This window comes from Scomber scombrus, chromosome 11, assembly GCF_963691925.1.
Source record: "Scomber scombrus chromosome 11, fScoSco1.1, whole genome shotgun sequence".
NCBI lineage: Eukaryota > Metazoa > Chordata > Actinopteri > Scombriformes > Scombridae > Scomber > Scomber scombrus.
This window is the reverse complement of record NC_084980.1, coordinates 30,459,094-30,520,041: the sequence shown is the minus strand read 5'-3', so window position 1 is coordinate 30,520,041 and position 60,948 is coordinate 30,459,094. Positions and strand designations below refer to the sequence as shown.

Here is a 60,948-nt window from a genome sequence, read left to right as displayed (position 1 = left end):
CACTTTTAATGACGTGTATGGTGACATTTGCATCTGAATATCTCGCTTTGAGTAAAAATGAAAACTGCAAGAACCGGATTAAATTAAGTAATGGGGAAACATGAATTGGAAATTGGACATCATGTGAAGACTTATAACACATGTTTGGCTGAACAGCTGTTGCTGGGTAAGAATGTGTGTAATGTTGAGCACTAATGTGGAAGCTATGGATGGTCTGGTTAATGGTGTGTATGGTTCTGTAACAGACTAACTATTAAGAGAATAGCTTCCTCATAAAGTGTGTGTTAAGTTTGATGATGATCACGTTGTTGCACAGAGGAGGAAACAATGTGCAAGAGGTTCAGTAGTTGTAATGGGTTCTACAGGTATTGAAGCAGAGGAAGAGAAGGTTACTAAAAAAGGTTTATTACATCGACAGTTTCCTCTTAAACTTGCTTAGGCTTGTTCGGCACATAAAGTACAAGGTATTACTGTGGATAATGCTGTGGTCTGTCTTAAAAAGCTATTCTCTGCAGGATGAGTATATGTGGTATTAAGTTGTGTTACAAGTTTGTCAGGTTTGGTGATTCATGATTTGGATGATAAAGCCATATATAGTAAGGAAGATATTAAGGATGTAATTCAGAGTATGTCCCCATTCTTCATTGAAACTACAACTAGGCACAAATTCAGTACAAATACTTTTGCTGTTTTTGATGAATGTGCAAAATTAAAGAGAGTAGAGCCATTTTGACTTCAGCACAGACTAATTAAGCTGCTGTGTGATCAGTTTTATAACAGCTGTAGTTTCAAAGCAGCTTATTTTTGCTAATAAAACACATTTTTAAACTATATTGATTCTTAAAATCTTCCATCGTCGTTGCCATCAGAGTGTTTAAATTCACACTGTAAGAACATTTTTAACATTCACTGCCTCTCTGCAAAGTTTAAAAAGAAACATCCTGTGTTTGTTATCATCAATCAGAACACAAACCAAACTGAGACACAAATAGAAACCACTGAAATAAACAAGTCATCTTTTCTACACTGAATCACTTTTGTATTCATGTGTGTCGTATTAATCTCAATAAACTGAGTTTTCTTATAGTCATATTTTATGTAAATGCAAACACAATTAGTTCTGGATAAAACTACAAGAGCTAATCAATATTTTAGTGATTTAGATAATAAATAAATAAAAAACACACCCATCATTTTGACAACATTCAGACTTCAGCACAGACTAATTAAGCTGCTGTGTGATCAGTTTAATAACAGCTGTAGTTTCAAAGCAGCTCTGTGCTGTTTTATCATGTGTTTAAACAACAGTGTTATCAGTGTAGAGTTGTACATCCACACTGAAATAATTATAAAAGATGATCAATGTGCAACCTAAATAATCAGGGAACCATCAAACCTGTTCTCACACAACAACTACATGCTTATATTTAATATCTGTATGTTTATATTTGCTTTACATATTTATACATCAATAGATTGAAAACATTTTAAATGATTAACTAAATAAAAATTAAAGAATACAAATTCACCTAATTTAAATTGCTATTATTTAATTCTAGTTTTATTCATTATATATTTAGAAGTAACTCTATATTGTAAATGAAGTAGAGAATCATAAGACTGTAGTTGATTTAATATAAAATTATATATTAATTAACTGTTGAGACTTTATTTGCAAATCTCTATATTTTGGGGGCATTTTGCATCAAAATCAATTCAGAGACAAAAATTTAGAAGAAAAACAAACAAAACCAAATAAAACGATGTTACAGTTTATTGAAAATATCACAGTTATGAATTAAAAAGACAAATCTAACTTTGCAGAATTCATTAAACACAAAACAATAAACACAATAAAGGTTTGAAAGATACTAAAATATATTTATATTTCCTACGATACAAATGAAAGTTTATAGTAGGAAACAAAACAAACCAAAGCTAAAAAAGTAACTGTTAAGATTTTATTTGTAAATATATATGAGTATATATGTATTTATATATTTAGCACAACTGTATCTAACTTGTGCATAAAGAGAGAAAATGTAAAAACAAGCACAACACGTCATAAGTGACATTTATGAAGACTGATCAAAGTGATGAATGAGATGAATTGATGAGATGTGATGGTGAGAAAAGGCGAGCAGGAAACAGTCAGTCAGCATGTGTGCAGTTGGTGGACGGTCCCTTGTTTCTGAGGATCATCAGCAGAGAGAGTCCACAGCAGTACACCAGACTCTTCACTATCAGCACTGTGTACAGCACACAGAGCAGCTTCACCCTGCACTGAGACTGGAAGAGCACTGACACACACACACACACACACACACACACACACACACACACACACACACACACACACACACACACACACACACACACACACACACACACACACACACACAGGTTTCAGTCTCTTCAACTGTGGACATTTCATCACAATATCATCACATTTTCTTCACTATAACTTGGACTTTTCCACACGGGACGAGCAGCTTTACATGAAGACAGGGGTCCACTACAGTTTGACTGACAGCTCAAAGGCCCTTATTAAATACAACAAGTCAGGGCCGGACAGCTTTTTAGGGGCCTAAACAGGATTTGATTTCCTGTTTTTAACTTCAAATCACTTTTTAATTCACAACTAATAAACTACAATTTATAAAAATTAAAATCAGTCAAGGATAAAAAGCAAAGTCCAAACACTGTTTAAAAACACACAGGTTACTATAGATGTGAAGTTTTTAGCACTTGGGAGCAGAAGAACTCCACAACAAGCTAACAAAGTCATCTCTGACATATAATGGTGTGTGTGCTGTTTGCTGCTGGGCAGGTAGTGTACAGTGGCTTTATCAGAAAACTGCTGCTGCTGCTGCTGGAAACACTGAGACTGAACCAGACAGGAAATGTGCCACAAAACCACAAATAGCAGCTAAAAGAGGCTAAAAAGCTCATTTAGTCATTAGATTATTTCTTAATATAAAACTATTGATTAGTGCAGCTTTAAGATAGACTCCCTAAACTTGTTATATCTCCCTCAACAGTGGTGAAGTTTGGGGGGGTTCCCAGGCTGCACGGCTCCCCCTGGTGGCCGGAGTCTTCTTTTTTTTTTAGTTATGATTTACAGATAGTAGGTGGCCTAGATAAATATAACTCTGCATCACAATATCAATAAATACAAACTAGCTCAATATACACAAGCCGGAAAAAGAGGCGCCTGATGCTGCACTAGGGAAGCCATTCAAGGAGAAGGAAGGTTGGAAGGAAGGGAGGAAAGGAAAGAAGGAAGGGATGACAGGATGGAAGGATGGAAGGAAGGAAGGAAGGAAGGAAGGAAGGAGGGAGGAAGGACAAATGGAAGGAAGGCAGGGAGGAAAGAAGGAACAGTCAAAACAGACGGTGTCAATTTGACCCGGGAGGACGACAGGAAGGTTAATAATAGGCTGATGCAGTTATTTGCTTGTTGACTATATTACATTGCAGCTTTTAATTAATTACGCTGTATATTGTTTTGTGTGAACGTTATTGCATTGTATTTTTATTTAATAATTTCTAAATTTTAATATTATTTGCACATATAGGTTATTGGCTTGTTTACTAAATTACAGCACACTTGAATTACCGGTAGCCTATTTATTTATTTTTGTGTGAATGCTATGTTATGCTATGCTATTTCTGTATTTATTATTATTTGCCTTTTTTACTGAATGCATCCTGTAACGTATTGGTGGAGATATACCGTTTCGATCAATGTTTGATAACTTTATTATGAACTGAGTAGATTTTTCGTTCTGTTATTTAAGTTAATTTAGAAATATGTTTAAAGCTGTTATGAGAACGAAAAATAAATGAATTCAAATTTTGAAGTGTTGAGACAAAGTTCTTGAGAGCGCTTGAAGCCGACAGCTACGTCCGCGGCTTTTAATGTGGAAAAGCTCTTCAGCCGTCTCGTTTCAGTCTCAGACTCTCCCATAGACTGAACAATAAATGAATCAATTAAATATTACCCTATCCATCCCACACTGGTCCAGCAGAAAACAAACTGCCCACAGTCAGCACGACCAAAGTTAATGATTGTGCATGCGCAATGCGTAATTGTACATGGATTACATAAAAATGATCCTACAGACCTCTGTGATAGAGCCTAATTATACCTGAAGTAGGTGCCGTTTTATTTTGCGGTTATGGTGAAAGAAGCGCCTGATGCTGCATTAGAAAACAGGTGCTGCTGCTGCTGGAAACACTGAGACTGAACCAGACAGGAAATGTGCCACAAAACCACAACTAGCAGCTAAAAGAGGCTAAAAAGCTCATTTAGTCATTAGATTCTTTCTTAATATAAAACTATTGATTAGTGCAGCTTTAAGATAGACTCCCTAAATTTGTTATATCTCCCTCAAAGCCTAAAATGTAGTGTCGCTCCCTCAAAAGGTGTTATTAGTCAGCCTGTGCAGTGAAAGCTCTCTCAGTGGGACTTGTTGTGCTGTGGGACACTCTAACAGAATCAGGGAGTGTATGTTTAAATCCTTCAATGATGAGCAGAAAGTGAACAGACTGATATGCAGCCCTAACTGCAGCAGGACATTGGAGCTGTCGGAGCATGCAGAGAGGCAGCAGGTGATCTTACAGTCAGCTTGCTGCAGAGCTGGCAGGTCTGCTGGCTCTCTCTCTGGAGGACAGGAGGCTGCTGCAGCTGGAACCTCTGAAACAGAAAAGGAGTCAAATGTTTGGAGTTGCAGTGAGAAATGTCAGCGCTCTGCTCCTTTGCTCTCTCTGACAGCGTCTCCAGATGAAGCTGAATCACTGCTGAACACAGTCACCAAACCTTTATTACCTGTTTGGGCCTCCACTGTGACCCCCTCGTGCTTGACGTAGCAGTGGTATTTATATGTGCTGTTCTCTTGCTGATGGAGCAGCAGGATGGAGGCGCTGCGTCCCGGCTCTCTGAGCTCCAGCTGCTCAAACTCAGCAGGGGTCAGAACCTCCAGCGGGCCGTTCTTCTTCTGTCTTTTCCAGATGAACTGGACCAGAGGAGGAGACATGGCTGAGGCCAGACACAGCAGGGAGCTCTTCTCCTCCAGGTGGGCTCTGGATGCTGCTGGGTACACGCTCACCACGGGCTTCACAACCTGCTCATCTGAAGTTTGACAGCAGCAACAAGCAGCACAGACACACATTCACACAGTCAACAGCAGCTTACAGCACTGCACTGCATTCAGTCTGATCCTGGAAACTACATGATCACTAAACTACTCATCAATACACCACAAACATCATCTACTGGACACTGGATCAATAATCATATCAGACTAAAGCATCATGGAAGCTCATCATATGTCATATAGAAAGATTCAAACACAATGTACCACTCTTTATCAATATTTAACAACATTAATTACTAATATAATAAAATGTGTAAAACTGAACATATATCATGACATAACAGCCTCATATAAAATATATTTGTTCATGATTATAATGTTTGTATATCAAATATATTTACCACCATATTGATTATTAAGTTTAAAGAGAATCAATATATCAATAATTTCATTTATTTCATAAAACAGTTTCAGGTTTTATATAAAACACAATCACCACAACATGTAGAGATATGTCAAATATAATATAATGTAACATAATATAATATGATGACATTTGTCTTTGTTAAATTAAAACTATAGTTGTATAACTTGGTTAAAATATATTATATTAATATTACATTTATAAATGATTATAGTGTTTTATATGAAGTATATTTACCACCATATACTTTACTCTAATCAGACACAATACATCAATACTTTAACTACTTTTTAAATAGTTTCAGCTTTTATATAAAACACAATTACAACATGTTCACATATATCAGATAAAATATAAGATATGATTTATGTTGTTATGTAAATTAATTATAAAATATTTTAACATTATTTGACATCACGTTCATTTCATTTATATTAAATGTGAATTAAGGTACAATTATACATTTTATCTATAAATTATATTTATCGTAATAACATATTCATCTCTTTTTACCTTCATGCATTAATATACTTTCTACTAATAAACATATTTATCATCATAAAAACACAATTATCATGAGATACATTTTACCATTTAATAAATATATACTGTATATTTAACACAATATATTTATGACTATTTGCTTCTAAAATGACATTTAGGAACATTTATTAAATGATGTTTCACATCATATATCATCTTGTTTTTAACCAACAGGAGCTGCTGCTGAATCACTGAGATGATTAAATCCTGTTTATTTGTAACATTACTGATATCAGACTTTTTGGCTGGAAACAAACTTTGATGTGATGCATAAATAAAGAATAACTTGTGGTGTGCAGTGAGATTTGAAGCTCTTTTCAGGAGTTATTGATTCGTTTTATGTAAGAACGGCTGCAGAAAGAATTCTCTACTAAATATGAAAAAACTAACATGTAAAGCCTGAAGCAGCAGAAACTAAAACTACAAACACATTTTCAACTTGTTCAATAAAACAACTGAAGGAAAATGAAAGTTTAGACTTACCTACAAACAGTTTAGTGCCAGAGAGAAAGATGAGGTAGACTCTGCCTGACACAGTGAAAAAGCCTCGTACAAAAACCTCTCTGCTGCTGAATGTGTCAGCTGAGGTGAAATAATCCAAATTATGAAGCAGTTTCATATTTCATCTCCATGATGTGTTTCTCTAATGTTCATATCAACATGACTGTCTCTTCTTTTGTTGTATTTTTCTTGATTTCAGCCTATTAAGGTAGAGAGAGGCGGGATCCTGCTACATTTCTAATCCGTCCAACACATGACACATGTTGTCTGTCACTTTAATAAAATATGATTTTACTACATGGAGATCAGTAGAGTGACTCTGGCTGAGATGGAGGTGAAATATGTGAACCTGGGCTGTGGTTTACTGCTCTCTTCCTGTCAATAACACTGTTTGACATCTGGAGGTTTTTGTACAGGCTGCAGGGATCATTTCTCACTGTGGGAAGCACGTTTATAACAGTTACAGTAGTAGGTGGCTGAATGTGAGAGTTTAACTGTCTGGATCTGCAACTCCCAGCCTTTCTGTGTCTTTACAGATGAGAAATCATCTTCCTGAGGGTGATTGTAACGTTTACCTAATTCACCATTATTCCTGTTAATATCAATAATCACTTTGAATGTTTCTTTGTCTTTCTTCTGGTACCACCATACATATTCATTGCCACACTGGTCAATTTCTCCACAGCTGAAGGAGACTGTTTCACCAGCTCTCCTGGTCAATGTTAAATCATCCTGAATCAGCTGTGCTGCCATGGCAACCAGCGCTGTAGAGAAACAGACACACAGATGAAGGTCAGTGTGACAGTGTTTGTTAAAGGTTGAGTTTGTGGGCTCCTGATTGGCTGGAAACACTCACCTGAACACAGACAGCACAGAGCAGCAGCTGGGAGGAAAAGCATTGTGTGCAGTGGTGTTTCCTCTGGTGAACCTGGGGAGAAGTGGCGCTCTGATGCAGCTGAGGCCAAACAAGGACGAGCTGTGAGATCAGACGAGGGCCACGTGGTTTCTAACAGGTCCTCAAACCTCCCATCAGCCCCTGCAGCAGACACATAAGGCTGCTGCTCTGTGGTTTTATGCTTATTTATTTAATCAATCAGTTAATTCAATTTCCTTCATCATCTGACAGGTTTCAATATTCTCAATAATAATAATATAAATAACAACGATAATAATAATAATAATAATAATAATAATAATAATAATCAGTCTATTTTGAGGGTTGTCATGCTGGTAAAATGCTTTTCTATTAAAGACTGATTTATTTGAATGCACCAGTAGATATTTATTTATATGACAAATGTTTATACATGTTTAAACTTTCTCAATTTACTTTTAACTGAACCACAATGAAAACACACATATTACACCTGAAACAGTGTGTCAGGTTAATTTAGGTTAATGGTCCAGTAATTATTAGCTTAACTGAACTGGACCGCTATATTAACTCAGACTGTGTTCGGGTTAGGCTGACTTTCTATTAAACCTTTTAAAAGAACACAGTAACTTTATATATTTAATACAGTAACTTTATATATTTAATACAGTGTGTAGCTGTGTGCTCGCTGTGCACAAATAGACTACTGCACCAGAGTCACGCTTCAACATCAGTTTGGTCTGTAAATACTGAAACATCACAGCAGCTAGTGTCTGAAATACTTCTGATCAACACACAACTATCTTTCTGTCCAGCATTCAGCATTAACAGGTCATCAATAGTCTCTTTTCATTAGCTGCTGAAACAGCTGGAGCGCGTTTACAGGATGTTATAATTTATAAGTGTGGACGCTCACATCATTATGTTTATAATTATAGTCATTGTTATAGTTACTGTTCTTAGTGTGGAGCCTTTTACAGACTTAGAATCATATGCAGATCCAACCTCTCTGTATTGTAAAGGTGAATATGACACACTGGTGTATAAGACGCACCTCACTTTTTTTTTTTTTTTTTCAAATCTTTTTATTAATTCACAGTTGCAGTGGACAGTACATTCGGAAAAAGTCACATCTTCATTTTTTCCATTTTCTATATAACCCAACACCCACCCTACCCTTCCCGGAGACCTATACACCCGGGCCAAAAAAAGAAAAAAAAAAAAATAATAATAATAATAATAATAATATAATAATAAACAATAGATTAATAATAATAATAATAATAGTAAGATTAGAATAAAAAAAAAAAATAATAATAATAAAAATAAATAAATAAATAAAATAAATTAAGAGTATAAAATAAGTAAATACAATAAGTAAATACATTGGGAGAAGAAAGAGAAAAAAAAAAGAAAAAAAAAAAAAAAAGCATTCATTCAACATACATTGTTGTTTGCTGCCTGCGTCTCTGCATGTCAGGTTAGCCAGTTAGCCGGCCGGCCAATCTATGTGTGAGGAGTCATCTCTAAGGGGAGGGGGAGGGTCGATGTATCAGTAAGGCGTGAGTGTAGTCAGGGGTCAAGTCAAGTCAGGGGGACGTTTCAGTGGCAGGGAGTCTGTCGACATACTCAAGTAGAGGTTTCCAGTGTGAATAAAACTTCTCAGGACGGCCTCTAAGACTGAATTTGATTTTCTCCAGTTTCAGTAAGAATAATAAATCTTGTAGCCAGGATTTAAAGGAAGGTGGCTGGGAGGATTTCCATAAGAAAAGAATCTTTCTGCGCGCAATCAAAGACGCAAAGGCTATAACATTATCCTGCAAGGATGTGGTTACAAGTTCATCAGGAGACACTCCAAAAATGGCTATCTGTGGCGATGGACTAACAGATATTCCAAGGACGTCAGAAATAGTTTTAAAGAACAATTTCCAATAGTTAGATAATTTGGAGCATGTCCAGAACATGTGTGTTAAATTGCAGGGCGTCTGAGAACATTTGTCACAAGCTTCAGGAGTCTTGTCTGGGTAAAGTTTGAAGAGTTTGTCTCTGCTATAGTGCAGCCTAAAGAGTACTTTAAATTGGATGACAGAGAGTCTCGTACAACTAGAAGAGGAGTTCACAGCTTCCAATGCTTGTGTCCATAGAGCATCAGAGATACTTATCTGGAGTTCAGTTTCCCAGTCTGCCCTGCACTTATTTACAGATGTATCATTTATTGGTGATAAGAGATTATAGAGAAATGAGACATGGCCCTTAGGCAAAGATTTAGCCTGGAGTACTAAGTCTATACCGCTGCGGGGTGGAGCTTGGGGGAACTGAGAAGAATGAGTTCGTGCGAAGTCGCGGAGTTGGAAGAAGCGAAAAAAGTCTGTGCTACCTAGTCCGAAGGTTGAGCGTAGTTGGTTGAAGCTGGCGAACAGTCCATCTATGTACAAGTCTCCCAGACATTTCAGGCCTTTGTTTTCCAGAGCTGCAAAGCGCGTGTCAAGCTTGGCTGGTACAAATAAATAATTATTACAAAGAGGCGTAGTTTGGGGGAGGGAGAGCCATCCAAACCGCTTCCTGATTTGAATCCAGATTTTTAATGTATGAGTTACAATGGGGTTGGTTGTGAAATTTGCAGGAGAGATGGGGAGGGTGCTACATGCTAGAGCCTGGAGGGACGTGGAACAAGAGTTTGCTTCTAACTGGCACCAACTATGTTGAGGTGCGGTGAACCAGAGCAAAATTTTTTGTGCGTTAGCTGCCCAATAATACCCTAGGAAGTTGGGCAATCCTAGACCACCCAGTGATCTGCCCCTCTGAAGTAAGGATTTATTCGCTCTGGCCCGTTTACCTGCCCAAATGAAAGTGGATATGATGCTGTTGATAAGATTGAAATATGATCGAGGGAGGTAGAGTGGTAAGCATTGGAAGAGATAAAGGTACCTTGGTAAGATGTTCATTTTTACAGTTTGCACTCTACCCGCTAAAGACAGTGGTAAACGGTTCCATTTCTGAAGATCTTGTTTGACTGCTGCCGTCAGTGCTGAGAAGTTCAGTTCCTTCAGTGTGCGCATAGATCGTGTTACCATTATGCCTAGGTATTTTATGCCCACCGCTGTGGTCTTGAAAGGTATAAGGTGAGTTGGGATTTCAGTAGCCAATTGATTTATCGCGAAACACTCACTTTTGGAGATGTTCAATTTATACCCGGAGAATATGCCAAACGAGTCCAGAATTGAGAGAATCGGTGGAAGGCTTGACAGGGGATCGCTTACATACAGGAGTAGGTCATCAGCGTACAGCGAGACCCGATGTTCCTCTCCATGTCTCCTCATTCCTTTGAATCTTCCTTCTGATTTCAATGCTATGGACAACGGCTCGATGGCAAGCGCGAACAACAGTGGAGAAAGGGGGCACCCTTGGCGTGTGCCACGGAAAGGGGGAAAGGATCAGAGCGCTGTGTATTCGTACATACTGACGCCTGCGGAGAGGAGTACAACAATTTAATCCAGGAAATAAAACAGGAGCTGAACCCAAATCGCCGCAAGGAAGAAAAGAGGTAGGGCCATTCCACCCTATCGAAGGCCTTCTCGGCGTCAAGAGATATAACCACTTCCGGATCTATAGGGGAGGATGGAGTGTGGATGACGCCGAGAAGCCTTCTGACATTGGAAAAGGAGTGTCTCCCGCCAATAAACCCTGTTTGATCCTCCGAGATGATTGAAGGGATAATGGGTCCCAAGCGACGAGCTAAAATTTTCGCAAGTATTTTCACGTCGACAGGTAGAAGGGAAATCGGCCTGTACGATGCACAGTTTAAAGGGTCCTTATCTTTTTTATGAATGAGGGAAATAGAGGCTTGCAATAAAGTGGCTGGTAGAGAGCCATGGCTGTGTGAAAAGTTTAACATCTCTAGAAGTAAAGGGGCCAGCTGATTAGAGAATCGCTTATAAAACTCAACGGGGTACCCGTCGGGGCCCGGTGATTTGCCACTATTCATTGAGCTTATTGCTTCTTTTATCTCAGCAAGTGTTAAAGGAGCATCTAGTGTCTGATTGTCGTTAGGTGAAATAGTTGGTAAGTCTAGTTTTTGAAAGAAGGCGTCCATTTGGGTTTCATCGCCGGGGGATTCAGATTCATACAATTGACGATAGAACGAATTAAATGAGGCATTAATTTTAATTGGGTCGGTCACTACCGTGCCTGATTCGTCTCTGATCTGGACAATTTGGTTGGACGCTTGTCTGGCTTTTAGCTGGTGTGCTAGAAGGCGCCCAGCCTTGTCACCGTGTTCATACAGCGTTCCATGGGAGCGCAAAAGTAGTCTTTCAGCATCTGTTGAAAGGAGTAAGTCGAGTTCTGTCTTAAGTCCAAGTCTCTCTTTATACAAGTCCGGAGTATATGTTGTTGCTAGCGATCTGTCCAAATCAGCAATTAATTTTTCTAGTTCTTCTTTACGCTTTCTGCGTTGTTTATTAGCATAAGATGCATATGAAATGATCTTGCCTCTGAGAAAAGCCTTCAGGGTATCCCACAGTAAAGATGGGGAGGTCTCTTTATTTTTGTTGGTGTCGCAAAAGACAGTGATGGAATCAGAAATATAATTACAAAACTTTTCTTCTGTAAGTAAGAGAGGGTCAAGACGCCAAAACCTAAAATGTTTGGGTTTTAGGTCAAAACGGAGATCTAGTATTACCGCTGAGTGGTCCGAAACTGTTATGGGTAGATATTGTACAGAGATAAGTGATGAGATAAGATTTTTATCTACCAGGAAGTAATCAATACGGGAAAAAGAACGATGGGCGTGCGAGAAAAAGGAATATTGACGGGTAGATGGGTACATGAATCTCCAGGGATCAGTATAGCCAAATTGGTCCATGAAGGTGGACAAAGTTTGTGACATCTTTGAGGGCGGGATAATTCGGGAGCTCGATCTATCGAGAACTGGGTCAATGACACAATTGAAATCCCCGCCAAGAATCAGCATATGGGAGTCCGGGTTGGGGATTAGAGATAATACTGAATTAAAGAAACTATGATCATCCCAATTCGGGGCGTAGATTGATGCCAAGACCACAGGCTTCTGGCATAAAATACCAGAGACAATTGTATAACGTCCCTCTGGGTCTGTGATAATATTACAGGAGGTGAATTGAACGTTTTTTTTTATTAATATGGCAGTACCCCTTGTCTTACAATTAAATTGGGAGTGAAAAATGTGTCCTATCCATGGTCGGCTCAACTTTCCATGTTCGGACTTTAACAGGTGTGTCTCCTGAAGAAGTATCACCTCGGCGTTCAGATTTTTGATATGAGTCATAATCTTTGTTCGTTTTAATGCAGCATTCAAGCCCCCCGTGTTCAAAGAGATGAACCTTACCATTTGCCCTCCGGCGGTCCCTCCGTCTAATGAACCAGTCATGTTACAGCGAATGGAAGAAAAGGTGTCAGGCCGATTCTAAGACGCAGGCAGCAGAAAAGGAGTGAGATCACAACAAATGATATCAAAAACTTAACAAAACATAAGGCAATGCTACTTGTCCGTACAAAACCAACAAAAAAGGTCTCTTTACCAGCCCCAAATCCCCCACCCCATCTGTGAGGAGACCTGGATCCCTGGCCTTGCCCCTTCCCACCCCCTTCCCAATCCCTAGAAATGTCATCGACATCTGAACTAGCTTTCTCATACTTCCCTTTCTGAAGCATCTTACCTCAAAGAGTCATCTCAGAACCCCTTAACTCAACAGGTATAATACATTTTACATAACCCTTTGAACCTTTAACAAAATACAGAAATGTACCCTTCCAACATTACATGAAGAATATATAAAGAATAAGATATTCTGTATATGGAATATTACATAGTAATCTATGACCCAAGTAAAGTATTAATTATTTACCATAACTGTAATAGGTAAATTTTCAGAGCAGAACAAAACAAACCAAGTCCTACACTTGGTTAAGCTCAGCATTAATCAAGAACTTACAATCACTTTACATTTTTCACCTAAATAAAGACTATTAGCTCTGTAAGAATTGCAGCTTTAGGAGAGTAAAAACAGAACGAACTCTCGCACATTTAGGTGCCCCAATAAACTGAAAAATTAGTTTTCAAATTCGTGCATAAACAGCAAAAGGAAAAAGAAAAATAATGGGCAATAAATAAATGAATGAATTGTCCAAATGCAAAATTAACTGATTTTGCTGCAGAAAAGCGTCTTTAGAGAAAAGAAGAAAAAAAAAAGAAAAGAAAAAAAAAAAAGGTGTCTTTAGGTGGAACAGTCTTGCCCTGTAGTGCCCAAGGCCAAGGCACAGCTAGCGCGTTAGCAGCTTGCTAACGCAATGAGCAGCTACCAGTAAAAAGACTTCAGTCACATGTTGTTATTTACAACGGTTACGATTAAAGAACAGACATATACCATAGACCTGTTGTACCTTCGTGGTCGAGATTATACCTAATGGTGACCTTACGTCTTACCGGAGCTGCCATGGTGTTGTGTAACAGTATACCTAGCCTAGCCGGCTAAGCTAGTTGGGCCTCGGGCTCTGTTTGTAGCTTGAGGCGAACGCCGCGGCCTCATCTGGGGAGGAGAACCTCTTCTTTGTCCCGCCGTTGAGTGTTACCTGGAGGCGAGCCGGGAAGAGTAGCGAGGGCCTGAGGGAGAGGTTATACAGTTCTGCCATCACCGACCGGTATTTTGCACGTTCTTCAGCCACCTCCGGAGCGTAATCCTCGAAGATCTGGACGGGGGCTCCTTGATATTGTAGATTCCCTCTTCTTTTGCGGGCCTCTCGTATGATTAAGTCCTTAATCTGGTAGCGGTGCAGGCGGATAATCACAGGCCGTGGCCTTGAACCTGGCTGTGGCTTAGCAGTTAGCGCCCTGTGCGCTCGGTCGAGTTCGGGAGGGGATTCTAGGATCTCCTCTCCGAATAGTTCAACAAGCAGCTTCGAGAAAAACATGGTGGGTGTTGGCCCCTCGATTGATTCTGGAAGGCCGATGATTCGGATATTATTCCGGCGGCTCCGGCTCTCGAGGTCCGACGTCTTCGCTAGTAGCTTGCTGTTGCTATCAGCTAAAGCGACCACCCTCGCCTCCAGGGCCAGAATACGCTGGTCATCTGACTCGGCACTAGTTTCCAGTGAAACGATACGCTGTCCATGATCTGACAAAGTGGTCTGTATTTTCTCCAGTCTTGACTCCAGGGCAGCGAAGGAGTTTTTAAGATCATCCGCCATGCTAGCTCTGTGTGTTTCCAGCAGACCCTGGATGCTAGCCAAGCACGAGCTCGTGTTAGCGCAGGGACTTGGAGGAGCATCATTGACGTTTTTCTTTGTCGGTTTCGTTGCTTTTGACATTATTCTTGGTTACACGATGTTAAACTGAGTTTATAAAATATAAAATCCTACTTGAGCTGTTGAGGGTATAAGAAAAATATGGGATTTTTGCGAAGTTGAGTCGCGGGGGACGAAGACTACGCCGCTCTCACATGCTCACCAAACCGGAAGTCCGACGCACCTCACTTTTAAATAAAAGTATTGTGTTAAAGGTGCGTCTCATACACCGTTTATTACGGTATTAAAAAATGTGTGTTTGTCAAATTCTTTATTATTTCTTCTGTTATTATTTCAGTTGTTTTAAATCAAATTGTCTAATGTTAACTGGTTTAATCATAATATGTAATTATTATTATAATTTTACAAATTCTAAAAACAAGAGAAAATTGAACCTGTTTGCAAATAACTGAATATTTATTTATTCATGATTATTTAATAAAAGTTTGGTACCAAATACAACCAGCAGCAGTCTACATGTTCAGCTGTTTCCAGGAAACCAAAAGTAACTCTGCCCCTTTTTATTATATAATATTTATAATATATTTGACACATTATATGATATATTATTAATGTTGTTGAGACATTTTATGACACTTTAAAACCTATAGTTTACATCTCATTCTACACTTTATATTACATTACCTCTATCTGCTGTGTGCTGCTGCTGTCAGTAATAAAACCTTTACACTGCTGCCCTCTGGTGGCTGCAACAACACATTGCTTCTACTACTACTAGACTCTGCAAAGGTTAGTTTTCATGTCACCAAATGTGTATAAAGAGTATATATTCTTGAGGTTTCTTCCTGTTAAAGTGGAGTTTCTCCTTGCTGCTGTCACCAAGTGCTGCTCATGGAGGAATGTTGGCTCTCTGTAAAATGAAGAGTACGATATAGACCTGCTCTATGTGAAAAGTGTCCTGAGGTTACTTCTGTTGGGATTTGGAGCTATATTAATAAAAATTGAATAGAATATAAACTTCTTCCACCTTTTGCTTTACAGTTTACACTTATCATTACTGAGGGACATAAATGACAGAGTGGGGCTGTTGGTCTCCAGTGAGGTCCTCTCCTCTCTCTCCCTTTCACTTGTACTGTCATGGTAATGCAGTAATCTGTCCGTTTATTAATAGAAATGTGACAAATAAAATATAGAAATACTTTATTGAACGTCTATTCTTTTGTGTTTTCTACTTTTTTTAATGTGTGGGGATTTATAGGAATTAAAAGCAAAAGTAACAGATTTTATTATCCTTTGTAAATAAACAGTGAAATGTTGGCATACACTGTAAAATTACCATAAAACCCACCGTCATCCTACTGTCATAGACTGTAATCCAATATACAGTATTATACTGTTAAAATAAATGACAGTAGATGATTTTACAGTGAATTTCTTTACTGAGTATAATGTTTTGTTTATTCTCGTCCTTGTAAGAATTGTCTCCCCCCTCCTGTTCCTACCCCCATGTCTCATTTGTCCAACCAGTGGAGTAACAGAAAATAACTGTCTCTCTTTATTTCCACCACTCCATTGGTCTTTACACTTTCTTGATTTCCTTCTTTTTTTAATTATTTTTATTGCTTTGGCTTCTGTCGTGCACAGATTAGTTTGAACTGAAGATGACCTCTGATCTTTGGGCTTGTTTTTTTTTGCATATTTATCTCCAAGTTTATTTCCAGGCACTCCCACGTGGGCAGGTACCCAAACAAATCTAACATGTGTTCCTAATGTCTGAATTCTATAAATCATCATTCATATTTCACAGATAAGGTCGTGTCTCCCACTTGAGTTACCAGTTTGAGATTCTGTACACACTATTACCCTTACTGGTTTGACTTCTTCTACCCACTGTAAGTAGTAAAGACTCACTATTCTCTCTTTTATTTATTCCACTTCTCTTTCCTCACCTAACTCACTCCCTTTTTTCCTCCTTTCCTTCTCACTGATTGGCTCTGTAACCCCTAATTGTCCTGATTAAGTTCACCTGCTCCTCTCATTCTTTCACCTTCATACGTGGCAGCAGACCTGTTGACAGGTTTCATCTCATTTTTCAGTTTGCAGCTCATCCTGTGTACATGACATGAACCTTATTATTAAAGACATGGGGTTAATTTGATTTATTGTGTAAGTTTAATGTTGTATTTGTTTCCATATGTGTGTTTTTGCACCAATGCAATTCCTCTGAAGTTTCATGGCCTTCCTCTCCATGCATCATAGTAATGATCAAACACAGTAACCTGAACGGGACTCTAGCATCATACTGGACTTTATGAGCAGTGTCAGGTTGTAGAAACAGCAGAACATGTAGTGATTCTAACCTCAGGAAATAAAGAACATGATGGAGGGAATGAGGAGATCAGAGGCCTGTACTACGAAGCTGGATTAACATACCCTGGATATCTCTCCGTTACCTGGGTTGACTTACCCAGACATTCAAAGCTGGTTATCAACTCGGTAATAGAACCCAGGGTTTTCCAATCTTGATCATTTACCCAGCTTCACACTAATGTCGACAGGATCTTCTAAGAATGGGCAGCCCATTTTCCAAGAGCACTGGTTGGTCAGGAAGCGGTGCTTTTATACTCGCTGATCTCTTATCCAGAACAAAACCTCCTCCGGAGCAGGTTAGCCGTTCTGCATAAGTTTTGGGATTATTGTAATTCATTATTATCAGGCTGTCCTAATAAATCTCTAAAGACTCTCCAACTGGTCCAGAATGCAGCTGCACGCGTTCTGACAAAAACTAGAAAGAGAGATCATATTACTCCTATTTTAGCTTCACTGCATTGGCTTCCCGTAAAATCAAGAATAGAATTTAAAATCCTTCTCCTCACTTTTAAAGCTCTTAATGGTCAGGCTCCATCATACCTTAAAGAGCTCATAGTACCTTATGTACCTACTAGAACACTGTGCTCCCAGAACGCAGGCCTACTTGTGGTACCTAGTATCTCTAAAAGTAGAATGGGAGGCAGAGCCTTCAGTTATCAGGCTCCTCTCCTGTGGAACCATCTCCCAGATTCGGTCCGGAGGGCAGACACCCTCTCTACTTTTAAGAGTAGGCTTAAAACTTTCCTTTTTGATAGAGCTTATAGTTAGCCAGCTCCTAGTTTATGCTGCTATAGGCTTAGACTGCCGGGGGACTCCTACCTCCATGATGCACTGAGCTCCTCTCTCCTCCCCTCTCTCTCTCTATCCATCCATCTATATCCAATAACATTCATGTACTATTAATGCATCAATAAGCTAAACTTCTTCCCCGGAGTTGTCTGTGCTTTCTCGTCTCACAGGTAATCTGGGCCTGTAGACGTCCGGATGACAGATTCCAGTCCCGGACCTTCTAGCTTCAATGTTTATTTTCTATGTGCTTCTCTCTCTCTCCTATTCTTGCTCTCTCTCCCCTCTACCCCAACCGGTCGAGGCAGATGGCCGCCCACTTTGAGCCTGGTTCTGCCTGAGGTTTCTTCCTGTTAAAAGGGAGTTTTTTCTTGCCATTGTCGCTAAGTGCTTGCTCATGTGGGAATGTTGGGTCTCTTTAAAATTAAAACCTGAAGAGTTCGGTTTAGAACCTGCTCTATGTGTAAAGTGCCTTGAGATAACTTTGTTGTGATTTGGCGCTATACAAATAAAGATTGATTGATTGATTGATAGAAGTTACCATGGTGATTTACCCCGATAAGAAGTGAACCAGCGTCGTAGGACAGAATACCCAGGGTTAACCCTGAAGTTACCTCGATAAGAGAAAATCCAGCTTAGTAGTACAGGCCTGAGCACTGACAGGAGCAGGTTTGTGTGGTGAGACTGAACACGGTGGGAAGTTTCTGCTTAGGAGAGCTGGACACTGTAGGAGCTGACCAGCAGGTGGCAGTAATGCAACACCAAGGATGCTATTAAACACAGAGGAGGAGGAAGCAGCATGGATGTATTATAAGAGCTCTTATAATACATCCAGAGCATGGATTTATCATGAGAGCCATTAAAAGTGTTCCTGTGTTTTCTGTCTGTGCTGCGAAATTTCTGACCAGCAGGGGGCGCCGTCTGTCTGCACACATATTTAACACTTTCTAACAGATGAATTGTGTGAAACTACAAGTCAGTTCGGACTGTGTTTTGGATCACCAGAAGGGGAATGTGGGGCCTCCAGACCCTCTGTGGGCCCCCAGACACTCAGGGGCCCCCAGACTCTCAGGGGCCTCCAGACTCTCAGGGGCCCCCAGAACCTCAAGGGCCTCCTGACTCTCAGGGGCCCCCAGACTCTCAGGGGCCTCCAGACTCTCACAGGCCTCCAGACCCTCAGGGGCCCCCAGAGCTCCACAGTGCAGTTTGTGATCATATGATTAACTGCTGACCACTTGAGAACAGGATCAGCTGCAATGATAAAGAGGTTAAAACTGAGTCCTGAATTATGAGCTGATCTGGGGGGCCCTAAAGTTAAAACTGGGGCCACTAACTGGGACTGAGGAGAACTGTTGAAGACCAGGAGAGGTGATTGAAAGCACCAGAAAAACTGATAAGTGGACCTTTTGTGGTTTGGTGGTCAGGATTTTATGAATACTGAAGTTATGAGTCCAAACAAAGACATTTCTGACTGACCACCAACCAAACTCTACATTTATAAAGGAAATTACACCAAAATGTCATCTTTTATTCCCATATCTGTTAACTGTTAAATCTTGTGTAAGTTTCCTGTTCTCTGTGGTTATTAAGACTCATAAAAAACTTTTGACAGCGAATCAGCACTTCCTTTCCTGCAGCAGATGGGCCGTGTGGGTTTCTGCTCAGCAGCCTCCACACTGTTCACTGTGGTTTTTCACTTTAATAACACAATGACGGTTACAACCATCCACTCTGCTTAAAGAATCGTTCCAGGAACTTCAGTATGAACTCAGTGCTCCCTGCCTCAGTTTTAATTTGTGTTATTAATCTGTGAGAGAAGCGGCTCAAATCCTAAACTCAGAGCTGAGAAACTGACATAATTAAATAAAGGGAGACGTTCAAACTCCTGCAGTATGCTCAGCTCCCACAGTCTGTACTGTGGCACACTGATAATTCGGCAGCAAGAGCATGTAAACAGGGTGAGAAAGATTCAAATCATATGAAAAGAGAGCACGCAGCAGTGAGAACAATATCAATGATGGTTTCAAAGCTTTGTTTGAAAGTTTAGGGATTATTCAACTTTCTTTTGAGGCTGCATATAAACTTTTAGCTAGAAATACACATATAGTGTCAAAATGCAGGTTAATGAAGTTTGTGAAATCAGTATATCAAGCCACTATTGAAAAGTTGAAATGTTAATTTAGATGTACAGTTTGTTCGTTATGCTTATGCGTGTGTTATTTACATAATTTCTTACATGTCGAAGGCAGAAAGAGAAATAGGATTGTTGCTGACTAAAGCCCATAGAGAAGCATCAAAGGACGGGAACGTTAGTGCAAAAGAGGCATTGAGAAGTCTAGGCAGTGTTTATCTACATAACAGAGATGTGTGTGTGCTGAAGAAGCTGTATAGAGGTTAACTAATATGCATCTTAAGGAATGTTCAAAGAAAGTTGTGTTTGTACTCACAGGAGATAATATAGTTAAAATGAGTTTGTCCTTAAGTGTGTTGAGGCAAAAGGCAGCGTCACATGATTGTACCACAGATGACATTTGGATGACTAGTTTTGTTGATCATTACGAGAATAGGCCAAATGACACTTTTAATGACGTGTATGGTGACATTTGCATCTGAATATTGTGCTTTGAGTAAAAATGAAAACTGCAAGAACCAGATTAAATTAAGTAATGGGGAAACTTGAATTGGAAATTGGACATCATGTGAAAACTTATAACACATGTTTGGCTGAACAGCTGTTGCTGGGTAAGAATGTGTGTAATGTTGAGCACTAATGTGGAAGCTATGGATGGTCTGGTTAATGGTGTGTATGGTTCTGTAACAGACTAACTATTAAGAGAAGAGTAAGATTCCTCATAAAGTGTGTGTTAAGTTTGATGATGATCATGTTGTTGCACAGAGGAGGGAACAATGTGCAAGAGGTTCAGTAGTTGTAATGGGTTCTACAGGTATTGAAGCAGAGGAAGAGAAGGTTACTAAAAAAGGTTTATTACATCGACAGTTTCCTCTTAAACTTGCTTAGGCTTGTTCAGCACATAAAGTACAAGGTATTACTGTGGATAATGCTGTGGTCTCTCTTAAAAAGCTATTCTCTGCAGGATGAGTATATGTGGTATTAAGTTGTGTTACAAGTTTGTCAGGTTTGGTGATTCATGATTTAGATGATAAAGCCATATATAGTAAGGAAGATATTAAGGATGTAATTCAGAGTATGTCCCCATTCTTCATTGAAACTACAACTAGGCACAAATTCAGTACAAATACTTTTGCTGTTTTTGATGAATGTGCAAAATTAAAGAGAGTAGAGCCTTTTTGACTTCAGCACAGACTAATTAAGCTGCTGTGTGATCAGTTTTATAACAGCTGTAGTTTCAAAGCAGCTTGTTTTTGCTAATAAAACACATTTTTAAGTTATATTGATTCTGAAATCTTCCATCGTCGTTGCCATCAGAGTGTTTAAATTCACACTGTAAGAACATGTTTAACATTCACTGCCTCTCTGCAAAGTTTAAAAAGAAACATCCTGTGTTTGTTATCATCAATCAGAACACAAACCAAACTGAGACACAAATAGAAACCACTGAAATAAACAAGTCATCTTTTCTACACTGAATCACTTTTGTATTCATGTGTGTCGTATTAATCTCAATAAACTGAGTTTTCTTATAGTCATATTTTATGTAAATGCAAACACAATTAGTTCTGGATAAAACTACAAGAGCTGATCAATATTTTAGTGATTTAGATAATAAATAAATAAAAAAAACACCCATCATTTTGACAACATTCAGACTTCAGCACAGACTAATTAAGCTGCTGTGTGATCAGTTTAATAACAGCTGTAGTTTCAAAGCAGCTCGCTGCTGTGTGATCAGTTTAATAACAGCTGTAGTTTCAAAGCAGCTCTGTGCTGTTTTATCATGTGTTTAAACAACAGTGTTATCAGTGTAGAGTTGTACATCCACACTGAAATAATTATAAAAGATGATCAATGTGCAACCTAAATAATCAGGGAACCATCAAACCTGTTCTCACACAACAACTACATGCTTATATTTAATATCTGTATGTTTATATTTGCTTTACATATTTATACATCAATAGATTGAAAACATTTTAAATGATTAACTAAATAAAAATTAAAGAATACAAATTCACCTAATTTAAATTGCTATTATTTAATTCTAGTTTTATTCATTATATATTTAGAAGTAACTCTATATTGTAAATGAAGTAGAGAATCATAAGACTGTAGTTGATTTAATATAAAATCATATATTAATTAACTGTTGAGACTTTTTTTGCAAATCTCTATATTTTGGGGGCATTTTGCATCAAAATCAATTCAGAGACACAAATTTAGAAGAAAAACAAACAAAACCAAATAAAACGATGTTACAGTTTATTGAAAATATCACAGTTATGAATTAAAAAGACAAATCTAACTTTGCAGAATTCATTAAACACAAAACAATAAACACAATAAAGGTTTTGAAAGATACTTAAAAAACTGAGTTATATTTTCTACATTTATTTTTATATTTCCTACGATACAAATGAAAGTTTATAGTTGGAAACAAAACAAACCAAAGCTACAAAAGTAACTGTTGAGATTTTATTTGTAAATATAAATGAGTATATATGTATTTATATATTTAGCACAACTGTATCTAACTTGTGCATAAAGAGAGAAAATGTAAAAACAAGCACAACACGTCATAAGTGACATTTATGAAGACCGATCAAAGTGATGAATGAGATGAATTGATGAGATGTGATGGTGAGAAAAGGCGAGCAGGAAACAGTCAGTCAGCATGTGTGCAGTTGGTGGACGGTCCCTTGTTTCTGAGGATCATCAGCAGAGAGAGTCCACAGCAGTACACGAGACTCTTCACTATCAGCACTGTGTACAGCACACAGAGCAGCTTCACCCTGCACTGAGACTGGAAGAGCACTGACACACACACACACACACACACACACACACACACACACACACACACACACACACACACACACACACACACACACACACACACACACACACACACACACACACACACACACACACACACACACACACACAGGTTTCAGTCTGTTCAACTGTGGATATTTCATCACAATATCATCACATTTTCTTCACTATAACTTGGACTTTTCCACACGGGACGAGCAGCTTTACATGAAGACAGGGGTCCACTACAGTTTGACTGACAGCTCAAAGGCCCTTATTAAATAAAACAAGTCAGGGCCGGACCCAGCTTTTTAGGGGCCCTAAGCAGGATTTGATTTCCTGTTTTTAACTTCAAATCACTTTTTAATTCACAACTAATAAACTACAATTTATAACAATTAAAATCAGTCAAGGATAAAAAGCAAAGTCCAAACACTGTTTAAAAACACACAGGTTACTATAGATGTGAAGTTTTTAGCACTTGGGAGCAGAAGAACTCCACAACAAGCTAACAAAGTCATCTCTGACATATAATGGTGTGTGTGCTGTTTGCTGCTGGGCAGGTAGTGTACAGTGGCTTTATCAGGAAACAGCTGCTGCTGCTGCTGCTGGAAACACTGAGACTGAACCAGACAGGAAATGTGCCACAAAACCACAACTAGCAGCTAAAAGAGGCTAAAAAGCTAATTTAGTCATTAGATTCTGTCTTAATATAAAACTATTGATTAGAGCAGCTTTAAGATAGACTCCCTAAACTTGTTATATCTCCCTCAACAGTGGTGAAGTTTGGGGGGGGTTCCCAGGCTGCACGGCTCCCCCTGGTGGCCGGAGTCTTCTTCTTTTTTTTTTAGTTATGATGTACAGATAGTAGGTGGCCTAGATAAATATAACTCTGTAACACAATATCAATAAATACAAACTAACTCAATAAACATAAGCCGGAAAAAGAGGCGCCTGATGCTGCACTAGGGAAACCATTCATTCAAATAATTTCGTTTTGTTGAGCTTAAATTATTTAATAATTATTTAATAATTTCGGGTCTTCTAAATTCTCATATTATTTGCACATATAGGTTATTGGCTTGTTTACTAAATTACAGCACACTTGAATTACCGGTAGCCTATTTATTTATTTTGTGTGAATGCTATGTTAAGCTATGCCATTTCTGTATTTTATTATTATTTGCATTTTTTACTGAATGCATCCTGTAACGTATTGGTGGAGATATAATGTGTCGATCACTGTTTGAGAACTTTATTATGAACTGAGTAGATTTTTCGTTTTGTTATTTAAGTTAATTTAGAAATATGTTTAAAGCTGTTATGAGAATGAAAAATAAATGAATTAAAATTTTGAAGTGACGAGACAAAGTTCTTGAGAGCGCTTGAAGCCGACAGCTACGTCCGCTGCTTTTAATGTGGAAAAGCTCTTCAGCCGTCTCGTTTCAGTCTCAGACTCTCCCATAGACTGAACAATAAATGAATCAATACAATATTACCCTATCCATCCCACACTGGTCCAGCAGAAAACAAACTGCCCACAGTCAGCATGACCAGAGTTAATGGTTGTGTATGCGCAATGCGTAATTGCACATGGGTTACATAAAAATGATCCTACAGACCTCTGTGTTAGAGCCTAATTATATCTGCAGTAGGTGCCGTTTTATTTTGTGGTTATGGTGAAAGAGGCGCCTGATGCTGCATTAGAAAACAGGTGCTGCTGCTGCTGGAAACACTGAGACTGAACCAGACAGGAAATGTGCCACAAAACCACAACTAGCAGCTAAAAGAGGCTAAAAAGCTCATTTAGTCATTAGATTCTTTCTTAATATAAAACTATTGATTAGTGCAGCTTTAAGATAGACTCCCTAAATTTGTTATATCTCCCTCAAAGCCTAAAATGTAGTGTCGCTCCCTCAAAAGGTGTTATTAGTCAGCCTGTGCAGTGAAAGCTCTCTCAGTGGGACTTGTTGTGCTGTGGGACACTCTAACAGAATCAGGGAGTGTATGTTTAAATCCTTCAATGATGAGCAGAAAGTGAACAGACTGATATGCAGCCTTAACTGCAGCAGGACATTGGAGCTGTCAGAGCATGCAGAGAGGCAGCAGGTGATCTTACAGTCAGCTTGCTGCAGAGCTGGCAGGTCTGCTGGCTCTCTCTCTGGAGGACAGGAGGCTGCTGCAGCTGGAACCTCTGAAACAGAAAAGGAGTCAAATGTTTGGAGTTGCAGTGAGAAATGTCAGCGCTCTGCTCCTCTGCTCTCTCTGACAGCGTCTCCAGATGAAGCTGAATCACTGCTGAACACAGTCACCAAGCCTTCATTACCTGTTTGGGCCTCCACTGGGCCCCCCTCGTGCTTGACGTAGCAGCGGTATTTATATGTGCTGTTCTCTTGCTGATGGAGCAGCAGGATGGAGGCGCTGCGTCCCGGCTCTCTGAGCTCCAGCTGCTCAAACTCAGCAGGGGTCAGAACCTCCAGCGGGCCGTTCTTCTTCTGTCTTTTCCAGGAGAACCGGACCAGAGGAGGAGACATGGCTGAGGCCAGACACAGCAGGGAGCTCTTCCCCTCCAGGTGGGCTCTGGATGCTGCTGGGTACACGCTCACCACGGGCTTCACTACCTGCTCATCTGAAGTTTGACAGCAGCAACAAGCAGCACAGACACACATTCACACAGTCAACAGCAGCTTACAGCACTGCACTGCATTCAGTCTGATCCTGGAAACTACATGATCACTAAACTACTCATCAATACACCACAAACATCATCTACTGGACACTGGATCAATAATCATATCAGACTAAAGCATCATGGAAGCTCATCATATGTCATATAGAAAGATTCAAACACAATGTACCACTCTTTATCAATATTTAACAACATTAATTACTAATATAATAAAATGTGTAAAACTGAACATATTTCATGACATAACAGCCTCATATAAAATACTTTTGTTCATGATTATAATGTTTTATATCAAATATATTTACCACCATATTGATTATTAAGTTTAAAGAGAATCAATATATTAATAATTTCATTTATTTCATAAAACAGTTTTAGGTTTTATATAAAACACAATCACCACAACATGTAGAGATATGTCAAATATAATATAATGTAACATAAAATAATATGATGACATTTGTCTTTGTTAAATTAAAACTATAGTTTTATAACTTGGTTAAAATATATTATATTAATATTACATTTATAAATGATTATAGTGTTTTATATGAAGTATATTTACCACCATATACTTTACTCTAATCAGACACAATACATCAATACTTTAACTACTTTTTAAATAGTTTCAGCTTTTATATAAAACACAATTACAACATGTTCACATATATCAGATAAAATATAAGATATGATATATGTTGTTATGTAAATTTATATTTTCTAAAATATTTTAACATTATTTGACATAACGTTCGTTTCATTTATATTAAATGTGAATTAAGGTACAATTATACATTTTATCTATAAATTATATTTATCGTAATAACATATTAATCTCTTTTTACCTTCATGCATTAATATACTTTCTACTAATAAACATATTTATCATCATAAAAACACAATTATCATGAGATACATTTTACCATTTAATAAATATATACTGTATATTTAACACAATATATTTATGACTATTTGCTTCTAAAATGACATTTAGGAACATTTATTAAATGATGTTTCACATCATATATCATCTTGTTTTTAACAAACAGGAGCTGCTGCTGAATCAATGAGATGATTAAATCCTGTTTATTTGTAACATTACTGATATCAGACTTTTTGGCTGGAAACAAACTTTGATGTGATGCATAAATAAAGAATAACTTGTGGTGTGCAGTGAGATTTGAAGCTCTTTTCAGGAGTTATTGATTAGTTTTATGTAAGAACGGCTGCAGAAAGAATTCTCTACTAAATATGAAAAAACTAACATGTAAAGCCTGAAGCAGCAGAAACTAAAACTACAAACACATTTTCAACTTGTTCAATAAAACAACTGAAGGAAAATGAAAGTTTAGACTTACCTACAAACAGTTTAGTGCCAGAGCCAAAGATGTCGTTGACACAGTGAAAAAGCCTCGTACAAAAACCTCTCTGCTGCTGAATGTGTCAGCTGAGGTGAAATAATCCAAATTATGAAGCAGTTTCATATTTCATCTCCATGATGTGTTTCTCTAATGTTCATATCAACATGACTGTCTCTTCTATTGTTGTATTTTTCTTGATTTCAGCCTATTAAGGTAGAGAGAGGCGGGATCCTGCTACATTTCTAATCCGTCCAACACATGACACATGTTGTCTGTCACGTTAATAAAATATGATTTTATTACATGGAGATCAGTAGAGTGACTCTGGCTGAGATGGAGGTGAAATATGTGAACCTGGGCTGTGGTTTACTGCTCTCTTCCTGTCAATAACACTGTTTGACATCTGGAGGTTTTTGTACAGGCTGCAGGGATCATTTCTCACTGTGGGAAGCAACTTTCCCACAGTTACAGTAGTAGGTGGCTGAATGTGAGAGTTGAACTGTCTGGATCTGCAACTCACAGCCGTTCTGTGTCTTTACAGATGAGAAATCATCTTTCTGAGGGTGATTGTAACCTTTACCTACGTTACCATCATCCAGGTTAATATCAAGAATCACTTTGAATGTTTCTGTGTCTTTCTTCTGGTACCAGTATACAACTGGCCATAAACTGTAACACTTGTCAGTTCCTCGACAGCTGAAGGAAACATTTCCACCAGCTCTCCTGGTCAATGTTAAATCATCCTGAATCAGCTGTGCTGCCATGGCAACCAGCGCTGTAGAGAAACAGACACACAGATGAAGGTCAGTGTGACAGTGTTTGTTAAAGGTTGAGTTTGTGGGCTCCTGATTGGCTGGAAACACTCACCTGAACACAGACAGCACAGAGCAGCAGCTGGGAGGAAAAGCATCTTGTGCAGTGGTGTTTCCTCTGGTGAACCTGGGGAGAAGTGGCGCTCTGATGCAGCTGAGGCCAAACAAGGACGAGCTGTGAGATCAGACGAGGGCCACGTGGTTTCTAACAGGTCCTCAAACCTCCCATCAGCCCCTGCAGCAGACACATAAGGCTGCTGCTGCTGCTGCTGCGTGGTTTTCTGCTTATTTATTTAATTTAGATCAATCAGTTAATTCAATTTCCTTCATCATCTGACAGGTTTCAATATTCTCAATAATAATAATAATAATAACAACGATAATAATAATAATAATAATAATAATAATAATAATAATAATCAGTCTATTTTGAGGGTTGTCATGCTGGGGAAATGCTTTTCTATTAAAGACTGATTTATTTGAATGCACCAGTAGATATTCATTTATATGACAAATGTTTATACATGTTTAAACTTTCTCAATTTACTTTTAACTGAACCACAATGAAAACACACATATTACACCTGAACCAGTGTGTCAGGTTAATTTAGGTTAATGGTCCAGTAATTATTTGCTTAACTGAACTGGACCGCTATATTAACTCAGACTGTGTTCGGGTTAGGCTGACTTTCAATTAAACCTTTTAAAGGAACACAGTAACTTTATATATTTAATACAGTAACTTTATATATTTAATACAGTGTGTAGCTGTGTGCTCGCTGTGCACAAATAGACTACTGCACCAGAGTCACGCTTCAACATCAGTTTGGTCTGTAAATACTGAAACATCACAGCAGCTGGTGTCTGAAATACTTCTGATCAACACACAACTATCTTTCTGTCCAGCATTCAGCATTAACAGGTCATCAATAGTCTCTTTTCATTAGCTGCTGAAACAGCTGGAGCGCGTTTACAGGATGTTATCATTTATAAGTGTGGACGCTCACATCATTATGTTTATAATTATAGTCATTGTTATAGTTACTGTTCTTAGTGTGGAGCCTTTTACAGACCTACAATCATATGCAGATCCAACCTCTCTCTGCATTGTAAAGGTGAATATGACACACTGGTGTATAAGACGCACCTCACTTTTAAATAAAAGTATTGCGTTAAAGGTGCGTCTCATACACCGTTTATTACGGTATTTAAAAATGTGTGTTTGTCAAATTCTTTATTATTTCTTCTGTTATTATTTCAGTTGTTTTAAATCAAATAGTCTAATGTTAACTGGTTTAATCATAATATGTAATTATAATTATAATTTTACAAAGTCTAAAAACAAGAGAAAATTCAACCTGTTTGCAAATAACTGAATATTTATTCATGATTATTTAATAAACGTTTGGTACCAAATACAACCAGCAGCAGTCTACATGTTCAGCTGTTTCCAGGAAACCAAAAGTAACTCTGCCCCTTTTTATTATATAATATTTATAATATATTTTACACATTATATGATATATTATTAATGTTGTTGAGACATTTTATGACACTTTAAACCTATAGTTTACATCTCATTCTACACTTTATATTACATTACCTCTATCTGCTGTGTGCTGCTGCTGTCAGTAATAAAACCTTTACACTGCTGCCCTCTGGTGGCTGCAACAACACATTGCTTCTACTACTACTAGTCTCTGCAAAGTTTAGTTTTCATGTCACCAAATGTGTATAAAGAGTTTATATTCTTGAGGTTTCTTCCTGTTAAAGTGGAGTTTCTCCTTGCTGCTGTCACCAAGTGCTGCTCATGGAGGAATGTTGGCTCTCTGTAAAATAAAGAGTACGATATAGACCTGCTCTATGTGAAAAGTGTCCTGAGGTTACTTCTGTTGGGATTTGGAGCTATATTCATGAACATTTAATAGAATATAAACTTCTTCCACCTTTGCTTTACAGTTTACACTTATCATTACTGAGGGACATACATGACAGAGTGAGGCTGTTTGTCTCCAGTGAGGTCCTCTCCTCTCTCTCCCTTTCACTTGTACTGTCATGGTAATGCAGTAATCTGTCCGTTTATTAATAGAAATGTGACAAATAAAACACAGAAATACTTTATTGAACGTCTATTCTTTTGTGTTTTCTACTTTTTTTTTATTTGTGGGGATTTATAGGAATTAAAAGCAAAAGTAACAGATTTTATTATCCTTTGTAAATAAACAGTGAAATGTTGGCATACACTGTAAAATTACCATAAAACCCACCGTCATCCTACTGTCATAGACTGTAATCCAATATACAGTATTATACTGTTAAATAAATGACAGTAGATGATTTTACAGTGAAATTCTTTACAGAGTATAATGTTTTGTTTATTCTCGTCCTTGTATGAATTGTCTCCCCCCTCCTGTTCCTACCCCCATGTCTCATTTGTCCAACCAGTGGAGTAACAGAAAATAACTGTCTCTCTTTATTTCCACCACTCCATTGGTCTTTACACTTTCTTGATTTCCTTCTTTTTTTAATTATTTTTATTGCTTTGGCTTCTGTCGTGCACAGATTAGTTTGAACTAAAGATGACCTCTGATCTTTGGGCTTATTTTTTTTTTTTGCATATTTATCTCCAAGTTTATTTCCAGGCACTCCCACGTGGGCAGGTACCCAAACAAATCTAACATGTGTTCCTAATGTCTGAATTCTATAAATCATCATTCATATTTCACAGATAAGGTCGTGTCTCCCACTTGAGTTACCAGTTTGAGATTCTGTACACAGTATTACCCTTACTGGTTTGATTTCTTCTACCCACTGTAAGTAGCAAAGACTCACTATTCTCTCTTTTGTTTATTCCACTTCTCTTTCCTCACCTACCTCACTCCCTTTTTTCCTCCTTTCCTTCTCACTGATTGGCTGTCACCCCTAATTGTCCTGATTAAGTTCACCTGCTCCTCTCATTCTTTCACCTTCATACGTGGCAGCAGACCTGTTGACAGGTTTCATCTCATTTTTCAGTTTGCAGCTCATCCTGTGTACATGACATGAACCTTATTTTTAAAGATATGGGGTTAATTTGATTTACTGCATAAGTTTAATCTTGTATTTGTTTCCATATGTGTGTTTTTGCACCAATGCAATTCCTCTGAAGTTTCATGGCCTTCCTTTCCATGCATCATAGTAATGATCAGACACAGTAACCTGAACGGGACTCTACACACATTAAAGGGGAAGCATCATACTGGACTTAATGAGCAGCGTCAGGTTGTAGAAACAGCAGAACATGTAGTGGTTCTAACTGCAGGAAATAAAGAATATGATGGAGGGACTGAGGAGATCAGAGGCCTGTACTACGAAGCTGGATTAACATACCCGGGATATCTCTCCGTTACCTGGGTTGACTTACCCACACATTTGCAATCCTGATAAACCGTACTACGAACCTGGTTATCAACTCAGTAATTCAACCCAGGCAGAGGAAAGTTGCCGACTCTGTTAATGCGTAAATGTGTGAGATTATACAATATTTATTCATTAGACAATATAAATGGACAGCACTCTGATCACTCAATTTCACTTTATTACGGCGTCTATTATAAGAGCCCTTATAATACATCCAGAGCATGGATTTATCATGAGAGCCATTAAAAGTGTTCCTGTGTTTCTGTCTGTGCTGTGTGATTTCTGACCAGCAGGGGGCGCCGTCTGTCTGCACATATATTTAACACTTTCTATCAGATGAATTGTGTGAAACTACAAATCAGTTCGGACTGTGTTTTGGATCACCAACAGGGGAATGTAGACCCTTTGACCCTCAGGGGCCTCCAGACCCTCAGGGGCCCCCAGAGCTCCACAGTGCAGTTTGTGATCATGTGATTAACTGCTGACCACTTGAGAACAGAATCAGCTGCAATGATAAAGAGGTTAAAACTGAGTCCTGAATTATCAGCTGATCTGGGGGCCGCGTCCTGTAGAGGGGCCCTAAAGTCAAAATGGAGCCACTAACTGGGACTGAGGAGAACTGTTGAAGACCAGGAGAGGTGATTGAAAGCACCAGAAAAACTGATAAGTGGACCTTTGTGGTTTGGTGGTCAGGATTTTATGAATACTGAAGTTATGAGTCCAAACAAAGACATTTCTGACTGACCACCAACCAAACTCTACATTTATAAAGGAAATTACAACAAAATTTCATCTTTATTCAATTATCTGTTAACTGTTACATCGTGTGTAAGTTTCCTGTTCTCTGTGGTTATTAAGAAGAAAAAAAAACAGTTGACAGCGAATCAACATTTCCTTTCCTGCAGCAGACGGGCCGTGTGGGTTTCTGCTCAGCAGCCTCCACACTGTTCACTGTGGTTTTTCACTTTGATAACACAATGACGGTTACAACCATCCACTCTCCTTAAAGAATCGTTCCAGGAACTTCAGTATGAACTCAGTGCTCCCTGTCTCAGTTTTAATTTGTGTTATTAATCTGTGAGAGAAGCAGCTCAAATCCTAAACTCAGAGCTGAAAAACATAATTAAATAAAGGGAGACGTTCAAACTCCTGCAGTCTGCTCAGCTCCCACAGTCTGTACTGTGGCAGACTGATAATACTGCAGCATGAACATGTAAACAGGCTGAGAAAGATTCAAATCATATGAAAAGAGAGCACGCAGCAGTGAGAACAATATCAATGATGGTTTCAAAGCTTTGTTTGAAACTTTAGGTATTATTCAACTTTCTTTTGAGGTTGCATATAAACTTTTAGCTAGAAATACACATATAGTGTCAAAAGGCAGGTTAATGAAGTTTGTGAAATCAGTATATCAAGCCACTATTGAAAAGTTGGAATGTTAATTTAGATGTACAGTTTGTTTGTTATGCTTATGCGTGTGTTATTTACATCATTTCTTACATGTCGAAGGCAGAAAGAGAGATAGGATTGTTGCTGACTAAAGCCCATAGAGAAGCATCAAAGGACGGGAACGTTAGTGCAAAAGAGGCATTGAGAAGTCTAGGCAGTGTTTATCTACATAACAGAGATGTGTGTGTGCTGAAGCAGCTGTATAGAGGTTAACTAATATGCATCTTAAGGAATGTTCAAAGAAAGTTGTATTTGTATTCACAGGAGATAATATAGTTAAAATGAGTTTGGCCTTAAGTGTGTTGAGGCAAAAGGCAGCGTCACATGATTGTACCACAGATGACATTTGGATGACTAGTTTTGTTGATCATTACAAGAATAGGCCAAATGACACTTTTAATGACGTGTATGGTGACATTTGCATCTGAATATTGTGCTTTGAGTAAAAATTAAAACTGCAAGAACCGGATTAAATTAAGTAATGGGGAAACTTGAATTGGAAATTGGACATCATGTGAAATCTTATAACACATGTTTGGCTGAACAGCTGTTGCTGGGTAAGAATGTGTGTAATGTTGAGCACTAATGTGGAAGCTATGGATGGTCTGGTTAATGGTGTGTATGGTTCTGTAACAGACTAACTATTAAGAGAAGAGTAAGATTCCTCATAAAGTGTGTGTTAAGTTTGATGATGATCATGTTGTTGCACAGAGGAGGGAACAATGTGCAAGAGGTTCAGTAGTTGTAATGGGTTCTACAGGTATTGAAGCAGAGGAAGAGAAGGTTACTAAAAAAGGTTTATTACATCGACAGTTTCCTCTTAAACTTGCTTAGGCTTGTTTAGCACATAAAGTAAAAGGTATTACTGTGGATAATGCTGTGGTCTCTCTTAAAAAGCTATTCTCTGCAGGATGAGTATATGTGCTATTAAGTTGTGTTACAAGTTTGTCAGGTTTGGTGATTCATGGTTTAGATGATAAAGCCATATATAGTAAGGAAGATATTAAGGATGTAATTCAGAGTATGTCCCCATTCTTCATTGAAACTACAACTAGGCAGAAATTCAGTACAAATACTTTTGCTGTTTTTGATGAATGTGCAAAATTAAAGAGAGTAGAGCCTTTTTGACTTCAGCACAGAGTAATTAAGCTGCTGTGTGATCAGTTTTAAAACAGCTGTAGTTTCAAAGCAGCTTGTTTTTGCTAATAAAACACATTTTTAAGCTATATTGATTCTGAAATCTTCCATCGTCGTTGCCATCAGAGTGTTTAAATTCACACTGTAAGAACATTTTTAACATTCACTGCCTCTCTGCAAAGTTTAAAAAGAAACATCCTGTGTTTGTTATCATCAATCAGAACACAAACCAAACTGAGACACAAATAGAAACCACTGAAATAAACAAGTCATCTTTTCTACATTGAATCACTTTTGTATTCATGTGTGTCGTATTAATCTCAATAAACTGAGTTTTCTTATAGTCATATTTTATGTAAATGCAAACACAATTAGTTCTGGATGAAACTACAAGAGCTGATCAATATTTTAGTGATTTAGATAATAAATAAATAATAAACACACCCATCATTTTGACAACATTCAGACTTCAGCACAGACTAATTAAGCTGCTGTGTGATCAGTTTAATAACAGCTGTAGTTTCAAAGCAGCTCTGTGCTGTTTTATCATGTGTTTAAACAACAGTGTTATCAGTGTAGAGTTGTACATCCACACTGAAATAATTATAAAAGATGATCAATGTGCAACCTAAATAATCAGGGAACCATCAAACCTGTTCTCACACCACAACTACATGCTTATATTTAATATCTGCATGTTTATATTTGCGTGTCTTTACTTATTTATACATAAATAGATTAAAGAGATTATCTACTTTAAAATGATGATTTATAGATAAATAGATTAAAAACATTTAAAATGATTAACTAATTAAAACATAAAGATTATAAATTTACAATATTTAAATATTGTTATTATTTAATTCTACTTTTAGTCATTATATATTTAGAAGTAAGTCTATATTGTAAATGAAGTAGAGAATCATAAGACTGTAGTTAATTTAATATAAAATTATATATTAATTAACTGTTGAGACTTTATATGCAAATCTTTATATTTTGGGGGCATTTTGCATCAAAATCAATTCAGAGACACAAATTTAGAAGAAAAACAAACAAAACCAAATAAAACGATGTTACAGTTTATTGAAAATATCACAGTTATGAATTAAAAAGACAAATATCACTTTGCAGAATTCATTAAACACAAAACAATAAACACAATAAAGGTTTGAAAAATACTAAAAACTGAGTTATATTTTCTACATTTATTTTTATATTTCCTACAATACAAATCAAAGTTTATAGTTGGAAACAAAACAAACCAAAGCTAAAAAAGTAACTGTTAAGATTTTATTTGTAAATATAAATGAGTATATATGTATTTATATATTTAGCACAACTGTATCTAACTTGTGCATAAAGAGAGAAAATGTAAAAACAAGCACAACACGTCATAAGTGACATTTATGAAGACTGATCAAAGTGATGAATGAGATGAATTGATGAGATGTGATGGTGAGAAACGGCGAGCAGGAAACAGTCAGTCAGCATGTGTGCAGTTGGTGGACGGTCCCTTGTTTCTGAGGATCATCAGCAGAGAGAGTCCACAGCAGTACACCAGACTCTTCACTATCAGCACTGTGTACAGCACACAGAGCAGCAGCACCTGGTACTGAGACGGGACAGGAAGTGGTGGAGCTGGTGTTGGCAGAGTAACAGTAGAAACCTCTGAAACAGAAAAGGAGTCAAATGTTTGTAGTTGCAGTGAGAAATGTCAGCGCTCTGCTCCTCTGCTCTCTCTGACAGCGTCTCCAGATGAAGCTGAATCACTGCTGAACACAGTCACCAAGCCTTCATTACCTGTTTGGGCCTCCACTGTGCCCCCCTCGTGCTTGACGTAGCAGTGGTATTTATATGCGCTGTTCTCTTGCTGATGGAGCAGCAGGATGGAGGCGCTGCGTCCCGGCTCTCTGAGCTCCAGCTGCTCAAACTCAGCAGGGGTCAGAACCTCCGGCGGGCCGTTCTTCTTCTGTCTTTTCCAGGAGAACTGGACCAGAGGAGGAGACATGGCTGAGGCCAGACACAGCAGGGAGCTCTTCCCCTCCAGGTGGGCTCTGGATGCTGCTGGGTACACGCTCACCACGGGCTTCACTACCTGCTCATCTGAAGTTTGACAGCAGCAACAAGCAGCACAGACACACATTCACACAGACAACAGCAGCTTACAGCACTGCACTGCATTCAGTCTGATCCTGGAAACTACATGATCACTAAACTACTCATCAATACACCACAAACATCATCTACTGGACACTGGATCAATAATCATATCAGACTAAAGCATCATGGAAGCTCATCATATGTCATATAGAAAGATTCAAACACAATGTACCACTCTTTATCAATATTTAACAACATTAATTACTAATATAATAAAATGTGTAAAACTGAACATATATCATGACATAACAGCCTCATATAAAATATATTTGTTCATGATTATAATGTTTTATATCAAATATATTTACCACCATATTGATTATTAAGTTTAAAGAGAATCAATATATCAATAATTTCATTTATTTCATAAAACAGTTTTAGGTTTTATATGAAACACAATCACCACAACATGTAGAGATATGTCAAATATAATATAATGTAACATAATATAATATGATGACATTTGTCTTTGTTAAATTAAAACTATAGTTTTATTACTTGGTTAAAATATATTATATTAATATTACATTTATAAATGATTATAGTGTTTTATATGAAGTATATTTACCACCATATACTTTACTCTAATCAGACACAATACATCAATACTTTAACTACTTTTTAAATAGTTTCAGCTTTTATATAAAACACAATTACAACATGTTCACATATATCAGATAAAATATAAGATATGATTTATGTTGTTATGTAAATTTATATTTTCTAAAATATTTTAACATTATTTGACATCACGTTCATTTCATTTATATTAAATGTGAATTAAGGTACAATTATACATTTTATCTATAAATTATATTTATCGTAATAACATATTCATCTCTTTTTACCTTCATGCATTAATATACTTTCTACTAATAAACATATTTATCATCATAAAAACACAATTATCATGAGATACATTTTACCATTTAATAAATATATACTGTATATTTAACACAATATATTTATGACTATTTGCTTCTAAAATGACATTTAGGAACATTTATTAAATGATGTTTCACATCATATATCATCTTGTTTTTAACCAACAGGAGCTGCTGCTGAATCACTGAGATGATTAAATCCTGTTTATTTGTAACATTACTGATATCAGACTTTTTGGCTGGAAACAAACTAATGTGATGCATAAATAAAGAATAACTTGTGGTGTGCAGTGAGATTTGAAGCTCTTTTCAGGAGTTATTGATTAGTTTTATGTAAGAACGGCTGCAGAAAAAATTCTCTACTAAATATGAAAAAACTAACACGTAAAGCCTGAAGCAGCAGAAACTAAAACTACAAACACATTTTCAACTTGTTCAATAAAACAACTGAAGGAAAATGAAAGTTTAGACTTACCTGTTACAAACAGTTTAGTGCCAGAGCCAGCAATACCGTACAACTCTCCTCCTGACACAGTGAAAAAGCCTCGTACAAAAACCTCTCTGCCGCTGAATGTGTCAGCTGAGGTGAAATAATCCAAATTATGAAGCAGTTTCATATTTCATCTCCATGATGTGTTTCTCTAATGTTCATATCAACATGACTGTCTCTTCTTTTGTTGTATTTATCTTGATTTCAGCCTATTAAGGTAGAGAGAGGCGGGATCCTGCTACATTTCTAATCCGTCCAACACATGACACATGTTGTCTGTCACGTTAATAAAATATGATTTTACTACATGGAGATCAGTAGAGTGACTCTGGCTGAGATGGAGGTGAAATATGTGAACCTGGGCTGTGGTTTACTGCTCTCTTCCTGTCAATAACACTGTTTGACATCTGGAGGTTTTTGTACAGGCTGCAGGGATCATTTCTCACTGTGGGAACCAAGTTTCGCACAGTTACAGTAGTAGGTGGCTGAATGTGAGGGTTTAACTGTCTGGATCTGCAACTCCCAGCCGTTCTGTGTCTTTACAGATGAGAAATCATCTTCCTGAGGGTGATTGTAACCTTTACCTACGTTACCATTATCCTCAATAAAAAGAATCCTTTTGAATGTTTCTGTGTCTTTCTTCTGGTACCAGAATACATAACTACTGTCACACTGGTCCGTTCCTCGACAGCTGAAGGAAACATTTCCACCAGCTCTCCTGGTCAATGTTAAATCCTCCTGAATCAGCTGTGCTGCCATGGCAACCAGCGCTGTAGAGAAGCAGACACACAGATGAAGGTCAGTGTGACAGTGTTTGTTAAAGGTTGAGTTTGTGGGCTCCTGATTGGCTGGAAACACTCACCTGAACACAGACAGCACAGAGCAGCAGCTGGGAGGAAAAGCATTGTGTGCAGTGGTGTTTCCTCTGGTGAACCTGGGGAGAAGTGGCGCTCTGATGCAGCTGAGGCCAAACAAGGACGAGCTGTGAGATCAGACGAGGGCCACGTGGTTTCTAACAGGTCCTCAAACCTCCCATCAGCCCCTGCAGCAGACACATAAGGCTGCTGCTGCTGCTGTGTGGTTTTCTGCTGAGCGGAGGAGCAACAGGCTGCACACAGTTACCATGGAGACGGACGTCACCGACACATCACTGTTTGGTTGTTCACAGGTGTTAATGTGATAATTTATCACCTCTATTCAAATATTTAAAATCATTACAGCCGCATTTAAAAGAAGCACAAACAAAAACTCATATTAGTTTAACAGTGAAAGTGATGGAGAGCAGAGATGGACTGATATTATCTCAACTGTTTTTAAAATGATTTTACTCTTTATTTTTTAATCATATGTTTTCCTCCACGTCTCTGTTCCTCTGTGTGCTTCACTTTCTTCATCTTGATTTTAATCTGGCAGCAGAACAAAAATCTGGGACAAAACAAAACACAAAAACATTCATGTAACTACAAACACGTTCAGGTTGGTGGTGAATTCAGCAACACAGATTGTTCTCTGTTGTTTGTAGAACAGATGTGATGAAAATAAAAAATACTACAAATCCACAAAACTCCTCCTGAACTGTGATTTTAACCTTTACATGTTCCACTTATATTTATCTAATTTAGATTATTAAAATGTATTTCATGCATCATCTGACAGTTTCATGCATCCAATAAACTAAAATGTAAAAACTAAAATATAAATATAAATATGCTACCTTTGAATTACATGTATTAACCTTTTATTATTATGCTTTGATCCAAAGAACTGTATTAAAAACCTGCGTTTAGATTAATTATTATGTCCTCTATGTTTTTATTTCATGGGTTTTAAGTCTCATATTTAAATGTTAATTGGTGTAATAATCATAGTAAGTTATAATATATAACATTTCAAAATCTACCATAAGAGAAAATTCAACCTGTTTGCAAATAACTGAATATTTATTTATTCATGATTATTAAATAAAAGTTTGGTACCAAATACAACCAGCAGCAGTCTACATGTTCAGCTGTTTCCAGGAAACCAAAAGTAACTCTGCCCCTTTTTATTATATAATATTTATAATATATTTTACACATTATATGATATATTATTAATGTTGTTGAGACATTTTATGACACTTTAAACCTATAGTTTACATCTCATTCTACACTTTATATTACATTACCTCTATCTGCTGTGTGCTGCTGCTGTCAGTAATAAAACCTTTACACTGCTGCCCTCTGGTGGCTGCAACAACACATTGCTTCTACTACTACTAGTCTCTGCAACGTTTAGTTTTCATGTCACCAAATGTGAATAAAGAGTATATATGTCATGTATATGTGTATGTTTACTTGTGTACACTAAAACTGAGAGTTGGTGTCTGATTATTGTTTCGTTTTCAGATGTTTTTTTATAACATCATTGCAATATCACCCTATTATAGTGCATATTGATTCTCTTATATATATAAAACAGTGGTGATACTCTGTGGATGTCAGCAGCTTTTATACCAATACTCCACACTCATCTGGGGTTTGTACTTTAAGGTTTATTATTTATTCAGGCTGGAGAACATTCCCACAACTAACTTCCTGACTATGCAAACATTTATATGTGGTTTGAACACCAATACGTGTACAACAATAAAACAACTGATTTTGACCAAAGTGCTTTACAGAGAGATTAAAATGTGATGTGATGGTTTTAATCAATCACAACCCCAGGATAAAAGACAAGAACATAGTCACAAATAAGATTAAAAAATCAGATAATAATACAACACAAACAGCAAGTAAATACAAACAAATACAAGCCAGAGTCTGGTCAGGCATGACTTCATGAAGGTAACTGAGAGGCTTAAGAGAGATTGTTTTTTACACAGGTTTTTAAGATATAGATGGAGGGGGACGATCTGATCATCAGTGGCAGATGGTATTCCACGTGTGAGAGATGGAGTGCAGTGATTGGTTAGTAGATCTGACGGGTCTGGAGGTCGAAGTGGGGACGAGTCATTCAGAGATGTAGCCCGTTGTCTAGTCCATGCAGTGCTTTAACCTTAGTGTCGTCCTCCCGGGTCAAATTGACCCCGTCTCTTTTGACTGTTCTTTCTTTCCTTCCTCCCTCCCTCCTTCTCTCTTTCTTTCCTTCTTCTCTCTTTCCTCCCTTCCTTCTTTCATTCCTCCATCCCCCTTTGTTTCCTTCCTTCTGTCCTTCCTTCCTCCCTTCCTTCTTTCCTCTGTCCTTCTTTCCTTCTTTCCTCTCCCTTCCTCTTTTCCTTTCTCCCTCCCTCCTACCTTCCTTCTTCCTTCCTCCTTTCCTTCCTTCTTCCTCCCTCCTGTCCATCCTTCCTTTTTCCCTCCCTCCCATCCTTCCTTCTTCCTCCCTTCTTTCCTTCCTTCTTCCTCCTTTCCTTCCTTCTTCCTCTGTCCTTTCCATCCTTCCTTTTTCCCTCCCTTCTATCCTCCCTCCCATCCTTCCTTCTTCCTCCCTTCATAAGCACATAAATGAATCTTAAAATCAATTCTGTACTTCAGTGGTAACCAGATATGGGCCGTTTCTCTCTTCTTGGTGCCAGTGAGGAGGAGTCTTTGACTGACTGACTGATTACTACATGAAGAGAATTGCAGGAGTCAAGATGAGAGGAAATAAAAGCGGGAAAAGGTTTCTTGCGTTGGACTTCATATTCAGTGACATTGGTTGTGGTTGGTGAGTTGTCTGCAGGGTCAAAGGTTTGGGCCTCAGTTTTAGTGCCACTACTACTAAAAAGTACAGTATTTACCTCCGAAATCTGGAAAGTAACATACATTTGAAATACTCAAGTAAAGTACAAGTACCTCCAAATGGTACTTGAGTAAATGTGCTGACTGTCCAGTGCTCAGACTGTTTGGACTGGAACCTCTCCTAGCACGAGTATTTAGTTAACTAGTGAGATTAAAACATTTCTAGCCTATTTGACACTCTAGATAGACTTTTACATTATAAGTAGCTGTCTATACGTCGCTCACCTATCATAGCTCATGAGTTTTTCTGCATTACAGATGAAGAGATTAAACAAAATTAGTTATTCAACACCACTCTGAGGGTTGAGTCCTTTAAATCTGAAGTTAAAACTCATCTTTGTGCCTTTACTTACAATGTGTTGCCTTTAATTGAGTACTTCATGACTTTGTAGACTTGTCTCAATAAGTTTCACAAAGTGCTGTCCTGCTGATGGGATTATTGATTGATCTTCTCTCCTCTCTCTCCTTTTCTCCATCTGTCCTCTCTGGTCTCTCAGACATCTCTTGTTGGACCTCCTCCATTTTTGTTTTTTCCATTATTTTCCTCATTAAAGGTTTTTTAGTGAGTTTTTCCTTATTATTAGGGTCTAAGGACAGGGCGTTGTTGTATTTATGTACAGGCGCCCTCTGAGGCAAATTTGTGATTTATGATATTGGGCTATGTAAATAAAATTGACTTGACATGATCTTTACTTAAAAGTAGGAACATGACATGATATGAAAAATATTAAATTACAAGTCAAAGTCCTGCATTTAAAATCCTGTAAATTGAAGAAGTATTGCCAACTTATATGTACTTAAAGTATTTTTTTAAGTACCGCTCTGACTGATATATTATTATAGATTAGCATAATTAGATTATTAATAATGAAGCATCATTGTGTAAGTGTGTTAGCTAGTTTAGTCCGGTGGTTCCCAACCTAGGGGTCAGGCCCCTCTGAAGGGTTTTTATCTTACTCATCACATATTTAAATCCATGTGAAATGTTTAGAGGAGAAATGTTGAAACATGACAAGGAGACAGATTCATTAAATAGGACTTGGTGTTACAATCCCTGAAGATTCAGCACTTGCTAGCATGGAGTAATTCTTGGAAATAACCACTTGATTGTGTCACCAGGTGTATCTGCTTTGTGTCAGGCTGGTCTTACATCCTAGCAAGGTATGCTTGAGTGTTGCTGGAGCTGAACACAAAGGACAGGCTGGATCCTCAAGGGCAGGACTTCGTATGCGGCTCTGATGATAAAACAAATTAGTTTCCAAGCTATGCAGCTCAGTTCATGTGATTTTCCTCCTCTAGAAAGCACCTCACCTCATCCAGCAGCCTTGCATGGCTTGTGTAACCCCCGGTTACCAAAACAGTGAAATAAAATAATTGGATAACTTAGAAAATGTATTAAAGAAAAGTGTATTTATGTGGGTTTGATTTGAATAATAAAATTAATTAATAAAAAAATAAATAATTAATTTTTAAATGTATTTAGATAAACAACTGTTATAAATAACGGCTGTACCAGAGACAGACTATAAAAGCCTGTGTCACCCAGCTGTCAAAGCAGCAGCTGATCCAGACCCAGACAGTTGAGCCAACCCAGAGTAATTGAAGTTGATTGAAAGAGAGCTAAACCTGGAGCAGTCACCCTACTGCTGCTCTTTCTGCCGTAGAAAAAAATCCCGGTGAGTTTGAATTTAAACCAATTTGTTGTAAATATAGCAATATTGACTGAAAAGTAGAAGAAACAAAAAGAAAACAAACGTTAGCGCTAGCGTTAGCAACGGTTAGCCACCGCTGATGATGATAAACGTTGGTGGCTGTTGATAGCTGTGGGTGCTAACGGTCCTAGCGTTAGCGGAAGTTAGCAACTGCTAGCATTGGTAGCCGTTTATAGCCGTTGGTGCTAACAACGCTATCGTTAGCAATTGTGAATTAATACCTGATTAGTAGCTATTTTGAGTTGTGTGTCTATATAAATCAATTTGTATATAAGTCAATGTTAAAGTTTTATTAGTTGTACTGTAATTATCATATTGTATATATCTTAAGCTAAATTGATATAACCTGTTTGTAATTCTGTTTTTAATGTGATGATGATGAAATGATTTTTAATGTCTTAATGATTGAAACATCTCAAACATTCTGAGAACCACTGTTTTAATCTTTTACAGTGCCGTGGCCCATGTAATTTATGATCTTATCATGAGAAATTGAATTTATTATTGTAATAATTAAGGCATCTAATGTAACTAGTAACATAAGCTGTTACATTAATATAATGGAGTAGACGTATCAAGTCTCACAAAATCGAAATATTTAACCAAAAGTATTTCAAAATTGTCCAGTATATGAGCAGATGTACTTACTTTCCACCACTGTGTTGTTTTTGTTTGTCTGTATGTTTGTTTTTTACTATATTGCTGCTGCTGTAGAGTATTACCGTCTTCCTGTTGTTGAAGCAGTGTGTCGTTGCAGCCACCAGATGGCGGCAGTGTGACGGTTTTATTATTCACAGTAACAACATTAATTATAACATTTATTAATGCAGCACATTTCATAATTTAAGTTAAACTCGGTGTGATTTAGGTTAAAATGTAAAGAGCAGCAGGTAACATGCACCAAAAACTACACAAAAAACAGACAAGACAACAACAGACAGCGCACTAATAAAGAGGAACAAAAAGCAAGAGACTGAGTGTGAGGCAGTGAGTCGCTGCAGCCAGCAGAGGGCAGCAGTGTGAAGGTTTTTATATCTGACAGCAGCAGAAAGCACTCAAAGGTTTATTTATCACAGAAGATGCTACAAGACTAGTGTGAAAAGTTAAGAAGAAAAATAAGAATTAGGATAAAAAAATAAAATAAATAGGCAATAAACGACAAAAGATCAAGGGGGCAATTATAAATATAGCCTATGTTTATAAATAAAAATTGCAAATGTGGAAAAAAGGACATTCACCATTCAAATTCCATTGTTTAATTTAATTGTTTTATTGTTCATTTGTTTTTATTTCATTTTTGGTAATATCTGAGCATATTATCTTATGTTGACGCTTCTGTTTTACCCTTCATTTGTTTCTTTCCTTTTATACCTTTTAAACAAAAACATCAATTGTAAGAATACAAAGAATAACACAAAAACACACACACACACACACACACACACACACACACAAAACATGCTGAGATTGAAGCAATTAGCTTTCTTTTAAGTTTTTTTTGCATTTATTTGGGTCTCTGTTCTTTTTTCCACCTCCTACACAAACACACACTGATGTATATAAAGCCTAGAAGTAGACAGAATAAGGGAGACTAGAAGAAAATATAAAGATTTCACTTATAACAGCTTTTTTTTATTCATGTTGTATTTTTATTTAATTGTATTGTTTATTTTTGCTTTGTTTTTTTCAAATGTATTTTAGTTTGTTTTCTAGTTTCTGATATTTATTTATTACTTTTTTATTTACGTGTCTGTTTTTATCTATTTATTCATATATTTGTTTGTTTATCTAGTTGCTCTTTTACTTGTATCTACTAGTCTGTTTTTATTTGTTTATTTTTCCATGATTTAATCTTAACTGTAACTCGCTGCCTCTGCGTCATCATTTACAGTTATTCCTCTGACTTCACACCAAGGCGGTGAAAACCACTCAACGCATCCGCGGAGTAAAATAGTTCCCACATTGAGGTCCTCTTATCGCTCCGTTTTAACGCGCCATTTTTACTTTAACAGACTTAACATGTTGTAATAAAACCGAGTTGTTTTTTTAAAGTTGCTAAAAACACATTACCGGGTTGTTTCTGTTAACTACGTAGCTCATATTTGGCGCGAAAAGTGCCATATGTGTCTCCGTGTGCTTTGCGGATGGATACGACAGCAGTCAGGAGTATTAAATGTCCGGAGAGCAGCTGGTTGCAGAGAGTTACTCAGCTCTGCAGAGAGTCTGACAGGATCAACGCTATTATTGATTATTGATTGAAAGAGGAGCTACACTTCACAGACTGGAGATTTAACTTACATCCACTGGAACACTTTGGATATTTATTTATTTATATTTTACTCATTTATCATCACAGTTTATTCTGGGAGTCATAACGGTGAGTTTAAAATAGTCAAAAAATCAAGTTTTTCTTCTGCATGGTGAAAACTTCTCCTTAAATACAATCTACTGTGCTTAAATTTACCTCTAAATTATGTTATTTTTATTATTACAAACTGCATTCTGACAGCTGTGAACTAACAAGGAGTTTATTAACCCATTGCACTCTTTTTTACTGTTTTATTTTTGCTTTATTATTTTATTCACAAGCACATTTTGGAGTCTAATTATATGCCGAATTGAAGAGTGTCATTTACTGATAATTAATATTAATACTAGTCATATTTTACATTGTTAGTTTTTAACTGTAAACAAAAGAAGCTTAAATTACATGTTTTCTGAATGAAGTTTCGGAACTTTGCGGTACTGCCCATTTTACATTGGACTAATATTGACATTTCTGTCAGCATTTAGTCTATAATTTGTCTTTTTGTCCATTTTTGATTCTCATAAAAAGTTACAACTGGAAGTTTTTCTGTTTGTTAATTATTAGTTTCCATCCATATTTAATACCAAGCGGCGACAGAAACCTTCATTAACATATTCAACATATTGGAGATTTTCTTCCTAAATGTTGCTATTTGGTGGACTTCTTAATGTGCCGAATTAAAGAGTGTTCTCTAAAGATAAAGACTTTTAATATTTTAGTCATTTTTTGTGCGTTAATATTTAACCATGAATGAAATAATACTTAATTAATACTATTCTCAATGAGGGTTTGTGTTATGCTTCACAGTGAGAACTTTATCTCACTTGTATGCAAATCCATTATTTGTTGAATTTCACAATTATCAGTCTCTGTTATAATGATTTTATGTTTTCACAGTGGAAATTAATCTTGAATCTATCTTAATTGTGAAATAGCTGAGACACTGATTCATTCTTACTCACAGGGGTGAATTTACATATTTGGGTGGTCCTGGGAAAACACCGCCTTGCTTTATTTTCACCCTTTATTAAACTGGGAATGTTAGGATTACCAATCAATTCTGCACAGTACAAGTTAAGCTTTTACATTTCTGAGAGTATAATGTACTTAAATTTACTGTTAAAAGTAGAGTCTGAACAGTTTAATTCTTATGTTTTGAGTAAATTGTAAAACTGAAAGTAGCCAGTAAACATTTATCTGTTAGTCATAGGTTTTCCTCCTAAGTAGAAGTGTACAATTGCATATTTTAAAGTACTTTGGGGGTCTTTTGTAATTTATTTCAGTGTATAATGGGTTTGAAATGGTAATATATAATTCAGTATTTTTAATTTCTTAACCTCATGATGAATTTATAGCAGTTTGGGGCCCTTTATAGTTGGGGGGCTCCATGCAGAAACCCATCTCTGCATACACATAATTTGGTATTTATATCAAAATTTTGTCTCAAGAATTTTCTAAAATACTGATTTAAGAAGTTTGAACCAAGCCAAAACACTGATGTTTGCTTTGTGTTCAGCTTCATTGAATCTCTTTTTGAAATGGAATTAAAGTATCGACCAAAATCAGGATGATCACAGTCCTGTCGGTTCGAACTTGTGATCTGACCTAATGTGTTGTCCCTCCACAGACCGCCATAATGCCGCCGGTCTTAACCATGAACTACGATTATGACTATGACTCGGTCCAGCCCTGCTTCTTCCTGGAGGAGGACGAGGACTTCTACCCTCCTCCACGCAGCCAGCTGCTGCCGGGCCCTAGCGACGACATCTGGAAGAAGTTCGAGCTGCTGCCGACGCCTCCTCGGTCGCCCAGCCGCAGACCGTCTCTGTCCGACGTCCTGCTCACCGACCACGAGCACCTGGAGGTTGTGCCCGACGTGCTGGACGGCGACGGCTACCCCAGCGCGGCCTTCCTGCAGTCCTTCATCATCCAGGACTGCATGTGGAGCAGCAGCTTCGCCGCCGCCACCGAGCTGGAGAAGGTTGTGTCTGAGAGGCTGGCGTCACTGCGAGCACGACGGGACTCCTCCATCAACAACAGCAACAGCAGCGTCTCAATCAAAGCAGCCGATCAGCAGGTGAACACAGACTACCTGCAGGACTTCCACACGGTGGCGACTGATTGCATCGACCCCTCTGTGGTCTTTCCGTACACCGCGCTGAGCGAGAAGAGCCGCGACGAAGCAGAGACGGAGGTGGCGTCAGAAGTGTGTCTCGACTCACCGCCGATCAGCAGCAGCGACAGTGAATCAGGTGAGAATCAGACGTCATTTATGTCACTTAACACTTTTAAAGGAGTAAGTGCTGAATCATTACGACCCTGCGTCCTCATTAAATTTTGGGTTTGTTGGACTCTTATACTTCATTCTGCTTAACTTTGACGTGTTGTTCTCGTTCGTTCACACTTTTTCTTGTGCCACCTAGTGGTAACAAAAGCACATTACACAATATAAGTCAGTGTATAAACAGACTGGCAGTACAAAACTTTATCAAATTTTTTAGTTGGAACTTGTTTATTTCTGTTTAACGTTTATAGTTTGATATTCTGATATACCAATTTTACTAATTTTAGCAATAGCAGCAAACTCGGGGTCATTAGGACTCGTTGGTGTAAATGTAAGGAAATATATAGATCTAGTGAATTAATTTTGTTATACAGTCAAATAAACCCATTGTCCTCCAAATGAGGATGATGCTTAGTTTTTGTACTTATCAGGTACATACCAAACAAAAGCTCAGGTTTCAGGATGTTAAACTAGAATGTTTCCCCTTTTTGTTCCTCCAGAAGAAGAAGAGGAGTGTGGGGAGGAGGAAGAGTGTGGGGAGGAGGATGAGGAGATCGACGTGGTGACGGTGGACAGGAGGAAGTCGTCCCGGCGGTGTGACGTCAGCAGCAGAACAGACGTTTCCCCGTTGGTCCTGAAGCGCTCTCACATCAACATCCACCAGCACAACTACGCCGCCCCGCAGCCATCATCCAGCCACCAACAGCCTGCTGGGAAGAGGATGAAGTCGGAGGGAACCAGCTCGGCACCGAGGCAGAGCGGCGGCCGCAAGTGCTGGAGCCCGGCGTCCGACGGTGGCGACGACGGCGACAACGACAGACGCCGGACTCACAACGTGCTGGAGAGGCAGCGCAGGAACGAGCTGAGGATGAGCTTCCTGTCGCTCAGGGATCAGGTGCCGGCCGTGGCCAACAACGAGAAGGCGGCCAAGGTGGCGATCCTGAAAAAGGCCACCGAGTTCGTCGTGGAGCTCGGAGAGGACGAGAAGAGGCTGCGAGCGATGAAGGACGAGCTGAGGAAGAGGAGCAGAGAGCTGAAACACAGACTGCAGCAGCTCAGGACTTCACATTAAAATCATTTTCATATTTTTTTAGGTTTTTTATATTGACAAGTTTTCATGTCAGAAACAAACTTCAGAGTATCGATGCTGCAACGAACATCTTTTTATTAACAATAATGAACTGTGAGACATAATGATTAAAAGGAAAGGACTTGAATGCAGCACGGTCGGCATGGAAACAGAGACTTAAAGAACTACAAAGACCAGACTTATCCTCGTTGGAGGCTGTTGGAGTTTCTGTTTGTTTTGTATTTATTTTATTTTTATTGACAACTTCTGCACATTTATTGTAATTTAAAAATATTTGTTTTTTCGCCCATTAAGATAAAATATTTGTGTGCTGTGTCAAAAATGTTAACTTCCAGCTGATAATTATGAGTATTTAATATTATTTTTGAACTTTTATTTAATCAGTAATAACTTTCTCTCAAGCATCGGTATGTGCTATTTTCATAATTATTTTATTTTAGGTTTTTTATATTTTTATATTTTCATCATTCAGAGTCTTTGAATTAAAAAGCCTTCATGCAGTGGAGCTTCTGTCCATGATTTTTTATTTTTTTTTTCTTTCTAACAAAAAATAAATCATGAAGTGAATAAAAGCCCAAACAAGTACAACTTTGAACAGATATGGTCACAGGTCATTGGTCAGATATGTGAGGACAGTTTCCTAGAATCAGACGGGACATCAGCCAAATATTTCACACGCTGGACGAAAGTTACTGAGCAGCGTTTCTAAAAGAACTGGCTCTGGACTCTCTGATTAGTCAACACTGTACTTCTGTGATTTGTGAACCTGACAAACAGACTCTCAGTATCAAGGTGAAAGTTCATCTCTGGTCAGTCAAATAAAGAGGATCAACTTTATTTTACATCACATTAAATTATAGCTCAGTGGATCTGGAAAATCTGTGATATTCTGTTTAATTTGACGTGTTTGAGCCTCTAAAAGTTATTAAAATAGGTCTGAAAAAGAAATGGAGCTGCTCACAACTCAACAACTACAATGAATGAACATAATAATATATTTTATGTTATGTTAGCACCTTTCAGAAACTGACTATTTTGAATGGATCTTCTGAGAAATGTGCAGATATTAAATGTTTAATTGTTGGGGCATTTAGCAGAGAGGGGAAGGTGCAGATTGGAGCAAATTATGAGGAAAAAAAACAGTAAAAAATGTTAATATTGGTTTATTTGAATTGCTGATTCCTTACATTTGGGTTCACACATGCATGTTCTTTATAAATTACTCAACAATACTTTTACCTTTAGAAAAAATACTCATACATTTAAGCATGTTAAGAAAGAAGCAGCTTAAGAAATTATCAAAAACAATCTTATACACTAATTTATTGTTTGACACACAAAACTACACACTGAAAACTGACAATTTTCTGTCACTCAACGAATGATCAGGCTCCAATCTATTCTTTTAAATGAACAAATACATATGAACCTAAATATAACGAGAGGGTAATTTATCATTTTAACCAGTTCAACACATTTTTCGGGGGTTTTATTTGTATGATTTGTACCAAAGTGCAGCATCGCCGCCTCCTACTATTAAATACCTGCAAATTACTGCGGGAATTTCCAGGAAATGAGTAAGAAAGATACAACTCAAAGAGTGGTACATTTCAAAATAGTAACATATTAAATACATAAAACCCCAATTTAAAGAGCAAACTAATATTAATCATAGCAGTAATGAGTGTAATTAGGAAACAGTGGAGCTTCTAGATGAAAGCTTAGTAGATGTTTCTGATCTCAGAGGCAGAAATCTAAGTTCAGGTTCAGATCTACAGAAGCATGGAGACTTTTTTTCATTCCAATTAAAGATTTCAGGACAACCGTTGACATGTGACGTGATCTATTCCGGTCTGGTGTTTACATGCGGCATCGCATTTAATCAGAACAGACGTTTTGCAGCTGTGTGACAAGCGCAGATTAATGTAAACATCACGTGATTGACGGTCTATCCCGGCTTCTTTCAGTTTTTCATGGACTTTTTTCAACAGTTCAGTATTTCTTGTTTTTCTTCTAGAAGCCGCCATATCTACAAGTGAGGTTACATCACTCCACATATAGGTTACGTCACTGCACATATAGGCTATATCAAGGCGGAGCATGCACAGAAAGAATGTATTGAGACAACTTTCCGTTTTACCGTTTATATGATAACATTTTACCTTTGATCGGTTTGGGGGAAAATAATATTTACCTCTCTGGGCCTGTTTATTCCAATTGAGGTGTTTACTTGGAGCATTTTCATTCGGTTTGTGCTTATAAACGGATTCTAATCGGCTTTTGTCTATCAGGGACAGATCTAAATAGTCAGCAGCAACACCACGATCACATTTATATTTAAGACCAAGAATCTTGAAATGGATCCAGAAACTAAGTGGAGGCCAGAACAGAGACTTGAGAGCAGGAGAGATGTGAGCTCTCCTCTTTATTACAGATCTAACTCTTCTGTATGAGCTGTGACCAGTGGTGTGCAGTCAGGGGCAGCAAGGCTAGCACTGCTAGCTCTGTCAAAAATGTATTTTTTCTGTTTTTTCCATAATTAAAGGTCATTCTGAAATGTATCTGGAGTCAATTACTTGTTCAGTATGCAACTTTATCCAGAAAACGAATGGTTATATTTTGTGGAGCTCAAATCTCCTATGTCCTATGAACGCATCACCCCCTCATCGAGCTGGACGCTGCTATTGGATGTGTGACGTTGAGTGACGTATCATCAGCCAATCAGATGTTGATGTGTTATTGACAGAACGCTGGCCTGGGCGTCGTCATTCAAATGAGCTCTTCTGATTGGCCCATGGGCAGGTGCGTGATGACGTACTGTCTGTTATTGTGGAAAGGTGATGGCGGTTGATTTAACAGCAAGATCAGTAGATAAAGATATGATTCCGGACCTGCTTCCGGTGCCTTTTTCATCATGAAGGATCGCAGAATGGATTTAATCTACAAGTCATCGGTGAGTGCTATATATAATATCTCTCTCTCTCTCTCTCTCTCTCTCTCTCTCTCTCTCTCTCTCTCTCTCTCTCTCTCTCTCTCTCTCTCTCTCTCTCTCTCTCTCTCTCTCTCTCTCTCTTTCTGAAGTTAATGTATTTTGGTGCTGGCCCTGACTGAAACACCATGCTGCTGGCTGTGATGTATGGAGTCATTGAGGAGACCTGGGAACACTAGAAACTGTACAATGTTGGAAGTAACAGAATGTACAAGCTCCTCTGGGAGAAAGAAATGTGAAGTTAAATATTATTATTGTTTAAAAAGAATCTTTGAGAAGTCCCAAAGAGAGCAGAATCATCACCAAATGAGGAAATTAATAAGAGAAACTCTGAATGAGTCACAGTGACAGTCTGCTGAATCATGCAGAGAGCATGCAGACCATCCACGAGGGTCCAGAAAGAGCGAGGAGTAAAGAATGAAGGGTTTCCTGTTTACGCTGTCGCCACATTTCCCCAAAACTTCAGTTATTTGTTTTAACATTGAGCCTCATTTTATTTTCTTAAGTCTTCTGTGACTCTGAAAAAAAACTAGACAAAACTAAAACACTCAGAGCATCAAACATTTATCTCTCAGAGTTGGTGTGGACAATAATGGACTCAAGAGGGGTCCACTGGACTACCAGGTCCCCACTTAGAGACAATAATGGACTCAAAAGGGGTTCATTGGACAAACTGGTCCCCACATGGAGATTTAATTACAATAATATGACAATAATGCACTCTTGGATGTCTAGACATAAAGACAATGGTGTCCACTTAGAGACGATAATGGACACTGAGGAGAAAACTCCTCCTCACATTTACCACCTTTATTATTTTCTAATATCAGAAGGCGCCATTGTGTATTATCCCTTGTAGAACAGAGTCAAACCACAGCTCCACAGTGTAACACACACAGCAGTGAAGCAGCATCACTTTCTTTTTTGGTGTATTTAGGAATTTGTGGAAGCTGTTAAACAAACGCTGTGAAACCTCCGCAAAGGGAAAAAGCAACACGCACAGACGAGGGCTGAAGGAGGAGCTGAACTCACCTGCTGCTCACAAATCAGGAGGCCGACGGCTGAACTTTCACTGCCATGAACACACACACACACTCACACACACTCACACACACACACACACACACACACAGCTGATGGACTCGTTCAGGGCATCCTCCGTCTATTAAACGCTGACTGCAGTGTTGAAATATTCCGACTGAGCAACTTTATTCGAGACTGTTTTGACACCAAATAATATTTTAAATTTTGCTGAGTTATGGCCGGTAGAGGCCCGGAGGCTGTGAATATCATCTGACGGACAGTAAGCACAAATCACAGGGATAATAAATCTGTCAGCTCAGTGTTTGTTCACGCTCTCTGGCAGGAAGCAGACTGTCTGAGGTGATCGGACCCCTCAGGGGAAGAAACAAGGCTTCAAAAATAAAACTGGGGAGAAAAAAAAGATAACAGAAATCTGATGAATCATCTCTTAAGACATCTCGACACTCAGAGGTTCGTCTCAGAGCTGGATTTACTCAGTTCAGGTAAATCCAGCCGTCAATCATTTTCTATTTATACAGCAGTGAGTGGGAGCCTTTCTGCTGAGTCAGTGTAAGTGTGTGTGTGAGAAACTATGCACTGTATATTTAGGTGTGTGTGTGGGGAGGGGGGGGGTGGTGGAACAAAAAAGGTCCAACAGCTGATCTGCAGCAGGTGGCATCATGAAGAGGAGGAGGGAGCTGGACATTTGAAATGACCGTTAATAAGAGCTGAGGGTCAATGAGGACAGCAGCTTCCTCCTTTCAGATATTCAAATAAAAGCAAATAGCCTCAGTTAGCTGGAGGACGGGGAATATCTGGGGGGGGGGGGGCTGCATGGAGGCTTATGGGGAATATTCATAGTTAATGGCAGGTTAAAGTGTCATGATTTGCATAATGGGGGATTTGATTTTCAGGAAAGTGAACATCAGTCAGTTCATTACTTTATTTTGGGGGAACTGGAAACAGTGAACTGCAGGATAAAATAATAACACTTGAACATATAAATGCAAAACAGGCACGAAAAGAAAAGAACACAAATATGCACCTAAAACAATTAGAAAGAAATAATTTTCTGTCATGTCTATCATTAATTTTACACAAAATATCAGAAGTGTGTGAATCCTCTCTTCAGACTTACAGAGAAGAAGATAATAAATGAGCTATGATAAATATTAAAGTATATAAACAGGAGTTTGCTAGTGACAACAAATGTTTTGAGGGTCATGCCAGTTTTTAGCTTTAACTAATTACATGATACATCTTGTAATCAAGCAAACATGAGTGGATTGATGACACTAGTGTACTTACACCTTACGCTAAGATGTGTCTGATTTAATCTAATTACATTTATACATCGCTCTGTCCAGCTCAAACAAGCAATTTGAAGATGCTTTCCAACGTGTGGGAAGAAGCCAACACTTGGTCTCATCTTGACTTCATCCACAAGTGTCTTTAATATCCAACACTTGCTGTTGTCTTGCAAGAAGCTTAGTTCACTAACTGGCTAACGGCTGCTAGCTCGCTGGTAGTGGAACAGTTGCACAATCACGTATTTCCGCCTACGTCGTCGTTGCAATGAAACACACTTACACTTGTGGTCAATGTGGTCACAATGTGACCCTGACCACGTCCGGAGGTGGTTTGGTCAGTCGGATCCGTCCTCAGTGCGTCTTGGGTGCACCTGTACCTTCATGTGGTGTAGCACTCTTTGATTGCAGGTGTAAAGGGGGTCAAGGATAGTCTGGTTGTCACGTGACATGTCTTGACTATGTTTGCAGTGGTAGAAAAAGACAAACAACTAATAAACAGCTGAAGAACATAACTTTTTGACTTGTGCTTGCCAGAACACCAAGGTGAAAAAAACTCTGTAAATAGTCATTATATCAACCCTCCTGTTGACCTCGAGTGAAGGAAGGAAGGGAGGAAGAAGGAAGGAAGGGAGGAAGGGAAAGAAGGAAGGAAGGAAGGACAGGAGGAAGGAAGGGAGGAAAGGAAAGAAAGGAAGGGAGGAAGGAAGGAAGGAACGGAGGGAGGAGCGAGGGAGGAAGGAAAGAAGGAAGGAGGGAGGGAGAAATGAAAAGAGGAAGGAAGGAAAGGAAGGTAGGAAAGAAGGAGGGAGGAAGGAAAGGAAGGGAAGGGAATGAAAGAAAGAGGAAGGAAGGACAGAAGGAAGGAAGAAAGGGGGATGGAGGAAGGAAAGAAAGAGAGAAGGAGGGAGGGAGGGAAGGAAGGAAGGGAGGAAAGAGAGAGGAAGGAAGGAAAGAGAGAAGGAAGGAGGGAGGAACGACAGATGGAAGGAAGGAAGGGAAGAAAGAAGGAACAGTCAAAACAGACGGGCTCAATTTGACCCGGGAGGACGACAGGAAGGTTAAATCAGATTTAATTACATTGACCGTGGTTTATCTGACATGAGGAAACCATGTTTTCCTAAGAATCAGAATCAAGTATGTTTGGACACTCAAGGATTTTAGTTCTAGTTCAGCAAGTACAGCAGCTAAACAAAGACATGCTACATAAACATGTACACTTAATTAGGTACACGTGACTGCTTGTTGATGCAAATGTATAATCAGCCAATCACGTGGCAGCAACAAGACGATCTGCTGAAGTTCAAACCGAGCATCAGAACAGGGAATAAAGGTGATTTAAGTCACTTTGGAAAATGGGATAGTTGTTGGTGTTAGACAGGCTGGTCTGAGGATTTCATAAACTACCAGTCTACTGTGAAGAGAATATTCTATACATTGTTCATTGTTCAGTATACTGCGCAGTGTGTGGGAGCGTCTGCACAAGGTTTTTTCCAGGTAAAGCAAAACAGAAGCCTGGCCTGAAGCTGTGTAACTGTTAAACACATTAACATGCAAATCAGTCTGGATGCTATTTTCACAGAAAACGTGGCAGCTTTATGCCGGGTCAGAGCCGGTTTAACGGCCTGCTGCAGGGCAGAATTAAACAGCGGTTCTGTATCAACATTTCTTCACAGGAACATTTATAGAAAGAGACCAGAAGAAAACCTAACTGTTGTTTTCACAGGGAGACATTTCACTTCACTTTCACTCACAACAGTGTGACCCAAGTGACCTTATAGGCAGGAGGTGGAAACACTTAACTGGAAATCATTTACTTAAGTTAAATTACAGCAAAGTAAAAATACAGAAAAAGTCCTGCATGAAAAAATCCTCCTACAGTAAAAGTACTGCAGTATTATGAGTGATGTAGTATGCAGTATTACAGTAAAAGTACTGCAGTATTATGAGTGATGTAGTATGTAGTATTACAGTAAAAGTACTGCAGTATTATAGTGATGTAGTATGCAGTATTACAGTAAAAGTACTGCAGTATTATGAGTGATGTAGTATGCAGTATTACAGTAAAAGTACTGCAGTACTATGAGTGATGTAGTATGCAGTATTACAGTAAAAGTACTGCAGTATTATAGTGATATAGTATGCAGTATTACAGTAAAAGTACTGCAGTATTATTAGTGATGTAGTATGCAGTATTACAGTAAAAGTACTGCAGTATTATAGTGATGTAGTATGCAGTATTACAGTAAAGTACTGCAGTATTATGAGTGATGTAGTATGCAGTATTACAGTAAAAGTACTGCAGTATTATAGTGATGTAGTATGCAGTATTACAGTAAAGTAGTGGTTTGGTCCTCTGACTGATATATTATTATATATGACATCATTAGATTATTAATAGTGAAGCATCAGTGTTAGAGCAGCATGTTACTGTTGTAGCTGCTGGAGGTGGAGCTAGTTTACACTACTTTATATACAGTTAGCTAGTTTAGTCTGTAATGAAAGCATGTGAGAAATCCGTATTTGGTGGAGCTGTTAACAACTCATAGACATCTGAAATGTGAGCCGACTACACACTGCTGTCTGGTTTCATCTTTAACAATGTGTTGTATTTATAAAGCTTGTTATATTATCCATTGTGTCAAATCTGCATCTGAAAAGTAACTAAAGCTGTTAAATAAATGTAGTGGAGTAGAAAGTACAATATTTCCCTCTGAGATGTAGAAAGTAGCATCACATGGAAATACTACAGTAAAGTACAAGTACCTCAAACTGTACTACAGTAAAGTACAAGTACCTCAAACTGTACTACAGTAAAGTACAAGTACCTCAAACTGTACTACAGTAAAGTACAAGAACCTCAAACTGTACTGCAGTAAAGTACAAGTACCTCAAACTATACTACAGTAAAGTACAAGTACCTCAAACTGTACTACAGTAAAGTACAAGTACCTCAAACTGTACTACAGTAAAGTACAAGAACCTCAAACTGTACTGCAGTAAAGTACAAGTACCTCAAACTATACTACAGTAAAGTACAAGTACCTCAAACTATACTACAGTAAAGTACAAGTACCTCAAACTATACTACAGTAAAGTGCAAGTACCTCAAACTTGTACTGAATTGTACTTTCCTATACTGATAGCAGATGACAACTGATGCATGAGATCAGGTGTGAAGAAGTTTGCTGAAGTTGGTCAATCAGAACAGAGTGGGCTCATCAGGAGGGGGGGGGGGGGTCTTAAAGAGAGAGGAGCTCTCTCTTTAGATATAAAGGGTCATTATAACAATAATCCAGTTTTTTATTGTAAATCAATAGAACATAGACATGGAGACATGCAGAATGTCTCCATTAACCTCTTAGTATCGTCAGATTTAGTTTAACGGCTGTTTCTATGAATTCAGGGACAATTCAGCTTCATCAAAACATACTAAATAATAACATGAAGTTACAACACTGTAGTCCCCCCACCCATCTCATGGGACACCGTGATGGCATCCCCCTATCTCCACCCCTAAGCCTCCACCCCCTCACAGTGCGTCTGCTGCAGGGTTTTCCCGAGTTCACAGCTGACTGCCTCCTGCACGCTGAGCGGAAAGAGAAACCTGCTAGACCACCGACAGAGAAACCAGCCGACCACAGCGCTGAGCTGAGTTTCCAAAGACGCAACAGTTGTTTACAGAATATTTAACAGAGTACTTTTTTCTGTTGTTGTGGTTGAAGGTGACAGGCTGAGAGAATAAGGGTCCAATGTACCAAAATGAATCTACTAACTAGTATTGTGGTATGTCTTATTCCTCCGCTGTTGTCCAAAAACTATTAAAAACACAGCTGCACATGTTCCTTTATCAAGTTAATTTAGACTCACACACATACTTGACTCACTAGAGCACCAAATGTGGATGCATACACCACTGAAAATAGTCCATGTGATCATGTTACATCACTGAAAATATAAAGGACAAGACTTGGACCCTGACGAACCCCATAACCAACTACCGACATTATCAGTGTGTCTAGTTCTTTCAGCCTCTAGTGGTCACTGCAACAGATGTTAAAAACCCTCCCTAGAGCACCAAATGTGGATTCATTTGCTACTGAGAAATGAATAGTCCCCAACAAATGCCCGATTTATCCCTATTGTATATGTACGTATTCATTAGAAAACTATGAGTATCACCGACCTCCTTCTACCACACTGATTCATTGATTCTGATTGGTTTTACTTAATCGCACTGTTAAACCATTTGCTGATTTATTGTCCAATAGTTTAACTTGTTAGCAAACAGCTGTTTATTTCCACATGCAGCAGTTACTGATCAACATTATCATTCATTAGTTCATCGTGTTTCTGTCCATCTGCTGAATGTAAAGTCTAATATTCTCTCTGTTAGCTCTGTTTTTACTCTCTACCAACTCCTGAGGGAAACATCTAAATGCTCCACTATGTTCACCAGCTAGTTTACTGATAACTGGGTCTGTTTGCCGTTTTGATGGTGAGCATCCTTTCTGAAACACGAGAAGCCTTTTCAGTGTGAAAAAGATTGAGTTTGGATCAGAGATAAAAAGAAACTAGACATACAGACAATAAAATGCAATCAAAACAAGAGAACACAAGTCATCACAAAAGAAGAAGTTACCTCGGGGGGAATTTCCCTTAAAGGCATCAAATCTGCAGCCAAAAAAAAAACGTGTCGCTGAATTTGGAAAGATGTAAATGTGTCATAAGTGTGTGAGTCACTGGTGTCTCCCCCTCGGTCCACTGCGCTCGCCTCCATCACACCGTTCAGCAGCGAGTTTCAGCCACTTCTGCAAAAACACAACTCAGTCGACCCTTTGATGCTCAGAGATGCTGCGAGATTGGTTCAAGTCAAAACTTCGGCCAACAAAATCTCCTAGATGGTTATGACAGCGCCATTGGCACCCTGAAGTCTCACTGTCACCCTTTTGCAAGGAACCGTGGTGTTATGTTGGACAGTGACTTTAGGTTCGATAAACAGATAATAAGCTCTATCGTTAAAACGAGCTTCTTCCAGCTAAGACTAGTAGCTAAAGTAAAGGCTTATCTCCCCAGAAAGGATCTTTAGAAAGTTATTCACACCTTTGTTACATCACGCTTAGACTACTGTAACTCTTTACTTGTTGGTCTCGACCAGTCAGCACTGCGTCGGTTACAGGTTGTCCAGAATGCAGCTGCCCGCCTGCTGACTGGAAAGAAACGGCGTGATCACATCAGTCCCGTCCTTGCATCTTTGCACTGGTTGCCTGTTCATTTTAGGATCCAGTTCAAGGTTTTATTAATTGTTTTTAAGTGTTTAAATGGTCTGGCACCATCTTATTTATCAGAGCTTGTGCAGCCTCACAGTATGTCCAGAGCACTTAGGTCGGCAAACCAGCTGCTCCTGGCAGAACCTCGGTCCAGACTCTGTACCCGTGGGAACAGAGCCTTCTCAGTCGCGGCCCCAAAGCTGTGGAACGGCCTACCTATCCAGGTTAGAGCTGCACAGTCTGTTGAGCACTTTAAGACACTGCTGAAAACCCATCTTTTCTCCTTGGCGTTCAGCCACAGCTAGGTGAGAATCCTTGGCTCTTTGTTAAATTGAGCTCTTACTATTCCTTTACTGTTTTATTTATTATTATATTTGTGTGTGATTATATTGCATTTTAACAACTGTACAGCACTTTGGTTCAACTGAGGTTGTTTTTAAATGTGCTTTATAAATAAAGTTTGACTTGACTTGACTTTTGTTTTGTATTACTTCACTTTTACAAAGCTCATCAAACATCGTCTTCCTCTGGACATTCACATTTTCAAATCTTTATTGTTTGTGTTTACGTGCACGCGTATATGTTGCTTACCATCAGGTTTTTTTTTAGTATTCTGCTGGAAATTCTGAGGTGGATAAAAAAATCTAATGTAAACTGATGACGCATGAATCATGTGACTTAAACATCAGTGAAGAGGTGAAAACATGTGTGAAGCGATGGGTAGACCGCAAAGTTTCACGTTTTCCATTGTTTGAGCTTTGACTGTCAATCTTTTAATGATGTCATCTTGTTGTTTAATGGCACTGACTGCAGATTTAATGCCACCAGCTGTTTATCCCCTAATATTTGCATAACATCAGTGGGTGGAGAGAAACCAAGTTTTCTTCCCCATTTCCTGTAAAGATGGTTCAAAAAGGCACTAAATTTGCATGGAAAGTTGGCTTCAGACACTAAAGTTACTCATTATTTCATTTGTTTGTGTTTTGTTGTGGTGTGTTGAGCTTTCAGGGCTACTGTACAAGAAAAGGAAAAGTTGAATATCAATTATTAACAACCAAAGACTGTTGCTAGAGATGCACATGATCAACTCTCATGACTCACGTGATAAATATGATAAATATGATCAGTTTTTTAAATGTTTAAACCAGTCAACAATCACACATTATTCTGATTTCATTGTTTACATGAAGCATGATTTACTAGAATAAAAGGCTCCAGTTAAACTCAGGAACTGTGACATTTCACTCTCACTGCAGATGGTTTTTCCGCTCATGACAGCAGAAAGTCGAAGAGAAAGCAAATAAAAGCCACGGGGTTTTTTTGTGTGTCAAAGCAGATCAATCAGCAGCTTACATTTGTCAGGAAGGCAGCAACCTAAAAATATTGCAGTTGTTTCCTGAGCTTCAAAGGCACCACCTCGTGGTTTTCTCAGAACTACAGCCGGTCTGCATGATAAACTTCATCTGTGGTTTCTGACATCGACTCCTATTATTCACAGCTCAGGTGAGACAGCTGAGAGAGAGAGAGGTCTGTTTCCTGCAGAGTTACAAAGATTAGACTTCACCTGCTGTATCTCAGGTTTTCTGTCCTCGTATCAGTGGACTGTTGCTGCTGGATGATGATGGTGATGATGATGATAAACTATAAATACAGTTTCATATTGAGGACACATCTGTAATCCCCAAACTCTCTCTGTTCCTGCAGTAATTTGAACATCACCTCGGCTGCTTGGTCAAGATCTGGCCTCTGAGTTTATCAATTCCTCTTATTAACCTTCCTGTCGTCCTCCCGGGTCAAATTGACCCCGTCTTCTTTCCTCCCCCCTACCTTCCTCCCTTCCTTCTTTCCTCCGTCCTTCCTTCTCCCTTCATTCTTTCCTCTGTGCTTCTTTCCTTCCTTCCTCCTTCCTTCTTTCCTTCCTCCCTCCCTCCTACCTTCCTTCTTTCCTCCTTCCTTCCTTCCTCATTTCCTTCCTTCTTCCCTCCCTT

At 38.3% G+C, this 60,948-nt stretch overlaps 4 protein-coding genes across 4 annotated transcripts; 1 reads left to right on the top strand and 3 right to left on the bottom strand.

Moving 5' to 3' along the window:
- Positions 1-1,927: 1,927 nt before the first annotated feature.
- LOC133991163 (uncharacterized) lies at positions 1,928-7,466 on the bottom strand. Its single transcript, XM_062429634.1, has 6 exons — positions 7,424-7,466; positions 7,005-7,331; positions 6,550-6,588; positions 4,832-5,134; positions 4,625-4,699; positions 1,928-2,300 (listed from the first exon to the last, which is right to left on the bottom strand). The coding sequence occupies exons 1-6, from the start codon at positions 7,464-7,466 to the stop codon at positions 2,152-2,154; spliced, it is 936 nt and encodes a 311-aa protein (XP_062285618.1). The 3' UTR covers positions 1,928-2,151.
- Positions 7,467-22,540: 15,074 nt separating this feature from the next.
- LOC133991219 (uncharacterized) lies at positions 22,541-27,801 on the bottom strand. Its single transcript, XM_062429711.1, has 6 exons — positions 27,747-27,801; positions 27,343-27,654; positions 26,877-26,942; positions 25,156-25,458; positions 24,949-25,023; positions 22,541-22,829 (listed from the first exon to the last, which is right to left on the bottom strand). Exons 1-6 carry the CDS (start codon positions 27,787-27,789, stop codon positions 22,681-22,683), a joined length of 948 nt encoding a protein of 315 aa, XP_062285695.1. The 5' UTR covers positions 27,790-27,801; the 3' UTR covers positions 22,541-22,680.
- Positions 27,802-34,827: 7,026 nt separating this feature from the next.
- On the bottom strand, positions 34,828-38,131 carry LOC133991149 (immunoglobulin lambda-1 light chain-like). The gene is made up of 5 exons (XM_062429620.1): positions 38,076-38,131; positions 37,669-37,983; positions 37,199-37,243; positions 35,414-35,782; positions 34,828-35,347 (listed from the first exon to the last, which is right to left on the bottom strand). Exons 1-5 carry the CDS (start codon positions 38,116-38,118, stop codon positions 35,160-35,162), a joined length of 960 nt encoding a protein of 319 aa, XP_062285604.1. The 5' UTR covers positions 38,119-38,131; the 3' UTR covers positions 34,828-35,159.
- A 6,759-nt stretch (positions 38,132-44,890) lies between these two features.
- Positions 44,891-48,889, top strand: LOC133991131 (transcriptional regulator Myc-like). Its single transcript, XM_062429602.1, has 3 exons — positions 44,891-45,066; positions 46,625-47,249; positions 47,782-48,889. The coding sequence occupies exons 2-3, from the start codon at positions 46,634-46,636 to the stop codon at positions 48,351-48,353; spliced, it is 1,188 nt and encodes a 395-aa protein (XP_062285586.1). The 5' UTR covers positions 44,891-45,066; positions 46,625-46,633; the 3' UTR covers positions 48,354-48,889.
- Positions 48,890-60,948: the final 12,059 nt, after the last annotated feature.

Excerpts from the sequence above, each read along its gene's own strand:
- LOC133991131 (XM_062429602.1), top strand. The coding sequence starts at position 46,634 with ATGCCGCCGGTCTTAACCATGAACTACGATTATGACTATGACTCGGTC. Across the intron at positions 47,250-47,781 it reads CAGCAGCGACAGTGAATCAG|AAGAAGAAGAGGAGTGTGGG; the intron begins GTGAGAATCAGA and ends TTGTTCCTCCAG.
- LOC133991163 (XM_062429634.1), bottom strand. The coding sequence starts at position 7,466 with ATGCTTTTCCTCCCAGCTGCTGCTCTGTGCTGTCTGTGTTCAG. Across the intron at positions 6,589-7,004 it reads TTATAAACGTGCTTCCCACA|TCTACCTCATCTTTCTCTCT; the intron begins GTGAGAAATGAT and ends TGTCAGGCAGAG. Across the intron at positions 2,301-4,624 it reads AGCTCTGCAGCAAGCTGACT|TGCTCTTCCAGTCTCAGTGC; the intron begins GTAAGATCACCT and ends TGTGTGTGTCAG.
- LOC133991219 (XM_062429711.1), bottom strand. The coding sequence starts at position 27,789 with ATGCTTTTCCTCCCAGCTGCTGCTCTGTGCTGTCTGTGTTCAG. Across the intron at positions 27,655-27,746 it reads TCTGTGCTGTCTGTGTTCAG|CGCTGGTTGCCATGGCAGCA; the intron begins GTGAGTGTTTCC and ends GTTTCTCTACAG. Across the intron at positions 25,024-25,155 it reads CCCAGTGGAGGCCCAAACAG|AGGTTCCAGCTGCAGCAGCC; the intron begins GTAATGAAGGCT and ends TTTCTGTTTCAG.
- LOC133991149 (XM_062429620.1), bottom strand. The coding sequence starts at position 38,118 with ATGCTTTTCCTCCCAGCTGCTGCTCTGTGCTGTCTGTGTTCAG. Across the intron at positions 37,244-37,668 it reads CTGTAACTGTGCGAAACTTG|AGTTGTACGGTATTGCTGGC; the intron begins GTTCCCACAGTG and ends TGTCAGGAGGAG. Across the intron at positions 35,348-35,413 it reads TGGAGACGCTGTCAGAGAGA|AGGTTTCTACTGTTACTCTG; the intron begins GCAGAGGAGCAG and ends TTTCTGTTTCAG.